The 72,089-nt window shown below is 35.9% G+C and overlaps 1 protein-coding gene across 1 annotated transcript; it reads right to left on the minus strand.

Annotated features, from left to right (window-relative positions):
- Positions 1–30,444: 30,444 nt before the first annotated feature.
- On the minus strand, positions 30,445–55,196 carry LOC131047131 (cysteine synthase). The gene is made up of 10 exons (XM_057980979.2): positions 54,948–55,196; positions 54,697–54,806; positions 54,427–54,484; positions 52,826–53,089; positions 52,598–52,735; positions 52,238–52,289; positions 50,675–50,754; positions 50,285–50,344; positions 31,019–31,099; positions 30,445–30,835 (listed from the first exon to the last, which is right to left on the minus strand). The coding sequence occupies exons 1-10, from the start codon at positions 54,987–54,989 to the stop codon at positions 30,743–30,745; spliced, it is 978 nt and encodes a 325-aa protein (XP_057836962.1). The 5' UTR covers positions 54,990–55,196; the 3' UTR covers positions 30,445–30,742.
- Between the last annotated feature and the right edge of the window lie 16,893 nt (positions 55,197–72,089).

A 72,089-nucleotide genomic window follows, 5' to 3' on the forward strand; every position in this document is an offset into this window, starting at 1 on the left:
AGGCATGGAGGTCTACAGAATGGAGGGGGGCAAAAGGTCCAAAGGGGAATCATCAGGAATATGACATGGGCATATGGGAGAAATCAAAAAATATGAATCTGGACAAGCATCAAAAAGGAATATGGCAACGAAAAAAGAAACCACTCGGGGGTGGAGGCTCGAGCCAGAATCGATACATTGCACGGGCTAAACAAAAATCAAATCAATATTTTGTCAAGAGAATAGGTAGAAAGCTATTTGTTCTACCTCCAAACCTATTGACGGAAATGGCAACATGACTAAAGGATAGGGCATTGTTTTTCAAATGGTGCGGGATAGGTGGCTCGCAAGAGGAAATAATGGATTGGTGAAAATCATCCTTCCCAAGTAAGTTGAGTATTCGCCCCCTGCAGAAAGTTTTTTTATAAATAGAATGCACAGATATAAATCTAAAAATGGAGCTTCTTTACAAAATCCCAATTTTTTACAAAGGTTCAAGTTTCTATAGATTAAATTGGAACCCTAGCTTCGACCCCACTAAACATATTTTTAGCAAAAAACAAATTTGCATTAGTCTGGTTAGACTATCGATGGAATTTTGGAATGAAGAATCTCTAGTTAGAATTAGAGATGCTCTGGGAGCATTTTTAGTAGTAGAAGAGGACTTTTTAAATGGGAAGTCAAGAGACATAGAAAACCTATACATAGAGATAGATTCAGACATGGGGATTAACAAAGAAATAGAAATAATGTTTGAGGTTGGCAAATGGAAGTGAAAATTTGTGGTGATGAATAATAGAACTCTTGGAAAATGTTTTCTGAGGGAAATAATCAAAGCAAGAAGTTCTACTAAAGTTCTTCGGAGAGGTAATTCCACAACCTTGGAAGAAGCTTAGAGGATTATGTTGGCCTATTGCCATTGATGTCATGGATGTGATTTGGTCTGGCATGTATGTATTTGATTCAATCTGGAAGTTTTCTTTAGTACATGATGTTTTACAATGTATGTATGTATTTACTTCATGCATCTTTGAGGTCCGGTATTTACTCTTACCAGAAGGTGTTTTGGGTTCGATCCCATTTGGATGCAATGAGAGAAAATTCTTCAAGGTGTCTATTGATTCCGATCCTATCTAGATATGTCAAAGGCTTGTTCTTCAAGGCATTTTATGAGTCAAGTTGGAAGTCGACACCGCATGAAGATATTTTGTTTGTTGTAGCGTATGGATAGTGTGGTCTCACCCCTTTCCGATTGCGCTGACTTGTTAGAACAATTGATGCAGATATATATAGCCATCTATGTTGCATGTTAATGGTATGGTTGTTGAAAAACAACTATTTGTGTACAGTGTGTATATGTGAAAAAAATTCTATGGATGTAAATATTGTTATGCAATATATGTACAGTTGATGTATAAGTCATTTTATGCACTTCAAAGGAACTGTAACCCATGCATATGTCAGATGCAACTCTAACAGTTCAAATTTTGTATACTCTAATATCCGACAGTAAGCCTTTTTGCATTCAGGTAGTGAGTCCCTCGGGCAATAAGCCCAAATCGGTAGTGAGTCACCCCTTGTGTTGTGTAACTAGTTACATATTGCATCATTCCTGAGAGAATACTCTCTCTGTGGTTTTTCCCATATTGGATTTTCCACGTACAAATCCAAGGTTATGTATTTTGTGTTAATTTCCTTTACTGCATTTAAACTATGTTATATAATTGATTAGTTAGAAGTTTTAATAAGTTCAAGGGAATACTTATTCACCTCTCCCCTCTCAGTATTTTGGATATTCACCAATTGGTATTAGATCCAAGTCCTTTGGAAGATTTTAACCACTCGAAGGAGATTCGAAAAGTTAAACTTATGGATTTAAGCAAAGATCTTAGAAATGCTCTTGAGGATCTTGAGGTGGTAGAAATTGAAAACAAAGATCTAAAAGAAAATGTCCAACTGGATAATGAGTGCATTAAGAAGCTATGAGAGCAGATCCATAAATTTAAAATAAGGCATTAAGAACTCAATGAAGAACTTAAGCAAGCAAACAACACTATTGCATATCTAAAAGCTAAAAATGAATATAATGGGAAGACCAAGGAATACTTGAACAAAATGATGAAATGCAAATCAAAAGAATGAAAGAAGCTAAAGCAAGAAGTAACATCTCTAAAGGTAGATCTAGAGAGAGCAAAGAAACAAGAAAGTAAACCTAAATCCAGTAAGTCTGACAAGGTGACAGGTGCAAAGAAAATCATAGAAACTAAGAAGGAAGCAAAGAATGAATCCAATCAGTGTTCACAATCCAAAGAAAATCACAAAGAAGATTCACCTCTGGTAAAATCAGTAGCTACCAAGAAAGAAAAAGGTAAGTCTTTGGTTGAGCAGCAAGTAAGTAAGATAACACCTTCTTTAAAGGTTCATGTTATAAATACAATTAAGTAGGACATAGGGTAGTAGAATGTAGAAGTAGCATGAATCAAACTTCTAACCCATTCTCCGGTAGATGTTACACGTGCAATAAATATGGTCATAAAGCTAATCAATGTAGAAATATGGCTATGAATCAAAACAGATATAATCAATTTAGAGGAAGATGTTATACATGCAATATTTTTTGACACAAAGCTAACCAATGCAGGTCAAGACAAAATCTGATGAACATCAGGAGTTACAACTACAACAAATCTAGGCACATGGCAAGAGATTGCAAAGGAAATAAGGTTCAAGATCTAATCAAACTGGCAAAGAAGATCAATGTGGAGGATGTGTAAGTTAAGATGAAGAAGATCTAGAGAAAGAAAGAGACTATAGATGCGTCAATGCCTAGCTCTGGTGCAGGCACTTCATCTGGAAACTAAAGAGTTTGTGGCTTTGGCCTAGGAGGAGCAATCAGAAAGACATCGTATCATTGTCCCCTGCCAAAGAATATGAGGTCGTAATATCGACAGAGCAGAGTATTAAGAAGTTTGGTTAAAGTATATCAAAGCATAACTCATCACAAGATCCGACATGTTGTTGTGAAACTCAAGAAAGTGGAAGACAGCTCATGCACATTTAATTTGAAGCATTACTTGAAGGAATATAAGGATGAAACTTCAACAAACTTCACTTCACCACAAGTTAAAGAAGCATTGAGTGTATTGAAGGCAATTGAGGTGATCAAAGTGTTTAGGGTTTCTCCGACAAAATTGATTAGGGTTATCAATTTGATTAAATCAGCGATCATGGCTACCCCGATTGTAGTCGATGTTGCATCTAAGCTTTGTCGTATATTCGAGAAGACTTCATACAAGGAAATGGAAGTTGGTCCAATTGGGTCTTTCTCAAACATACCCATTGGTGTGGTTCTGGCAGAGGACATCCGATCCTTTATCCATGTCAAGCTAGAGGAGTTCATCCATCACAGGAAAATGCAAGAATTGAGGACTGATAAAATTATTAACGAGCATGGTCAGGTAAGACCCAAATTTGCAAACCTATCCCAGAAGAGACTAGACACATGGAATGATTTTCCCAATTTTAGTTATGATAAAATATGGATTAGAATTTCTATGAGTAGGTTCCATGATGAATTTATTTGGTTAGAGGAAACTCACCACATCACCAAATACGTAATGAAACTTATCACTGATTTGAGTGGTTCTAGAGAGATTCTAGGTCCAAAATCCACCAAGAACAAGGATGTCATGGATTTAACTAGTGTGACATTTGACAAGCATTCTATATCAATTGACTCTATCTAGAATCTGACGGTCAAGTATTTATCAATTATGGTCGGAAATAAGATTTATTTCACCAACAGGGAAAACTCCATTTTTGCCACAATAGTGAATATGGTGTATGAAATGGCAGAGTTGAACAAGGATTTCGATCTTTGTGAGATCTTGTGGTAGCAGTTCCTAGAGAATCTTGCACAATGCAGGAAGAAGAAGCATTCTTTCAAATTCAGAACCCCAGCCCTATGTATTCTATTTCACTTCTTACAAGAGTTACCCAGTCGAAGTAGGGTTTTCTGGTCTTTGGATACCCCTGTAGCTCATCAGATTGCAGATAGGTTAAAAAGGATCATCAATGACAATGCAAGAGAAGTTGCGTTCATAGCTTTCTTCTCCATTTTCTAGTTGAACATGCAGAGAAGAGATAAGATATTGAAGGAGGTAGTTGTCAAGTACAAGAATGGCATTACTTTTATACTAACAACTAATAAATGCTACATGGAGGTAGTTGTGCTGAGGAAAGTTTGGATCCCTTCATTTGGATATGAAGCTACCCAGGAGATGCTTGAAGGTGTAACTCAAGTTCTATTGCATAGTTTGGTTGATGAATCACAAGAATGTTTTGGCATCACAGATGAGAAGTCTCTGAAGGTCCGCATGGAACTCACCAAGAAGGATCATGAAAAGAATGTGAGGAAACTAATTTAGGAGTCCATGGAAAATGGTAAACTCTCTAAGGAAGATATTACTAATATTAGACACTCTGGAAGGCTTGCTAGTGCATCTAGAGCATCTAAAGTCACTCAGAAGGAGCTTCCATCTTCCACTTCCCTGAAGAAGCTAGGTAGAAGCCAAGAGGAAAATTGTAATTCTAGAGTCCGAAGAAGAGGAAGATGTAGAGCGATACTGGATACATGTCTAGAAGTCTAAAGCAAAGAAAGTCAAGAAGCCACTTGATGCAGAGAGCATGTGTGAAGTAAAACCCAAAAAGAGGTAGGTGGTCTTCATACTAAGGCTAATGTTGAGGATCAAAATAGCATAATTAAAGCTTTTTATGTTATATTGTGTCAATTTTGAAGATACGGTTGATCAGTTTAGAAATGATATTCCAAAAGAGTTGTATGATGAATTAATTAGAATTAGACATAGCTAGAGAAGAGGAACAACCTATTAAGGATCAAGTCTTTGAACTAGTTGGTTCCACACTTTCCAAAGATAATAAGGCTACTCTTATTGAAGCCTGCAAAACTGAATTGAGACCCAAGAAGAGTCTAGGTAGTCTCGTGTTAGGAGAGGCCAATGCCAAAGAGAAGCTTAAAAAAGAAATCACAAACTGTAATGAATATTGCTAGGAATATTGGTCTATTCCCTCCTGTTGACTTTGGTACTTCTATCGATGTGCCTGAAAATGTGTCAAATAATCTTGTTAACACTCATATTGATGATCATGGTAATAACCCAGTTGATGATACATCTGCTATGGAAAATATTATGGATATCCCCAGAACTTATGATGTTCCTTCGATTAATTTTGAATGTGGTAAAGGCAAGGAAATTGAAAGTTCTATTGATAAAATTCAAGATGAGCAGGTGTCTTCTAAGCCTAAAAAGAATGAACTAAGCCCAAGGCTCTATCAGAAGATAAGGCAGATAACCCAGTAAAGCAATCTAGTTTGAATGTATTTGAGTCAGTGACAGTGATTGGTACCAGTTTTGGTACTGCTGAAGATACTTGAATGAAACTATTTATCGCACCTCTAATCATTCAACCTATCACTTCATCTATACAATCCGTTGATTTCTCTAATGTTGATCTAGTTCAAAAACATGAAATTGGAGAAGCATTTATTTCATCTACAAGACAAGATTTTTAGAAAAAGGATAAAATTGTTGAGGATTAGTTGGTAGCACTCCATGCTGCAATTCCCGAGTGCCAGATAAATCCGAACACCCCTAATGCGGATAAATGAAAAATGCTAATCAGTTCATTGAACAGACACACTGAGAAACTGAAAGAAAAATATGAGAAAGACAGAGCAGATGACCAAGAGAAGTTGTTGCATAAATTCAAGGTTAAGTGTGAGTCTGCACATCATCAGCTCGCACAGCTTATACATTCTCTTTTCATATAGCCTTTAGTGGTTGGATACCACCAAGAGCATCAAGGATGAGATGAAAATCATTAAGAATAAGATCTGGAAAGCTTATACAAACTTCAAACTATCTAAAGACTTATCTAGTTTCGGCAGATCCAAAATTGAAGAACTTCATGAAAAATACTTTGAGTTGCAATAGCAGAGGGATAACATTATTCTTCCCTTAGATAAGCTACGGGATTTGAGCAATGAAAGCATTTCCATGACGAATCGAGCCCTCTCCTGAACCAGTCAATTAACATATTTTGTACTCAACTCCTTTCAAGAGACAGAGCAAATGAACGCATCCATGTGGCTGCACATTGAGTTCCTGTCAGAGGTCATCTCTCACTGGGATAAGCACAAGTTTTAGACTATTCACGTTTAGAATCTTAAGCAGTTCTTTGGATGACAGCAATTGTCTCCGTTAGGAGGAGTTTCAGTTTTTTATTTATGCATTATTTCTAACCTTTTTGGCCATTTTTCATTATTGTCAAAGGGGGAGTAGTGTCGAGTGTTAGCAATATCTTTATGTTATTTTATGCAAACTCTCAGACAGTTGTTATTTTAGTAAACTTATAATGTATTATATTTTATTGCCATTAGTGACAAAGGGGGAGATTGTTGGCATGTTGTCATTGATGTCATGGATGTGATTTGGTCCAGTATGTATGTATTTGATTTAGTAAGAAAGTTATCTTCGGTACATGATGTTTTGTAATGTATGTATGTATTTACTTAATGCAAATTTGAGGTCCGATATTTTCTCTTAAGACCGAAAGATGTTTGGGTCTAATCCCATTTGGATGCAATGAGAGCATATTCTTCAAGGTTTCTTTTCATTCCAGTCCTATCCAGATATGTTAAAGGTGTGTTCTTCAAGGCATTTTATGAGTCAATTTGGAAGCCAACACCGCATGAAGATATTTTGTTTGTTGTAGCATGTGGAAAGTCTGGTCTCACCCCTTTCCAGTTGAGCTGACTTGTTAGAACAATTGATGCAGATATATATAGCCATCTATGTTGCATCTTAATTGTATGGTTGTTGAAAAACAACTATTTGTTTATAGTGTGTATATGCGAAAAAGTTTGTGGATGTAAATATTGTTATGTGGTATATGTATAGTGGATGTATAAGTCAATTCATGCACTTCAAAGGAATTTTAATGCATGCATAGATTAGATGCAACTCTAACAATTCAAATTTTGTATACTCTATTATCTGGTAGTGAGCCTTTTTGTATTCAGGCAGTGAGTTCCCCAAGCAGTGAGCTCAAACTGGCAGTGAACCACCCCTTGTACTGTGTAACTAGTTACATATTGCAACATTCCTAAGAGAACACTCTCTCCATGGTTTTCTTGGAATCAAGGAACACTAAGAGGGGGGTGAATCAGTGTTTTGCAAACTTTAACTTTATTAATTTGTTCATTCAACCACTTAATACATTGAACCAAAAGTAAAATGCAAGAACACAAAGCAATCAACCACGGCACCATAACACACAGATTTTATATGTGGAAAACCCACGGTGGGGATGAGACCCACAAGATGAGTATAGTCAAATATAAAGTTATACAATGGAATGCACATACATTCAGGTACACTGCCTAGAGCTCACTACTCAAAACAAAGAAGGGCTACTACCCAAGGAAGGCTCACTGCCTTACAAATGGATTACAATAGATCACTGAAGTACATGAACTAAATAATAGCATCTACAAATGCCTGAGTATAGTTTCGGTTAAGCACATTACACAGACTTTTCATATACTGCCTTATATTGCTTTGTTCCACTATTTTGCTCTGATCTGGAGCATAAGTCTCTAATCTACACACATGCAATTGCACTCAATTGATCAACAACACCTTTCACATTCACCACACACTCTAAAATGATCAAATGCATCGCTTATATATATCTGTAACAAGATATTAGATCAACCACATGTCGACTTCAAGAACACAGCATATTATGAAACGTGTACATACTGTCGGCTAAATCTAAAATCAAAATACCAATGCGGACCAAAATAATTTCCCACATGTTGCCATAGCCATGGACTAAACACCTGGACCACAAAAATAATCACCAAAATCGATCCACATAATCCGCATAAGGATTATCCACACAAGTCGGTTGCCCTACACTGATAAAATGAAAACAGATACACCAGAGCTTCTAACTTGAACACAAATCATTACCAGATGCTTAAACTCTGGAATAAGGTTGTTCAAACATCCATCAACCTACAACAAGATCCGCAACACAAGATGATAACCAAAAAGGATGTATCCACCAAAATGCACAACACTATCAGATGCTCTATTCTAGCTTGTCGGACTTGAACCAATCTTGAATCTGACTTTCGGTAGGATCACATACAACAATGCGGATGGGTGCACTAATGATGGGATGGGGTTAGGGATAGACTAGCCTAGTCTATGCTCTTGGATCCTTTCCTTGGATCACCTGGTGTTCTCTACACACCCTAGGGTCTCTAGGACTTCCTTTTCTTGAGGAATCCCTTGACCTTGCCCAATTCCACCCACCAATGAGTTGCAATGCTTCTCCTAAGGTCTCACCTACTCATGAGACTCAAAACCCCTTACTATGGCTAGTAAGGGGTAGGCTTGTTCCATACCTTCCAAGGTCTTAGCAAGGTTGTATCAGGTCTAATTCATGGTCTTTCCACCTATTCATGTGCCCCCAAGAGGTTTCAAGCCTTCAACCCCTTACCAATTTCACTATTTTTGTGTTTTGTCTACAAAATAGGGCTACAAGGATTAGGACCAATTAGGCCTCCTACCCGGTCCTTTAGGGCTTCCTCTCACAAATGATGCACAAACTACCCAAACTCCCAAAATGGACTGCCATTCATTTGGTAAGGGCTCAAGGATTTCTTGGGTTTGGGGCCTCCAAGTGGTCGTACAGTGCCTAGGGCAAATTTTGGGGTTTTTAAGGGTTTTTGTGAGGGTTTAATGGACTGCCTGGGTCACAATGTAAGTTTTGAGTTTTATCCTCCTTGTTTGGATTGTTGGAGGCTCCTCCTTCACACCAGTGATGATTCACACACTCCTTTATGCCTCCTCCAAAGGGTGCACTCTCCTCAGACCAACCTTTCTCTCCAAGACCTCTGCAACTTGACCTCTCCTAGCCAGGCAATGTCTAGTCTCGCCTAGGAGTGGGTCTTTGTATGGCCTCCCTACATTTTCAAGGGCCCTGCTTGCATAGAACTATAGTACAAGTTCTTCACTTCCATTCCCCATGGTCTCATGGTGATTCCACAATGGGGAATGGAATTATGACTTCATTTGCACAAACCAGTCCAAAACTGGATAGAGAATAGACAGTTTAAAAAGTATTTACAAACACACTCAACCTGGAAATAAAAACCTAATCTAATTGCTCACAAAGTAATTATTTACTCCATAGGAGACATTCCACACAGTTTTACATGCAATTCAATCCATTAACTTGCTCGGTAGCTTCATTCAAACTGACTGGTAACCAACAAAACAGTCACTATCAATCTAATTGGCTTGGGCCGTACAATGTCTGACATCCAACCCATCCAATTAGGGTTTGCAGTTACTTATACCACCTTTTCCTCAATCGGTGTGCCAAAATTATGGCTCTCCACGCTCAACAAGAGTCCTTTACCTTTTGGGTGGAAAAGTTGCTTGACAACTTTTAAAAGTTGTCATGCAACTTTTGCATCTTTTGAGCAACTTTGCCATTGTTGCTTTTCATGACTCCTAGGCCTATTTTGGGCTATCCTAAGGACATCAACATGCCAATAAGGCCTAACACACATCCAAGGCACACTCAACCTCTCTTGCACAAGAAATCACAACAAAAACACTAAGGACCTAAAACTAGGACCTAGTGAAGAACAAATGAGCTCATGGCCCTTATTACATGTACAATGGCTTCAAAAGAAGCATAACACCAACAAAAAAAAGAAGGAGGAAGTTCTTGGAAGGGTGCTCCTACACCAACTAACTAGGGTTTCTATCAATGACAACATCGAATGACCTGTGTAGTGTCTCTTGCCAACTGGTTTTTCCCATATTGGGTTTTCCATGTACAAATCTGGTGTTATGTGTTTTGTGTTAATTTCCTTTACATAATTTAAACTATGTTATGTAATTGGTTGGTTAGAAGTTTAAATAAGTTCAAGGGAATATTGATTCACCCCTCCCCTCTCGGTATTCTGAATATTCAATAGATTAGTATGGAAAGAACAATAAAGGAAATGGGAATTGGAATATCAAAAGGAGAAAAAACACAATTGCCAATTAATTTGATTGAGGATGATTCTTAGGGAATCATAAGTGTTAGGGGGAGAAAGTTTGTAATATAGACTGATCAAGAGGATGGGTGGATCAATTGACTCTTAGAGCTAGTTCAGAGGGATTAAATGACAAAGGTAGAGAGGACATTGCTATAGAAGGAACTCTGGAGGCTCCAATACAAAGCAAGAATCAGGATTTGGAGAGGAATAAAGAGCCTTTGATAGACTTTGATCAGATTGTCATAAGGGTGATGAGTTTAGAAGAACTTAATGAACTAAAGAAGGATAGTGAGACTCTAAATGAAGAAATCAATCTTCAACTGTCTCTCCTCAATAGGAATAGGAGGGAGGGGTTTAACATTCAAGGGAGTCTAGATTCTCTAAAGGATCAACAGGATGAGTTGATTAGGAGACACAAGTCAAGAGAGAAATTAGAAGATATCCAAATAGTGGAGATAGATAAAGAGTGAGAAGTTGAGAAGATAATAGAGGAATCAAGATTTGAAAAAAAAAAACTACAAAGTTAGAAGTGTTGTGTGAATTTTTCAGCTTATCTCCATCAGGAAATATTGACTCAAGGGAGTTAAGAGAAGCAAATTACAAAATGGTATAGAGTGTATTAGAAAAAGAAGGGATTGAGGAAATAGAATAGGATCTTCCTTTAGGTGGAGAGAATCTTTTTTATGGTGGAAGAGGAGGATGGTGGGGAGGAGTGTTTGGGGTTATGTCAATGTTGTTCTCAAAGGGACAAACCGGACTGTGGGAAAGTATCAGGGAAACCAAGAGGAAGGAAGTCCCTAGCTGAACTAAGGATGAAAGATGGATTTGTTGTTGACCAAACTAAGATAACTACAATGTTAAATGCAAGGAAGGGGAAGAACCTTCCCAAGGAAACATGAAGTTTCTACCTTGGAACATTAGGGGCCTTAATGCCCCTAACAAGGGGCACTTAATAAAGTGTGGTGTTAAAAGGATCCAAGCAGATGTACTACTATTACAATAAAATAAACTAAATAAGGAGGAGATGGATGGATTTAGGAAGGGTCTAAGGATTTGGGAGGTGCGGGTAGTTCAAGCAAAGGGAGCTTTAGGGGGAATTGTTATTCTTTGGAATCCAAGGAAGGTGGATTTTGAAATTCTTATAGAGAGGAGTAATTGGATGGCAGGTTATATAAAGAGCATCATTAGTGGTGTTAGATTCAGATTGATTAATGTCTATGGACCCACTTCGACTGGTAAAAGGAGGGAATCATGGAGTGAAATTGATGAGTATGTCAACAATAATGGTTTCCCACATATGCTTATAGGTAGAGAATTTAATGTCATTTTATGTCTTTTAGAGAAGAAAGGTGGAGTGCAGAAGGAATTGTAGCCCCAAATTGTTTTCAAGGACTAGGTAAACAAGAACAACCTCATTAAAGTTGGACGGATTTATTTTTTGAGGAGATCTTTTATCCTTTCAGGGTGAAATGAACTCCTCAGTAGTGGCTCAAGTAGGTTCAGACCATTATCTAATATTAATGTTGATTTTTGTAAAAACAAAGACCCACTAACAACCCTTTAAAATTTGAGAATATGTGGATGAAGGATAGTAAGTTTTTCAAACTAATCAAATAATGGTGGAAGGAGGAAAGCTTTAAAGGTTCAAAATTCTTTTGTTTCGTCTACAAAATAAACACTCTAAAACAAAAACTATTGAAGTGGAATAGAGAACACTTCAAAAATATTTTTGCAAAGAAAAAGGAGATTGAGGAGGAATTGACAGTGGTAAATGAAGAGGTTATCAAGCTGGGGATGGATTCAAGATGATATGAGAAAGAAAAGATGTTATCTAAATTTGAAGATCTATTAGCCAAAGAGAAAACAAATTGGAGGCAGAAATCCAGAGAAACTTGGTTGGAAGGAGACAGAAACTCAAAAAAAATCCATGCTAGCACCAAAGTGAGGAGGGGAACAAATAGAATCCTTAGTATCATAAAAGAGGGTGGTGTAGTAGTAGATAAGATAGAGGAGATAGTTAAAGGATTTTCCTACTTTAAAGAAATCTTTAATAATTGGAAGGGATCCAACTTGTCTGATCAAATAGAATTGTTGGCTAGTATTACCAAAAAGATTTTAGAGGTTCAAAATCGCAAGTTGACAAACAAGTTTGCAGATTCATAGATTTATACAGCTTTATTCCAATTACATCCAGATAAAGCCCTTGGGATCGATGGATTCCCAAGTGGTTTTTGAATTGCTGGAAGCTCTAGAGGCGAGATGAAATGGGGGAGATTTTTTAAGGAAATTAATAATACATTTATAATATTGATCCCCAAGAAAGAGATCGCAACAGGGCTAGATGATTACTTGCTGATCTCCTTATGCAACATAGTATACAAGGTTCTAGTTAAAGCATTGGCGAATCGATTAAAAGTAGTATTGCCACAAATAATATTTGAGGAACAATCAAGATTTGTGTCCGTTCATTCTATTCTAGATGTATTTATTATAGCTCAGGAGGCCATTCATTATATTCAAATTAATAGGCAACCGAGTATGCTAATCAAATTAGACATTAAGAAAGATTATGATAAAGTGGATTGGAGATTCTTATGTAAATATTTAGAAGCATTTGGATTTAATAAATAATGGATTGGATTAATTTTTTATTGCATATCTACTCCAAAATATTCAATCATTATAAATGGCTCTCCAAAGGGATTCTTTGAGGCATCAAGGTAATTAAGACAAGGAGGCCCATTATCCCCATTCTTGTTCATTATTATGGTGGAGGCCTTGTGTAGAAACATTGAAAAGGTTCAAATGGAAGGAAACATCAAAGGCATCATTATAACCAGTAGTATTTGTGCAATCTCCCATCAGCAGTTCATCGATGACACAATGATACTAGGAGAAGGGTCTTTGTAGGAGGCCACAAACTTCAAATATTTTTTGAATAAATATACTAAGGCATCAAGGCAACATATCAGTGTGAAAAAATCATAAGTCTTCTTTTTCTTCCTTCAGCCTTGGATAGAAACAGATATTTTAATAATATTGAGATTTTGAAGGGGTTCCCTCCCATGCAAATACTTAGGTTTACCCCTTGAAAGAGGAATCAAGTCTACAAAGATTTAGGATCCTTTAGAGAAGAAGATTGGCAACCTATGGTTGATATGGGCAAGTAGAGTCATAATGCTTAAAGCAGTTTTATCAACCTTGCCAATATATCTTTTGTCATGCCTAGCATTACCGATGGGAGAAATGAGAAGATAATTAAGAAACTTAGATCCTTCTTCTGGAAAGGGATTGCTAAGAAGAAAAAGTCGACACTAGTAGCATGGGATACAATCTACAAACCCAAGGAGAATGGGGGGGTAGGGCTTAAAAAACAAATTTGGCAAATAGGGCATTAAGCGCTAAACTGGTTTGGAAACTGTATGAGCAACCACATTTCAAGTGGGTCAATATTTTGCAAAAAAAAATATTTAATAGGAGACAATCCTTAGGCAATATATAGGACGATTAACCCACCCAGTGACTCAAGAGTTTAGAATTTCATTTTACTGTGTAGAGGATTGATTATGGAAAGACTGACTTGCGACATAGCAGATGGTTCCAAGGTTGTGTTTTGGCATGACTCTTGGGGTGGATACTCCCCAATCAGCTCCTCTATAAAGATAGTTTGAATAAGAGCAATATTGGAGAGGATTTGGGTATACATGTGAAAGATGATGTGAGTTTTAATGAAGAATGGAAAGCCTTAGGGTGGGGATGGAAATTTTTTTAGAATCTTTGTTACCAAGGAAAGATATATGTCAACTAAATGACATTCTTCAAAGCAGATCCCTGGCTTTTAGGGATTCTAGAGACATATTGATGTGGGTTGGTACTAAATCAGGGCCTTACAATGCCAAAGATGGATATAAGGATCTCATCAAGAAGTAGAATTGGGTGAAGTCAAATCTTCCTATATAGTTATGTTAAAGAAAATGGTTTGCCAAAAGTAGGGATATTTGCTTGGGCAATGTTAAAAGGTCGAATTCTCACAATGGAGTGGTTTAAGAAAATTGGTTTCAGTGGGCCATCCAAATGTGTCTTATGTAAGCACGAGGAAGAAATAATAAATCATCTTATTTTACATTGCCCTTACTCCCTAAAATATTGGCAATGGTTGTGTGCGAAATCAGGATGGTCCACAGCATTACCTTCAAACATATTGAATCTTTTCCAGAGTTGGTCATTGCTCAACAGGTCAAGATTGTATGGTGGCTTGTGGATAATCAATCCCTCAATCTTGGTCTAGGAAACCTAGAAGGAAAGGAATAGAAAGATCTTCAAAGGGGATAAAATGCATGAGGATATCATTCTTAACAAAATAGAAACAACAATACTTGAAGTGGATAATAGTAGGAATGAAAAACACTCACATAAAAACTCTAAATTCACAAATTGAGATAGTATTACCAGAGGAAGATGAGAATGATTCAAAGTCCCACACTTCTTTAGCAAGGGGGGGTAGAGAGTAATCAAGCAAGAGTGGACTGCATTTGATTACCCCCCTAGAGAGTTGGCATAAGTTAAATTTTGATGGAGCGGCTAGAGGAAATCCTAGTGTCTCTGGTGCAGTTTGTGTCATTCATCAATGGGATGGATTAAATATTGCTAGTGTGGCAAGATCGTTGGATCGGGGCACTAATAATGTTGCTAAATTTTAGGCATTACTGATAGGACTCTTGAAATGCAAGGAGTTAGGCATCCAAAGATTGGAAATAGAGGGTGACTCAGCTATAGTGATCAATGCATTGAGAAGAGAGTCGACCCCAAATTGGACATTAAATGCTTTGCTAGGAAGAGCAATGGGCATATTCTTAGATCCTTTGAAGTAGTAATGATCAATCATATTTACGAGGAGGGGAATAGATTGGCAGATGAGCTTGACAATAAGGGTGCAGATAGAGAGTGGATAGAGGAGTTCCGAGCATAGAAGTTTGGCATGTTTGGAATGTCAATGTTAATCTCAGGGAAGCCAAGTCAATTTTTCAAGGTTGTCAAGTTATTTACCTTTTACATGTGACATAAGATATCTTTTTTGACAACTTTTAAAAGGTAGTGATTAATTTTGGAAAGAATCAATAGCATGGTAGTTACATGGCATTCAAATCCGCTACCCAGACTGTGGGAAGTGCTCAAGTGGATGGATGGGGCCCAGTGATCAACAAGGCAGCTTATGTGGAGTGCCAACTCACGTGCCACATAAGTCTTCTCTCTTCCTTTTATGATGCAATTAGATTGATGTGATGGGTTATCATGTCATCTTGGTATTTGGAAAAAAATTATTCAGCTACATCCTTTTCCCCACACGATGGTGGCAACGCTCTGGCATCTCCAACTCACCAATAGATGAAACTGCACGGTCGCACGTATTTGGCTTAAGTTTGAAATTGAAATAGATTTGATATGATGGGAGTTGGATTTAGCATTTACTCTTCATAATGGTAAATTTATCAGGAAGATGAGTGTATGAGATGTTAAATAGATAGCTTGTCGGCTGTGTGGCTCATTCCTAGCTTCTCCATTTTGCATCTATATAGAGGTCTTGACAAATATGGACTCCAACATTCGTCTTTTGGCCAGCAAAAATAAAATGGCTTTTCTGGGAGCCTTTACTGACAAAAGGCTACAAGAAATCAAAAAAATTTTGCATGAACTATTTCTTCATGCTCTTTGGAAAATACTGGGGGTCGAGTTCTTGTTTGCAGACCACAAGTATTATGTAAATCCGAACATTTCAGCATCCTTTCTAGCCAGAGTGCTTAATATGGAGGAGACAAAGGTTGTAGACACATAAAAATTTATCCTCATAACTATCCTATTAATGAAGTGGGCATTATTGTCTAAATTGTTAAACTTCATTAAATCATTAAATCATTTTTTCTTTATGTTAATTTATTAAATCATCATTTATCTATTCATCGATCTATCATTTCATAAAGCCATTCTCAATCTCTAATCTCCATCCTTTCACAAACCATCCCCCATTTATTCCCTCCTTCCTCTTCTAGTTGCATTCACTCAATAAATGTGGGATAATTCTTATCTCCAACCACGTCTTTTATCCCACATCCATCCCTCGACTTTCTTTTCCTATGAGGATACTTATAAATGCATTTGCCCCTCTCACATAAGCCTCTCTCGTTTTCTTGCAATCTTGAGGTTGTGATGCTACTTTGCTTACTTGCATTTTCAAATCTTTTTCTTGCATTCTAGTTCATCATCTCATTGATTCTCATAGCTTTTATTTGCATTCATCTTTTAAATCTTCATTCATCATGGCTCTTTGTGCAAGTGCTTTATGAGATCATTCAAATTATTATACATGAAGTCTTGGTGATAGGATTACAATAGAGTTAAAATGTTTGTTGATTTGCATGTTTGTCTGTTTTAGTGTTGCATGTGTTTGTTCTTGCAGGTACTCTATTGAGGATGGTGGAATAAATCTTAATCTTAATCTAATAAGATTCCAAACATTTTTCCTCGTTCACAATATGTATCCGGGTGTTCAAACAAGATTTCCTAGGAGATTTGGATAGTGTTATCCAAGAAATTGATCAAAATCTTACCATCTCACATGCAACCAACTATGGAATGACTAGGAGAAATGGGATTTTGGTCCCTCAGCTTCCCATTTTATACATTTGGAATGAGGCCTTATGGGAGGTTAGGAAGTCGGCTATCAAAATGAGTCTGGACTTTTTGAAACGCTTGATGGTTTTACAGAGGATGGCTCTCTAGTTGCGGTGATCGACGATGAGGTGGATGTTAAAGCTCCATGTACCAGGAATTACAAACTACTTATGGGTTTGCGAGATATGGATGAAGAGCCCTCAAGCAATGACTACTCAGATGAGGAGCCGGTGGAGGTTGTTGTGGATGCATCCCATATTTTGGAGCGTTAAGTGGTTTCTTTGTTCAATGAGTTAGGGTTCTCATAGCACTTATTGTTAAAAATCTTCTAGTCTTTCCATTTTCTAAGTAAGCGAAGTGTATGGTTAGCAATTTAGATAATATATAGCCAGGATATTGGTAATGGTGGTAGCCTGGTTTTCTCCTTGTCTGAAAATGTTAGTATCTATGGTTAGAATGGTATTTCTAGTAGTTTGGTTATGGTTCCTCACTGACCATTTTAGTCTCTTCGGTAAGGTTCGGATTAATAGCCTAGAACAATTTTGGCTTCTGACAGATTAATGTAATATCTTTTCATATTATTAATAAAATTTTGGCTATGGCCTATTATCGAGAAATATATATATATGGGAGATTGAAAGTGTTGGAGTAAATAATTTATACATTAATTATTCACTTAATTGCATTAATTCACTAAATAATTTGTGCCTTAATTAATAATTAATTATTGGTATTTATTATTTAGCTAATTAATTAATTAATATTTATCTCCATCCATAATGCAAACTAGGAAAAACAAACTACGTTTAGATTTCGAGTTTCATGCATTTAATAAGTCTATTATTCTTTTTGTACATACATGGATGATTCATGCATTGTGTTTCAAACTCTCAGCCTATCTTGTAGACTCCACCATTTAGGGTTTATTTATTTAGAGTTATATTTCTTTATAAGGATTTCATATCCTTCATTGTAACTCAAGCAATAAGCAATACAAGCAATTCAATCAATTTCATTGTTATTGTCTTCACTTATTTTGTTGTTCAATTCTCTCTTTATGTGTGACGAGTATTCTTGCAGAAGATAACTGGGCTTGCGGGATTCGCATTTCACGAATTCTAACAGATTGTATTGCTAACGTCAGCATGACGTATTGTTGCAAGGCATGTGCCCTTGGTCTCCTTGTGTTGTGCAGTGCAACGCTCGAGTTTGTGACATGGCTTAACCGCCTCCTATGGATTCTATAAGTCTAGTGGTTGTATCGGGCATTAACAGGTCAATCTTTTGGTGCAATGGCAACCACACTTGTAACAAGTGGTATCAGAGCTTGGTCACAAGTTCAAATCCCTTGCTTGCGCTAGGGGGGATTGTTGCAAAGTATGTGCCCTCGGTCTCCTTGTGTTGTGCAGCACAGCGCTTGGATTTGTGAAATGGCTTAACCGCCTCCTATGGATTCTATAAGTCTAGTGGTTGTATCGGGCATTAACAAGTCGATCTTTTGGTGCAACGACAGCCACACTTGTAACAAGAGAAAGTGTCCCTACATAGAATTCATTTTTTTCTCAAGGATAAAAATGAATATAAAATAAAAATATAATAATAATATAGTCTTAATATAAAAAAAAAAATTATCAAGAGTTTAATAGAAATATAAAAATATAGTAATATTATAATAATAATTTAGCACTAAATTTGTTTTACGCATACAGTTTAATGGAAATATAAAAATATAATAAAGGAATATATTAAAACATAATAATATAACCATATCTTAGTAATAATTTAATATTAATTACTAATGATTTAATATTAATTATAATGTAATAATATAATATTTTTTTAAGTAGAATAATGAATAAATATAATATTTTTTGTCACACACTCACATAAGAGTGCAAAAACCTCTGTCAATAACAATAATAAATCAATTTTCAATCTATGCATGCTCTCTAACTATTATCATCTTGATGATGGATCACAAAGTGTGATTTGAAATGACGTGAAAAAATTTACACATAATCTAATCCTATCTCATGGATTGCAGAAGTTAATGTCTATCAAAAAATATTTTATTATTATTTTTAAAATGTAATATTATTTTTATTGCAAGATTAGTACATTAATGTTCTTCATAAATATATATAAAAACAAAAAATATTTCAACATTGGTTTTTATGCTGTGAGAAATGGTTACAAGAGTCAAAAGCAAAGCTCAATGTTAATATGTTAGTTCAACCATGAAACCAAAACAAAGAACTAAAAACCATCCAAAGCATACCAAAAGAGATTCAAAGAGACATGAAAGAAGCTTAAATAACAAGAGAAAGGAAAGAGCCTTCCTAAGATGCTTCCACTGTAACCTTGTGATACTCCTTTGTTTCTCTCCTCTCCAAGTCCCAAATTAGTGAAGCTCTCGGCTTTTAGCACTAGCCATGGATGCCATATGGAGATTCAAAATGGTTGAAGATGTGAAACAAATGCTATGCAAATGCAAATATTATGCTATGAGAAAGCTCTAAATGTCTATGCTAATACCAGTATAGTAACAATGCTCTAATGCTTCCTCCCTTGCTTGAGGAGAAGGGTTCTATTTATAGGCAAAATAGAAGATTGGATGGTCAAGATTGATCTGGTTTGTGGAGGGCCAAGATTGCCTAATTTATGATCCATGTGATGGTTTTCAACCCAATCCCATGATAACAAGTGTTAGCATGAGATGCCTTGAGAGGAGAGGGAAGGAATATTTAATGTTTGAGAAGACATGAGGGTAATCTCATGTGGGTTGAGTTATTGGATAAAGCTTTTATCCAAAGGTAAGGTTATTATCCAATGGGTAAACTCTTGTGCACAATTTGCCCATGGTTAAGCCTTGACTAAAGGGTCAAGACCCATGTGGGTTGGAGTGTTGGAGAAAGAAAGCATTTATGACTCTGTAAGAGTCTTAAATGGGTGAGATGATGGGTTGAGGGTTAATCCTAGATTAGGATTGTGCAAATGATTAAAAGAGGGATTAGGCTAAATTAGAAGGGGTTAGAAGAATCTAGAAGGGGATTAGAAGAGTCTAGAAAAATCTAGAAAGAGGTGGGTGTGGATAAATAGGATTTATTTAAATAAAAAATTATTTAAATGTGCAACTTGCATTTGTAGGAGAATGCAAGTGGATGAATCATTTTTAAATAAATATTGATTTATTTAAAAAAAGGGATTTGATTTGGGGATTCATGATTTTTAAATAAATGTTAAATTTATTTAAATAGGAGGAAAAGGGTTTATATTAAATAAATTAGATTTATTTAATAATTTGAACTATAGTTAGTAATTAAATAAATTGATGAAATTTATTTAACTAAAGTAGCAGAATAGGCTAAGGTGAATTAATTAAATGTCAATTTAACTAATAGAGGAATATTAGTCGTTAAATATTATTTAATATTTATTTAATCAATAAACAAATTTATGTGTATAGTTTTAAATATATAATATATAAACATATAATAAAATAAAATAGTAGTATAATAAAAAATTAAAAATAATATTATTAATTATGGAGGATTGAAAGTGTCCCTACATAAAAGAATAAGTATAATAAGGAATATAAAATAAAAGTATAATGATATAATAATAACAATAATGTAGTTTTAATAGATTTTTTGTTTTGGTCAAGAGTTTAATAAAAATATACTAATATAATAATAATAATATGGTACTAAAACGTTTTTTTGTTTTGTAAAGAGTTTAATGAAAATATAACTGGCTTATATATATCCTTCTTAAAGCGCCTATTAGAGTTTAGGGTACATGATAAAATAGGGGCCTCGAGAAGGATATCTCTTGGCATATTGTGTGTGTGTGTGTGTATGTGTGTGTGTGTGATAAAAATCAAATATATATAAGTTAGTAGCACTGCGCAACATGAAAGACATTAAAAATTCAATATACAACTATATAATATTATATTATTAAGTTGTATTGTAATAATATGTAATATTATTATTTTCTATTATTTTTTTATAATATAATATTACTATTAATTTATATTGTTTTGATTATTATAATACTAGCTTATATATATTTGATTTTTATCACATATATATACTACATCGAGAGATATCCTTCTCGAGGAGCCTATTAGAGTTTAGGGTACATGATAAAAATAGGCACCTCGAGAAGGATATCTCTCGGTGTATTATATATATGTGATAAAAATCAAATATATATAAGATAGTACGAGTCACGGCACAACATGAAAGACATTAAAAAATTCAATATATAACTATATAATATTATATTATTAAGTTGCATTGTAATAATATGTACAATATTATTATTTTCTATTTTTTTTGTATAATAATATTATAATATAATATTGTTATTAATTTATATTATTTTGATTATTATAATATTATTTTATAATTTATTGAAAATAATATTCATAATATAAAAGAACAAACAAAAATCTGAATGAAGAATGATAGGCAAGGTCGTTTATGTCACAAATTGCATCATTCAATTCTTATGTCATTGACTCAGGGTGTGTCTAAAAGTTGTCTCCGATAAGGATAGTACCACTTTTGGGGGGTTGTGCACTATTGAACAGTGACTGAGGCCGGATCATGCTCCGTCGGGAACTGGTCAGGAGCTATCAAGAGCTCACAGTTGTGACTGTCAATCTAAAATCTAAATGTCTAACAATTTATCTCTAAGAAGATTTCGAGTTTGACAACAGAAATGTAACAAAATCGAATTAAGTTGGAATCATGGAATTTCCTAAAAAGCTTGAAATTACTTTTAAACATAGGAATTTGAATCTAGATGAAGTGTTGAAATTAAGTCTAATTACGCTTGTAGAATCTGAAATCTAATTATGCTTATCTGAAATCTAATTACACTTTGCATAAATCAAACATAACACCTAAATCCATGATCTAACTTATCAACAATTTTGCTTCCATTTTTCACCATCAAACTAACCATCTTATTAACCATGCTATTACCAATCTAATCTATAGCAATTGTACTATTCAAACAACAATGTAAAACTAAAAATTACTTCTCCTAACAGTAACATTCAACTTCAAAACTAATGTTGATTACTACAAAGAAATTACCAACAATTAAAACTTAACATCTCAGTGAATAAGAACTAAAATGAATTAATCTAAAACTTTGAAATTGTAGAAGAACTAAAATCACAACAAAGATCACCTCCCTTTGGTCGAGCGGGCCTTGCTCTTCCTCTAGTGGGATCTTGAAACACAAGCACTGAGATCATCTTTCTACTTTCATTGATATGTACTTCTGAAAGGAAGTAAAATAGGTTCTGAGTATTACAAAAGGTTCATCTCAACTGAAACTAGGTACTGACTAATTTTCCTGATTTCTAACTTACTACTTAATCTGAGAACAATGGGATATATAAATATCCTTATTCAAATTTAAAACTAAGGTTACCCGCCTAAAGCGATAGTAACAACGGGAGAAAAAGAAACTGAAGGAAATAAATCAACTCCAAGATGAAGTTGAGTTCTAAAAGACGTCGATGAGGCAACAACAGAAAGAGAGATCAAGGGAGATCTTTCATTTTGAAATAACTGGAGGTTATCATCTTCTATGCGGCAGTTGTCATGAACTTTGTCGAATTATACTTGTTTACTAAAAAATTTATTTAAAAACACATAAATGAAGATAAAACATAACTAGAAGATATAATTCTGATTACCATCATTTTCGCATCATTTAAACAAGCAAAAAGATAAACATTGCATCATAAACATTACTTCTAAAATTACTTATAATTAGCAAAGTATCACAGTAAAAAGTAAATAAACATGTGTGCAAATAAGGTATGTCACCAGGCATATTAGTCTGAAGATTAATAAATGCATAAAATATAACTATAATAAAAGTGTAATGTCTCTTCCTCATCAAAGAACAAACAAATTCAGAGTGCATGGATTCTACCTATTCAAATGGCAAGTGAAAGTGAAAAGCTTCTAATCAAAAATCATATGTTTATAGGAAAATTGAAATGCATATGACTGTTGCACTTCAATACGTTGCGATGACCATTCATATTCTTATCTCGACTGTGGCATGCGTTTGAAATGTTACAATCCATTGTAACATTTGTAATTGTTTTTTACGATTTCATTTCGCAATTTGCACTATCATCTGTAGCTATCATATGTAACTGCTAGCAAATCTTTAATGTTTATGCCTATGGGCAATCTCCCCTCGTTGCTACTGTAGGGATGCCTCTCCATGTAAAAATATAAAAAGACAAGAATAAGAATAAATTAAAAAATGGAAACCCCAATATCAAGATTGAATCAAGGTGAACTTTGATGGCCCTGCAAAGGGGAACACGAGACCAAATGGAGCAGGGTGTGTGGCAAGAGACTATAATGGTAGAATCATTGCTAGTTGTAGCCAAAGACTGGGTTGGAGAACTAATAATGAAGCAGGAGTAAATACAGCCCTCCTTGTTGTACGCATGGCAAAAAAGTTGGTAGTAGAAAGTCTTCACCTTGAAGGGGATTCACAAATTATTGTAAATGCAATCTCAAAAGGGCAAGTTGATAACTAAAATTTTGATAAGGTCGTCTAGATTACCAACCGAATACTATCCACTTTTAGAAAATTCAGAATATCTCATGTGCTAAGGGAGGGTAATAAAGAAGCTAACAAACAAGCCAACATGGCATTTTCCCTTCAAATCGGAGAAGCCAAATGGTCTGACATGGCACTTGAAGTGTTGCATGAGGTGGTCTAAGAAGTCAACATACTTAAAATTGAGTTGGCAAAATCTATACATTAGGGGCATTGGGAGTCAAATAGAGTTGGTGAAGGTGGTAATAAATGAAGGTGATGAAGAGGACTTGGGAGAAAAAATGCAACGATAGTTTGTAATGCTCAGGCAGCCAAATTGGCACTTTGAAAACAAATATGACCTTTACAAGGGGGGAGGATCGAAGCAAGGTTGAAGATTGTCTCTAGCACAGATTGGGTGAGGTGGAGGTAAGATTCAATTTCAACCAAGGAATTCAAATTAGTATTGGAAGGTGGATGTGATGTTTCTGCAGCCAATTCGTAAGGTGATATAGGGGAAAGGACCCAGTAGTTGAGCATGTTCCAATTGTTGTGAGGGTTGTTGATACCTTTTGTTCCAAAAATTGAACAAATAAAACCTATTGTTTGAAACAAAAAATATCAATTTTTGTTAGGAAATGTACCAACAGTTGTTAGGAAATGTACCAATAGTTGTTAAGAAATGTACTAATATTGTAAAAAGTAACCAATCAGGTGATGCCACATCGGCTGCACAACTATTGGGGTCTCTTTTGCACGCCTATTGGTCTCACTTTTTTTTGGGGCTGTTTTGGACACCTTGGCAAAAAGCATGCTGATGTGGCATCATATTTGATGATGTGGCCCTGAAACCTTAGTTATAAGCAGGGGATTTGCCAAGTAAGCTGCTGTAAAAAAATCGAAGTGATTCGAAATTTCCAAGTAGGATTTTGAGAAGTGTGAAGTTAGGGTGCACGACTACTGGGTCCTTTCCCCTAGATTTGATACATGCGAAGTAGAAAGTTTCTGATTGCAACGGATAGTCCGTATTTATATATCGAAGTAGTTAATGGTCATTGAAGCCGAATTTATTGCTTGGCAGTTGATAGGTTGGTGGTGGGTGTTTCAAACTGATGCGGACGGATGATGAATTAACATTTTGAGATAAGGTGCCAAGCTGGGTAGCTTATAGTCTACGTGAAGAGTACACTGGAACCTGAAAGAAAGGGAAGGTGGCAATATGCATGAAAATTTCTCCTTGCAAACCACCACACCTATGGTGGCTTTTTGGGGGAGGATTTCAAAGAAGCGCCTAAGCCATGTCTTCAAGATCGCAAACCAATCGTTTCTAAACAGGGTGAAGATTGTGCTAGGGACGAATACCTGAATGCCCAATACACCTATCGCACTAATATCAATATTGCCTATGTAATCACGGCTTGGTGTCTAGAGCTTGATACGAGTGATACGATTTTTTGGTTCATGCATAATTGTGTGAAGGATGACTGGTGTTGGGGTTTAGAAAATCTCATAGACATGGCACGACAAAGCGAAGGGTTTGTTTTTCCTGACAGTGATTGGCTGGATGTTGGTGAATTTGCACCACCATTGAGGCCTTTTCTCCTTTGAGTGTGAATGGCAACAAGGTTCGTCGGGCTTCTGCTCAAATTGGGTTACAAGGAATCAAGGACTTCCTTAAGTCCAGGGAAGCATGTATGGTGCGAGAGGAGGTGGCAAAATGGATATCGAGGGAAGAGGACCAAGAACAAGCAAAGGAGGCTTCTCCTCCTAAAAGGAAACGCAACCAATCGGTGGGCTCATAGAGTGCAAAGCGGAGGCGATTACTAAAGGGCGGAACTTCCTTGAGCATGGAGAGTCCAACCATGGAACCTGGCAGGGAGGAGGAAGCAGAGGTGGAGACCTGTGGTAAAGAAATTGCGGTACAAGAGCGAGCACCTAAAGATTGATAAGTAGTGTTTATAATTTTGTAACTATTTTTTTGTAAAGGGGATTCGTGACCATTTTGTAATAAATGATATATAGTTTTTGGGTGGTCAGGGTTAAGAAGAACAAGGCTTAAGGGTAGGATGTTCATACACTATTTTTCTACAAACTTGCATGATACAAACAATGTATACTTTTTGCTATATTAATACGAAACCAATTATCGATTAAAAAATAAAAATTAAAAATTAAAAAATAATAATATAAGCATATCTTAATAATAATTTAATGTTAAATAACAATATCGTAATATAATAATAAATAAATATTAATTATAATATAATACTATAATAATTTTTGTAGTGGAAAAATAAATAAATATGATATTTTTTTGTATGCTATTTAATTTTCCTCATAAATTATTTAATTATCTTCAACACCTTTCAAAATTACATAAATTTTATGAATTTATTTATTTTTTCCACCTTAAATAAATAAAATCAATATTTTACTTATTTCCTGCATGCATTTGATTTTCTTATTCTTCCACCTCATCAATCCATGTGCATTTGAGGTCTTACCCTCTATAATTTTCTCATCTGTTGATCTTGTCATGTAATCCCTACCATTGATCAAGTGTTATGTGAGGCATTAAATAAAACCTTCGTTCACTCATTTTCCCCTAGCACTTTTAAGCACCTACATTATAGTCATATTATAATTTTCATGACCATTATCAAGTAAGAGCTAGCAACTATCAAGCATTTATCCTCCATTACCCTATCATTGTGCATTACGTTATTTTGAAGAGCAACCTACATCAAAGCATTCAAGCAAATCTCAAGTAATAATGGAGTCCCCTAATGTCTTTGAGTTGATATTATTGATTATCATTTGATTTGTGCATAGATCTTAGACTTCATTTCGTAATCATGTAGATTGTGAGTTTGTATCTTGCATTGCATTTCCATCTTGTTTATTTCACATTTTCATACTTTCACACCCCACGTACTTATATGATATGGCCTTTGTACATGTGGGATGGATCTTTGTACCATGTCATATGAGACAAAGGACTTGCCCATCCCCTAAAGGTACTACAAAGTACCCATTTTCCATCTTATCCCTCCTTTTTCAAGGGGATTCTCCACCGTAAATTTCCTTTAATCTTGTAGTCTTAACCACAAATACAATGAACACACTAGGTTCTCTTTTAATTCTCCAAAGATCTCAACCAATTTGAGCCCTTGATCTCTACTTATAATCCTAACCATCCAATCTTATATCCAAAAATCTATATTTAAGATGTTATCCCAAGACCATAAGTATAACCTAACAATGCATTATTCAGCTCTCCGTAAGTCACTAGATTTCTTAATTAGGTACACACTATGAATTAGGTACAAATATTGATGTTTTCTTTTATGCTGTTACTAAGATTTCTTTTATGCTTAAATTAGTATTGTTTTTAATTGTTTTTGCATGCTTCTATTTTCACGCTATCCCTAAATGATCATGCAAATGTTGTCGTACTTTTGTATGTCTTGAAATCTCGTAAGATAACCTTACTTTTGGTCTATTTTTGTTGTCACATCGTGTTTTTCTTTACGGTCTTCGAATTCCTCCGCTCGTATGTTCCAGATGATCTCTTTATGATGAAAGAAGTTTCAGATCTTTGTGAGTAGACTACAAAACAAAAAACCTAAGTTTTAAATGCTTTGCAAATATGCAGAGTTCTTGCAGCAATGAGGAGTTTTTGACAAAAGTAATTGTCAACCCCACATTACCACAGAAAACTATACTGTCACTTTAAAGGAGTTTCGAGTTCTATGGAACCATGGAACTTCGGATCTATTCACATAAGCATTGCACAGAAATCGACCCTCCCCGACACGTTGAATATAAAGTGAAATTACACAACTCTTGCCAACATTTTCTCCTCTGGCTGCGCCAAAATAGCGGTTCTCGAACAAAGTTTGGGCAAAATGCCTCAAGGAAACTATTCTCTTAAAATGCTAGAATTGCGGACCATTCAAGACTCTGCTCCACAGGAACCCATCCTCTGTCTTAATTCCCGTTTCCATCTCCAAAACGTTTCAAGGACTCGATTTTGATACAGACATACCAATTGCATCTGCTGATTAGGGATAGCTACATATATTTTCTCTGTTTTTTGTCATTTTAGAGTTGAAACTGGGAGTATTAATTTATTTATCCATGCTCATGTGAAATCTCAATTCATTTCTAATGTTATGTGTTAAGCTTCTACAACGTCTATGATGAATGCTTTAACAATTTTATAATATGAATATTTGAAATTTCATTATATTTTAAAAAATTTCCCCATTTTCCCTAATGTCCCCTTAAAATCCCCGTACTGAAAACACAAACACGTCCCCACCATCCCTGCCATCCCTATACTTGATGGAGCATAGATTCAAGATAGATTTGTTGAACATCGTTGGAGATTTTCACATAAATGCTGTCTACAAGGCATGTAACAAATGTGTCAGAATGAATCGGACGCGCATAAATGCTGTCTACAAGGCATGTAACAATGTGTCAGAATGAATCGGACGCACGAACTATTTGACAAGAATACCCTCAGAAGTGTGTGGTTCCACGGAAGCCCGATGATTGCAGATACACAAATATAAATTTGTTGAAATGGGCTCTAGAAACTTCACGCAAACGCAATCTATAGATGTAAAGTCCTATTCTACAGCCTTGGCAAGCTTCTCACAACCTGTGCAAATGTCGGCATCATTGAAACAGCTACAAGCACACAACAAGGCGTAATAGGAGAGGAACCTATTCTGGATATTTTGGTTGCAACTACCCTGACAGAGACGTGTGTAAAACATTGAAATAGAGGAAGGTATATGAACTGTTTGACAGAATGCCTCAAATATTGAAGCTTCGAAACATCGTTCGTAGGACTTTACAAGGACGATGAACATATCAATGCGGAATTCACAATTGGTCCCAGATTAGCAAATGATGGTGTTGGAAAATAAGTAACTACAAGAATGACAACAAACATTGACACCAATAAATCCTTCCACACAGACTCGAATGGAAGAGATTCTATAAAACCAATGGCAAATTCACAAGATGATTGTTGGTGAGTTGATGTTCTTGATAAAACTGCTCATGAAAGTCTGTCAAACTAATGGCAAGAGGTTTATCAAGTTAGCATCCATGCGAATGGAAGTGTGCTGATGCAAACAGTTCATTTGCATTAGACACAAAGAACGTCAACAACACCTGCCCATCATTTAATGGAATGCTTCATCAATCAACATTTGCAAAGTTTGCTCATGAAATGTCTTAATGATTAAAAAAAGCGCAACTATAGCCATCGCCTGCCAAATGTTTGACATAATGTCACGACATCTGTCAAATAACAAAGATGTAATACTTTACTATTAAGTTAACCGGCTAATGTTTGTGATGCATTTATTTTCTTTTGTCGAAGAATGGACACAAATTAGAGCACTCCGTAATATTATTTTAAATATTCTGTAAGTACAAAAGGGCGGTTAAATAAAATATAAAGCTTATTCATTTTAAGGAGAATACCAAAAGCTTCTTATTGATTACTTCCCATTTTGGGTGAAACAGAACAGATTGTAAGTGAAAACAGAAGACTAATACTCTTGCAAATATTTGAGAAATAATACACCAAACAAAACCCAATTTCCACGCTATCGTTGAAGCATCAGCTTTTCTTATGTTAGATTATAATGTTATTGTTTCTCGAGATCTTTCTTTGTAATTTGCAAACCTCTTTCAAGTTTATTCATCTATTTCTAAGTAATTATTGTTGTGCAAATTTGTCAAACACTGAATTCTCTTTGATGAATCTACCTATCTTCTCCCTTTTTCATTAATATTGTATGTGAAAATGAATCTATTGTCTATTCAATTATGCACTTTTTTCCCTTCCCTTCCTTCCTCATTCGTGTTGAGTAATCCCAGATAGTTGTTGTCCATGTTTGATCTATCTAAGGTTTCTTTGTTCTTTCCCTTTTTGTAATACTTCCCACTATATTCTTTGTTATACTTTCTCATTAAAAGTACTAAAAAACCTAAATACCCTCTTCTTACAAGAGAACTGCCCCCCTATCAAACACAGGAAAATTGTTTATTCCATGACAATTTGACAATTTCTCCAGCTCTTTGCATACATCTATTGCTGCCCATTGAGCAAATCAAATTGATTTCAATAAAGCATTGTATTAACAAATCTATTTACCAACAGAACAACAAAAACAATTAAAAATATTTATATATTTCGTATCCCTCAATAGTCCAAAAAAATCTATTTACATGCTTATTTGTTGGTGTACACTTGTATGTGATATGTAAATGATTGCCCCTTTATGTATTTTAAAGTTACTTTAGAGAAGAAATTAAAGAAAAAAAAAGTAATTTTTAAAAACTACATATCATATCCTTTCAAAAATTGAGAATTGTGTTCTAGTCTATATATATATATGAGCCCAAAATCAACCCACTGAGTCTACATTGAGCACAAGTCACGTCAATATGTGTTGTGTTCGAGTGTATGCCCAGAATCATCCTGACAAGTATATGTTGAGCTGAAGTCAAGTAACCCTGGTCCAAAACCAGGAATACAGTGGGAGGGATGGTGGCAAAACAGTCGCAGTAACCAGGTATGAACAAAGGGAAAACAAGGACAAATTTTAGTCTAAAATTGCAATTATCCAAATGATAAGCTTAAATAGGTATATTTACTAGTTAAAAAATAAAAAATCGAGCAAGATGAAAATGCCATCATGCATACAAATATGTCATTGTTTCTTCCAAGTACAGAATACAAATACAAACCTTGCCATCTTTTCCACAACACCCACGTAAACAAAGTCAAGAAACAATGTTAAGATTGGAATCGAATTAATATACTGCTAACCATGGTACTTACATGATAATGGCCTTTGGGAAGAACCTCATCCCACTGTTTAGCAGTAAGTAAACATGGGAATAAAGGTAAAGGTCAAAACAAAATGTTAAACAGAGTGGAATACAATTTCCAAAAGAGCTAGCTGATCAGAAACAAACTGAACAAAGCTGCCTTGTACACTGCCTTTAGATTTAAATTGCCACTCAAAAAAACGAAAATTTACTCACTGGCTTTTATTGCATTTTCATGTACTTGCACACGTATCATACTAATTCTATATGTAGTGTACTCATACAAATGCTCAGAAGTTCACTCTTATCTACATGTCTACAAAAGCAAAAATCTAAAATACATCAATGTCAACTAAGCACTAATGCAAAAATCTAAAATACATCAATGTCAACTAAGCACTACTTTTCTAGTTCTCCACTCGTCATTTTCATGAAATTGAGAAATGAAAATGAAATGCTTCAACAAACTTGACCAAGTTAAAACAATTTTGAGCTTCATGGTTCAAAAACCATATTTTCAGCTTCTGCCTTGATTGATTGGAAGAGCACAGAAGAAAGATACCGCTCACCAAAACTTGGGAGCACCACCTGCAAGTAAAAAATAAGTCAATCCAGAAGACAGGCAATTTCCAAATGTTTGCACCGCTGGGGGAAGTCCGGTGCTAACATAATCAGAAAAGTACTTGAAATTCATAAATATAATAAATACAAATGAACTTAATTGATGGAAAGTAAAACTACGAATGCTGCCTAGAGAAGCCAGATACTCACAACAATAAGCTTCCCAGCATTTTCCGGCCTCTTCGCAATTTTAATTGCAGCTGCAGTTGCAGCTCCTGATGATATTCCCACCTGTTGCAATCATATAAATCAGCTTCAGAATCAATTCTAACCACATGCAACAATTGAAGGCCGAAACAGGAAATTGAATTAAGATAATGATTAATAGGTAACAAGAATACAGTGCCCTGAATTCTTGTCCATCTGTAAAAAGGTAATAACCGAGTTTTGTAGAAGGAATGTAATTCAATGGGACCATGTAATCAGAAAGATGTTAAAGAACATGACTGAGAACAACAGAAACAAATCAATTTCATCTATAAACCTTTTCTAGACAAGCAAACATCACGAATGATATCATGCACAGATCTATACTATGATGCTTCTATGAGTGGTTACTCCCTCTCCACCTCAGAATTGCATCCAACTTCTCCATCTCTACTGTGGTGTTGGCATATTGAATGATAACATCTTCTCCCAACTTTGGTGCAGACAAGAGCCTTGTTCCCATCCTCCTAGATCTAGATCTGGATTAACTTTTAGATTTTTATCTTGGATAGTAATTTGAGCATTCCTGATTAGCTATTTTAACGTGTACTTTTAACTTTTAGATTTATAACTTTACTAATACTCCTTTAAGCATTCCTGATTAGCTATTTTAATGTGTACTTTCAAGTGCCATAACCTGCTTTAGATGTTGGAATTTCTTGGTGGAAAACACCATCATAATTGATTCAATATGTTGATGCAGCAAATCAATTTCAGCCATTGTGTTCAGATACCTCATAAGAACTTTTTGTGGAGTCATCGATGAGAGGCTGAACAGTCCTCACCTAGAGAACATGCTCAAATCAAGAATTAGGTGTTTTTCCTCACCTACTTTTGTTGATGTTAGACTATGTTACCAGTTCTGGTTCGGATCCTGGCTAGAGATTTGGTTTGTGGATCTGGTAAAAAAGAATTGGGTTCAAGTTCATCTATATTTATTTTAAATAGTAAACCATTAATAATCTTCTTAACAAAAAAATAAATCCTTATCATCAACTTAATAACAATTATTAAAAAAACAACTACACAATTGAAAAAGGCCTGTATTATTAATTTTATTAATATAAATTATATTATATAACAATTTTATAATAGTCATACAATCATAAAAGAACCTATTTTGTTCTGTCTAATGATTGATCGAATGAATTGGAAGCCCAAAGGAAGCAGACATTAGGAAACAGAAACCAACATTTTCTATTAACAGTAAAAAAGGAAACCTAGGATGTGGCAATATTACCCAGCCCTACCAATAAGGTGATTAACTTTTTTATAGATCTCGACATCCCTAAATACCCTCTCTAGATTTGACTGGTGATATCACTGAATTAGAAACAAGAGTTGTAGCACCACCTGTCATATGTGTTCAAGGCCCTACACTAGATTCTGCATGAAGGGCAAGAGCACATCATCAGTTTTGAAGCCTTGAAATAACATCCACATTGGTTTTGGGTGGCATTTTTCTTGCAAACGTTAAACAGGAAAAGGACCAGATTTGCACAAAATGAACAAAAAAACATTTTGAAAAATTTAAATCATCAAAACTTAACAAAATTTGGTCTGAGTCCACCCAGATTCGTCTGAGGCGAACCCACAGTGATTATCTCAGCCGCAAAACGATTCCATAGTCAGATCAGTCTGGATCACAAACTGGGTTCAAAGCAAATCCAAATCCAGGGCTTCAAGCTACAAACCTGGTAACACAGAGGTTAGACAGATGTCAACATTTCATAGTTCCACGGAGTTTCCTGACGGGGGGATGTGGGAACAAATTTTGGGGAGGGGGAACCAAGGGCCTAGTTTTGGGACAACAAGGGGACAGCGGGGGTACGGCAGCAGAGCAACAGTCGGGGGGGGAGCGGAACTGATATACAAATTGAGGTGAATTGAAATCTTCAAGACAAAATCTGCAATATAACATCTCTACAACTGCCCCATGAAAAGAAAACTAGTTATCACAAAGTTAAAGTTTCGTTAGTATGTAGTGGCATGTGCCATATAGCAAGCGACCTGGCAATGACCCCAGCAGAGGTGGCAGAGGTGGTAGTGCTGTGAGGGGTCGTTTCCCCAAGTCCCCAAGTCTCAGAAACATCCCCATACAGGGGATTGGGGGTTGTTTTAGGGGGATGTGTCCCCGTAGAACACTGCAGTGAAAATTTCTTTACCACCACTGAATTATCTCAGATGTTAGAACCTTTTGCTTTCCCACTAGACAATGAAAATTCACATTAGAACCTTCTTTCACTTTAATGGCAAGGGGTAAGCCCTTCAAAGTTAGGATATCCCTCATTCATTTGCTGCTTCTCTACAAAACAAGATGTAGATGTCTCCTCTTTATGCTTATTTCTCCAGATTCCTAATGCCTCTAATGCTTATCCAGATAAATGTGTCTTAAGAAGAAAGAAACTTGGTGAGCAAGCATGTTGGTTTTGCAACAGCTCTACAGAAGTTCATACAGCCTCCATCAATGTCATTTTCTTTGCTATCATGCACAACCAGTCAATCAACCTTAACATGTTATAATCATTAGTGGGATCTACTTCTTTGTTCCTTCTAAATTCTGTTAAAAGTAGTTACACAGGTGCTTGGACTATCTTGCTAAAATTGTTCTTCTTATCCCATAGTACAGTAGCACAATTACCATTTCTTGCATTGTACTATCCTGCATCACCTTGTCAAAATTGTACGTCACCTTATCAAAGGAAACCATATATAACAGTAATTCAGGATTAATGTCTTTATTATTCCTGACAACTACAGAAGTCCTATGCTTTCATGCTAAAAACTGTGGTGTCACTTTACTTCTTAACAAGAGTTTCCGGATGTAAGTTCTTTCATTGTAAAGCATTATACAATATCGTCAACCATATACCCACATGCCATTAAATTCTATTAAACTTCTAATATCCTTGGAATTTAGTTTAACCATCTTTTCATACAAAAGCACATCAAGATCATCATGCCATTAATATCTTAAGTTCCAACAGGGGCTTCCAATCGTGCATTACAATCAACAGTACTGCTAGCCTTTCCCGTCCATTACATGGAGGTCATCCACAAAGTTTTCACAGAGACAATCACTCTAATAATATTTAAGATGGAGGCAAAACAAATTACACAAACAGCACAATATGAACAATTACACAGCAACTTGTGAGTTTAACTTGCCATCTTATCAGTTGTAGTGCCAATCTACCTTCAAATCCATGGTGCAGGCAAATATTATAATCCTTTCCATCCCATATGGTTCCAATTTCTTCAAGAACACTTCTGACAGAGGAACATTGACAGTGGCAACTCCAAATCCATTGTCTATAAAATTAATAATCTTATGAATCATATCCGAATTAATTACATACTTGCTGTGTAGAAACAAAGATCCCCAATGATGATGTGTCAATTGAACTTGTCTTTCAATTTAACTTCAAAAGCAGAACTAGTCACATGTAACTGTCAATTCTAGATTTGAAAAATGCACCAGACCCCCTCTTTAATGCTGTTGGTTTACAATATCGCTAGCATCATCCTCAACTGAATATAGAAATTCTTCAGCAAATCGTCATGCCATTCATGGTGACATTATTCACACCATAGTTGAAAAACTCAGACTCGGCAATAACTTGGCAGGTTTTAAAAATTTGAAAACTCAGGACTCGGCAATTTTATCAAACATTTTATATACATAGATATTTAAAAATATTCTTCAAAGAGACACATATTACTAAATTTGTTGAGCTAATGACTAATTAGTAATTACTATCATATATAAATCAAAATTAGAATTCAATACATACCATAGACCAAAAAGCAAGTTCAACTCTAAACGAGTTGTAATGCCACTTCCACTAGCCATGTCATATGTAGAAGTTGCCTCATCTAAAAAGATTTTTTGCAAGTTGTGCAATAATAACGTCAAAGTAGGCACACTCGAGAGTTATATCCCAATTCACCGTCACCCCCTCATTGTAACCAAGTTTTTTATTTGACAGATTCCAATAACTAAAGAGGATTTGAGAGTGGAGACCCCAATGAGATTGAGAGGTAGTGGCCCTCATGGGGATCTGGGGGCAGTGCTCCTTGTGGGGGTTTGGGGGCAACACTGTTGGCATGATTGGCATAACTGATGCCGATGGAGAATGTTGATGAACCAGTAAAGGATTGTTGGTAATGATATAGTGATGAAGAGATTGAGATTATTGGCTTAACGACTTTGATCAGTTATTTGTATTGTCATTGATGGCAAACTATGTGGCAACTATATTTTTCATGTTTATTTTGTCATCTAAGTCTTTTTGGTCTACCAAAAATGCCTTACCAATAATGAAGACAATGAACTGGGAATTAGGACCTTAACCGGTAAACGTGGAAATGTTTTGATTGGTTCTAGAGATTGGTGATGAGTCAAGTGTTGAGGTTTGGAACATGTATTTGTATCATTGTAATGTATCTTTGACCGGAACCGCATCATGCTTTGATTGCCAAAAATCATGTTTATGATTTTTGTTGTATTTTCTATAGGGTTTAAGAAGGGTTTTAGAACCGGTAACAAATTCTTTTAACCAGTGATGTTTTATGGTTTGGCGGTGATTTATATCATGTTCAATGTTGATTGTGACGTGGCACAACCTGTGTGAAAAGCTAAGTTGATATTTTGGCGCAATGAAGGATGGAATTTCTTGGGAAACAGCGAAGAGCATTGAAGAGTGTTTTATGGGTTTGACTGCCTATCAGATCGAGTTGCTGTGATGAGTTACGATCATTCAACGGCTAATATTGTCTTGAAAATTGTTATGATGATCTATGATGATCTGTATTGTAAATTCATTTGAATTTTGATGTATCTAGGGTTTTGTAACCGACTAAGATGTAAAGGTTATTTAGGTCAGTATAGTTGATGTTTGTTGTGTCAGTAATTTGAGAAAAGAGTGTGAAGCCGAACCAGTGATGTATCTGCAAGAGTGTAGCATATTGGAGTTAAATTGGATCTAAACAAGCAACCAGTTAGTGCTATTTCCAGATCATTCATCTATTGTTCCCTAACAGTTGGAGCAGACAAAATCCCTTAACCAGGTAGGTTCTAACAAGCCTTAAATTGTAAATCCCTTAACTAGGTAGCTCAACATCTGAGTCTTAAATCCTCTTGCGAGGTTGCTTCTAATCGGGCAAAGCTCCTAACAGGGCTCATTATAGCAATCCCTTAACCAGGTGACTCCTAACAGGGTCTGCTCCTAATAGGGCATCATTGTAAGCTCCTAATCGGGCTAGGCTCCTAACAGGGCGCATTCCGAAAGAGTGCACAATTTTTGTGGGTACCAATTCCCACAGTGGTTTTTCCCTAATTGGGGTTTTGTTGTCATTTCATGACACCCTTGGTCCATCAGTGAGAACCGATCAGAGATATGTTCTATGGAACACCGCTGCCTCAGTTGATCAAGGAGAAAACAATGGAATCATGAAGTATGAAGTGTTGTCTTGCCGGACCCCCCAAGTTTCGAAATTCCCCCAACTACAGTGACCCGAGTCTCCAAAGTTCCCCCAACTTCGATGACCCGGGCCTCCGAAGTTCCTAAGTCTTCTTTTCCCCAACCCCGGAACCCTGAAGTTCCCAAGTTCCCAAGTCTTCCCAACTTTGGTGACATATGTCTCCGAAGTTGCCCCAACTTCGATGACCCAGGTCTCCGAAGTTCCTAAGTCTTCTTTTCCCCAACCCCGGAACTCCGGAACCCCTAGGTTCCCAAGTTCCTAGTTCTTCTACCCCGGAGCTCCAAAGTTCCTAAGTCTTCTTTTCCCCAACCCCGGAACTCCGGAACCCTGAAGTTCCCAAGTTCCCAAGTCTTCCCAACTTTGGTGACCTATGTCTCTGAAGTTGCCCCAACTTCGGTGACCCAGGTCTCCGAAGTTCCTAAGTCTTCTTTTCCCCAACCCCGGAACTCCGGAACCCCCAGGTTCCCAAGTTCCTAGTTCTTCTACCCCGGAGCTCCGGAACCCCCAAGTTCCAAAGTTCCTAGTTCTTCTACCCCGGAACTCCGGAACCCCCAGGTTTCCAAGTTCCCAAGCCTTTCTTCCTTTCTTTCTCCGTAACTCCTGAACCCCGAGGTTCCGAAGTTCCCTTCCTTTGCTTCCCTTCTTCCTTCCCAAAACTCCGGAACCCTGAGGTTCCAAAGTTCCTTCCTTAGCCCTTTTTTCAATCCTCTGGAACCCCAAGGTTCCGAAGTCCCTTATCCTTTTTTCTCCTTCCCTCCTCGAAACTTCGGAACCCCGAGGTTCCGAAGTTCCTAGCTTCTCCTTTCCCCGGAAACCCAAGGTCCCAAAGTTCCCCTCCTCTCTTTAGCCCTTCTCCCTTCTTCTCTCTGAAACTCCGGAACCCTATGGTTTCGAAGTTCCTTCTCCTTTTGCCTTCTCTCTCTAGTTCTCCAGAACTCCAAAACCCCGAGGTTCCGAAGTTCCTTTCTCCTTCTCTTGTCTCCCTCACTTCGGAAGTCCGAGCTTCTAACCGACTGGCGACACTTCCGGATGGCGTGGTCGACACTCAAGGCTTTTAACGCTCCAACAGTTTTAGTGACTTGTGCACCTTCTTTTGTGGAGCCACAAGGGTGCATTAAGTTTTTTTGGCAGGATTTCCATCAAGGAGGTACGGGGCCATGTTTGGTGACTTATGTCATGTCTGACTTTGGAAAGTTAGTCAATCCACCTTCCTTAGAGTTGCCTTTGGTGGTATGGCTAGGTTGCTTGCATGTACAAGTCAAGTGCATGCACTTCCTTGCACTTCCAAACTGACATGCAGGGGTCATGATCACCCTTGTAACCCTTTTTCTATATAAAGGTTGTTAAGCCTCATTGTAAGGGGTTCTCTCCCTGCTGCCTTGAGCTTTCCTATGCTCTTTTTCTTCTCTTAAAGACTTGTAACTTTTTTTTGCATTTCTGCAACTGTAAGATTGGCTTTTGGCGTTATGATTAATTAAAAAAAAATCACCATTCTTGCCTCCTTCTAACCTATCTATGTTGTGTATGTTTTTCTTACCTTCATCATAGGTGTATGTCTCGTGGCTTTTCTCTCCATATATGTTGTGTTAACTTGTTTTCTGAGTGTGACTTGTGGGAATCCTTCTCCCCTCTTGACACTTAACAAACTCTAACCTCCATACATGCGTTTGGGTCACTTATGCAATTGAAGTTGTGCATCTCTTGGTATTTTTTTAGTTGGTTCCTTGTGCCATTTCGGTAGGGAGAGAAACAATCTCTTATCTTGGTGCATCACCTCTTTTATTTCAAGCATTCTCTCTTCCCTTTCCCTCTGCAAGTTGTTAGGATAGGCTTAGGAGTTAGTTTTTAAGTGTTGAGTTGGTTCAACACCTACACCTAGATTGAGAAGGAAGTTGGCCTTCTTCGGAGATTCAACCCCCTTGCGCAAGGTCCCACACTTCGGGGTTGTTTCAATGTTTCACAAGGTTGCTGAGTTGATAGCTCAGCAAGGGTGCGAGCTTTTGTGATAACAGTTTCCTCGTGAGAATTCTGGTGTTCATGTGGTGAATATTTTTGATGTGTTGTTTTGATTTACTTTCAATTTATGCATGTTGATGAACACTTAATGAGCAATTCTGATAAATCAGTTTAACAGTTGGATACCACTGATTACCAGTACCGGTAAATAGTTTGTTACTGGTTTGTGATTGATTTTGTGAAGTTTTATCAGTTTAAATTTAAGTTATGAATTGTTGTTAATACTAATTCACCCCCCCTCTCAGTATTAACCGGATCCTCTCAGATTAACAATTGGTATCACAGCCTTAGGTCCACTTTGTGCAGAAGCTTAACAGCTTGAGGAAAAGATCCTGAGAAAGATGATGAAGAAGGAGGGTCCCAAGTTTACCAAGGACAACTACCGGATATGGAGTGATCGGATGAAGATACATATCAAAGGAATGGGTTCTCAGTTTTGGCATCATGTGACAAACAAGTATGTGGCTCCTACTACCAGTCCCCTGACACTTGATGAGCTTAAGGAGCAGCAAGAAAACATCCAGGCACTTGAAGCAATTGTAAGTACTTTGTCTAACTTTGAGTATATAAATGTTCATGGTTTAGAGACTGCATTTTAAGTATGGGAGAAATTAGGTTTGATTTATGGAGGTCATGAACATGTACAAAGGGCTAAGAAAGAAAGTCTTAAGAGGTAAATTTGATGATATGAGAATGGTTGATGGTGAGAATATAGCACAACATGGACAAAGGATTAAGGAAGTTGTAGATGGTATTAAGAGTGTTGGAGGTAAAGTTGAAGAAGATATTGTTGTTAGTAAGATGCTTAGAACTCTCTTACCACAATATGCTATTAAGGTATTCTGCAATACAAGAATTGAGATCTGTTTCTAAAGATAAAGTTACTGTTGATTCCCTTATTGGTAAATTGACTGCATTTGAATTAAACAGCTTTGATAATAGTGTTTCTAAGCCATCTGAATCTACTTTTAAGGCTTTTGTAACTGATACATCTATGAAGAAAGGAAAGGATATTTGTCATAATCATGACTGCAGGTCTAGTCATGGCGGTAGCAGAGGAGATGGTGATGATGATCATCTGATGGAACTCGAGGCACTATTGGCTAAAAGATTTCCTAGAGGCACAGGTAAGTATAAAGGTAAACTTCCTCTAAAGTGTTTTTCCTGCCTAAGTTACCAGTTCTTCCCCTTTTGGCCTGGGTTCGGATCCTGGTTCTTGCCCGATCCTGGTTCTCCCCGGGTTCTCCTTGGGTTCCTCCCAGGTCCTTCCCAGGTGGCCGGGTTCCCTGTGGGGAACCTTCCCAGGTGTCCAGGTTCCCTGTGGGTCCTGCGTCCACAGGGAACCCGGCCACCTGGGAAGGACCCGGGTGGAACCCAAGTCGAACCCAGGAGGACCCGAGTGAACCTAGGAGGACCTGCGTGAACCCAGACCCGTGGTTTTCAAAAAACAAGGCCACGGGTCAAAAAACAATAAAAAAGGGACTTTTAAAAATAGTTTTTTAATAATAAAACTCTAATTCGCCCCTTTATGACTTTTTAAGACTTGAAACTTGAATATTATCTTTTTTGCAAATTATGAATATGATATTAGACTTTAGTTATTAGTTTACTGATTACATTTGCGATATATGAATATTTATTGGCATTGGCAATTAATAATTATGGATTTATCATTTATCATTTATCATTTATGTATGGAAAGTCACATTGTATATTTTATATTTGTATGGATTGTATATATTGAACATATATATAATATATGGGTATATATATATAATTAAAATATGTGTATGGACGAACCCGTACCTGTACCCAAGATTTTATTTTTTTTGCCAAATCCACGAATCCGTACCCGAATCCGAACCCGAGCTCGAATCCGAACCGGTAACTTCCTGCAATAAGATTGGACACGTTGCTGCAAATTGTCCTAATGGTGATAAAAAGGAAAAGTTCGGGAAATTTAAAGGAAAAGGAAAGAAACATTGCTATGTTGCAGTGGATGAAAGTGTGACAGATGAGGAATTTGAGGAAGAGGACAATGAGGAAATTGTCTTTGTTGCTATGAAGGAAAATTTGACTGATGAAAAATCTTTGGTGTCACACATGGATAGCAATGATGAATGGATAATAGAAAGTGGTTGCTCACACCACATGACCGGTGATAGAAACAAGTTCATATCTCTTGAAGAATTTGATGGCAGTGTGGTAAGGTTTGGTAACAACTCACCCTGCATGGTTAAAGGTAAAGGATCTATTTCATTGAATGGAAAAAGTAATGCAGATGATGTTTTTTGGGTAGATGGATTAAAACATAACTTACTAAGTGTTGGACAATTAAATGATAAAGGATATCTCCTTGAATTTAAGGGTGGAGTGTGCAAGATCCTTGGAAATAAAGGAGAGTTGATTGCTAATGGAAAGCAGACTAGAGGTAATCTTTTTCATCTAAATACTAATGTGAATAGTTGTTTGGTGGCTAAGATTGAAGACAGTTGGTTATGGCACAAGAGGTTTTGTCATGTGAACTTTGACAATTTGATGAAGGTTAGCAAATCAAGTATTGTGAGAGGTATGCCCCAGCTTGTGAAACCGGAGAATGTGTTGTGTAAGGACTATCAGATGGGTAAGATGACTTTTGTATCTTTTAAGAGTAAAACTTTTTCTTCAGAGCATATCCTTGATTTAGTTCACACTGATCTATGTGGTCCTATGAGGACTAGAAGCTATCATGGTGATAAGTACTTTATGATTTTTATTGATGATTTTTCAAAGATAATGTGGGTAACTTTTCTGAGAGAAAAGTCTGAGGCTTTCAGTAAATTCAAGGCATTTAAAGCTTTAGTTGAAAAGGAAAGCGGGAGGAATTTGAAATGTCTGAGATCTAACCAGGGAGGTGAGTTCACTTCTGATGAGTTTGTGAAGTTTTGTGATGAACAAGGAATTAAGAGGCAAATGTCAACACCCAGAACTCCACAACAAAATGGAATTGTTGAGAGAAGGAACATGACAATTGTGGAAGTTGCTAGAACAATGTTGATACAAGGTGTAATACCTAAAATGTTTTGGAGGGAAGCAGTTAGTACAGCTGTTTATACTTTAAACCGGGTACTTGTTAAGAAAGGTAATGATAAAACACCTTATGAACTTTGGAATGGTAAGATTCCTAATGTAAGCTACTTTAAAAAAATTGGGAGTAAATGTTTTATTAAGAGAGATGATGTTACTGGAAAATTTGACGCTTAGTGTGATGAAGGGATATTTCTTAGATACTCTACCAAGAGTAAAGCATTCAAATGTTATAACAAGAGAACTAAGAAGATAGTTGAAAGTGTAAATGTCAAGGTTGATGAATTCTTTGAGAAATCTGATGAGACCAGCAAATCTGAGCCTGAAAAATGATGAAGAAAACCTTGTGTTTATAGAACCGGAAGTGCAGAAGAATGATGAACAGAACAATGCAGAAATAGGTGCTCAACCGATAAATGAAGAAAGCAATGAAGAAGATGATGAACATGAAGCAGCAGGCACAGCACCGGAACCGGTAATACCAAGGTATGTCAAATTAATTATTCAGAAGACCAAATTATAAGAGATAAGAATGCTGGTGTACATACTAGAAGGAAAATCAGAGAAAACTCTTGTCTGATTTCTACTATTGAGCCTAAAACAGTAAGAGAAGCATTGAAGGATGCTGACTGGATTAATGCTATGAATGAAGAATTGGATCGGATAGAGAAAAACAAGACCTCGACACTTGTTCCCAAACCTGAAGACAAGAATGTTATAGGTACAAAATGGGTTTTTAGAAACAAGTTAAATGAAGATGGCAAGGTTGTAAGGAATAAAGCAAGACTTGTATGCAAAGGCTATGCACAAGAAGAAGGAGAAGACTATGGTGAAACCTTTGCACTAGTGGCAAGATTGGAAGGTGTAAGAATGTTACCTGCCTTTGTTGCTTTTAAAGGATTTAAGGTATATCAGATGGACGTTAAATCAGCTTTTCTAAATGGTATCCTGGAAGAAGAAGTATATATAGAACAATTGGATGGATTTGCATTAAGTGAAGATGAAAATATGGTTTGCAAATTACACAAGGCACTATATGATTTGAAGAAAGCACCGATAGCATGGTTTGAAAGATTGCATACACATTTGATCAAGATAGGATTCCAGCATACCAGTGAGGACAGTAACATATATTTAAAGATTGATGGAGACAGAATGTTGATAGCAGAAGTTTTTGTTGATGATATAATTTTTGGTGGTGATGATGATTTATGTATGGCTTTTGCAGAGGAAATGAAGAAAGAATTTGAAATGTCTCTTATTGGTGAGATTAAATTTTTCATTGGGTTGCAGGTTCAGCAATTGGATGGTGGAATATTTATCTGTCAGACTAAATATGTTAAAAAAATATTGAAAACTTTTGGCATGGAAGATTGCAAACCAATTCGTACACCAATGGTGATAGGTTGTAAGTTGTCTAAACAAGATGATTCACCCTCTGTTGATGAAAAGGAATGCAGGTCCATGATTGGTAAGTTGCATTATGTTGTTCACAGTAGACCGGATATTGCACATGTTGTTGGATTGGTTGCTAGATTTCAGAAAGATCCCAAGGAGACTCACTTGGTAGCGGTGAAAAGGATATTCAGATATCTGAAAGGCACAATGGATTATGGCTTATGGTATCCTTATAAAGATGACTTTTCTTTGAAAGTGTTTACTGATGCAGATTGGGCAGGCAATGTTGATGACCGGAAAAGCACTACTGGTGGAGCTTTTCTTCTTGGAGGTAGATTGGTTGCTTGGACAAGTAAAAAGCAAACATGTGTATCACAATCAACAGCTGAAGCAAAATATGTTGCAGCATCTATGAATTGTACACAAGCAATCTGGATGAGACATGTGTTGGAAGGTTTTTAGCAAGATATATCTGAACCAGTGATTATTTATTGTGACAATACTAGTGCTATTAATATTTCAAAAAATCATGTGTTACATGCAAGGACAAAGCATATAGAACTAAATATCACTTTCTAAAGGAGAGAGTACAAGAGAAGCAAGTCAGAATGGACTATGTGACAAGCAAAGAGCAGTTAGCAGACATCTTCACTAAACCTTTGCCGAGGACAACCTTTGAGTACCTCAAAGGTAAATTAGGGGTTAGACCCCTACATAAGATCAACTAAGATGCAAGAGATGCATCAATCCAATGGGCTTAATGAATATTTTTCACTGTGGATTGATGAAATGCTGGCTACTCCGCAGGGGGAGCAACTTAGATGAAATTTGTAGAGATGTTGGAGACAGCAGTAGCAGGAATGAAGACCGGAGATGTATTTGCACCTTTGGCATTGTTGTCAAAGGGGGAGAAGTAATATGATCCAAAGGAGAAAAATTTGAGCCAACTAGGAGATGAAGTGTAGCAGAAGAGCGAGTGAAGGCAGCAGAGAAGATTATAGTTGACAGTTGAATATGTTGGTGTTGCCATCAATGCCAAAGGGGGAGATTGTTGGCATGATTGACATAATTGATGCTGATGGAGAATGTTGATGAACCAGTAAAGGACTTTTGGTAATGATATAGTGATGAAGAGAATGAGATAATTGGCTTAATGACTTTGATCAGTTATTTGTGTTGTCATTGATGGCAAACTATGTGGCAACTATGTTTTTCATGTTTATTTTGTCATCTAAAGTCTTTTTGGTCTACCGGAAATGCCTTACCAGTAATGAAGACAGTGAACTGGGAATTAAGACCTTGACCGGTAAACGTGGAAATGTTTTGATTGGTTCTAGAGATTGGTGATGAGTCAAGTGTTGAGGTTTGGAACATGTATTTGTATTGTGATGTATCTTTGACCGGAAATGCATCATGCTTTGATTGCCAGAAATCATGTTTATGATTTCTATTGTATTTTCTATAGGTTTTAACAAGGGTTTTAGAACCGGTAACAAATTCTTTTAACCAGTGATGTTTTATGGTTTGGCGGTGATTTATATCATGTTTAAATGTTGATGGTGACGTGGCACACCCTGAGTGAAAAGATAAGTTGATGTTTTAGCGCGATTAAGGATGGAATTTCTTGGGAAACAGCAAAGAGCATAGAAGAGTGTTTTATGGGTTTGACTGCCTATTAGATCAAGTTGCTGTGATGAGTTACAATCATTCAATGGCTAATATTATCTTGAAAATTGCTATGATGATTTGTATTGTAAATTCATTTGAATTTTGATGTATCTAGGGTTTTGTAACCGACTAAGATGTAAAGGTTATTTAGGTCGGTATAGTTGATGTTTGTTGTGTCGGTAATTTGAGAAAAGAGTGTGAAGTCGAACCAGTGTGATGGATCTGCAAGAGTGTAGCAGATTGGAGCTGAATTGGATCTAAACAAGCAAGCAGTTAGTGTTATTTCCAAATCATTCATTTGTTGTTCCCTAACAGTTGCAGCAGACAAAATCCCTTAACCAAGTAGGTTCTAACAAGCCTAAATTGTAAATCCCTTAACCGGGTAGCTCAACATCTGAGTCTTAAATCCTCTTGTGAGGTTGCTTCTAACCGAGCAAAACTCCTAATAGGGCTCATCATAGCAATCCCTTAACCGGGTGACTCCTAACAGGGTCTTCTCCTAACAGGGCATCATTGTAAGCTCCTAATCGGGCTAGGCTCCTAACAGGGCGCATTCCGAAAGAGTGCACAATTTTTGTGGGTACCAATTCCCACCGTGGTTTTTCCCTATTTGGGTTTCCACGTGAAAATTCTGGTGTTCATGTGGTGAATATTTTTATGTGTTGTTTTGATTTACTTTCAGTTTATGCATGTTGATGAACACTTAATGAGCAGTTTTGAATAATCAGTTTAATAGTTGGATATCACTGATTACCAGTACTGGTAAATAGTTTGTTACTGGTTTGTGATTGAGTTTGTGAAGTTTTATTAGTTTAAGTTTAAGCGAAAGTTATGAAGTGTTGTTAATACTGATTCACCCCCCCTCTCAGTATGAACCGGATCCTCTCAGATTAACAAACACCCCAAATGGGGTCAAGGGGCAGCGCCCCTTGTAGGGCTTTGGGGGCAATGCCCCCAACAAGGTTGAGGGGCAGCGCCCCTCACGGGGTCTAGGGGCAACCTTTTTAACTGCAAGCAAGAAAAAATGAAAATTAAAGCCTTTGAAACCTTTACCACCAATGAAAATCACATTCTTTTAACTACAAGCAAGAAAAAATAAATGATATGAATTTGGACAAGTTTTTAATGCAAAACTCACAATATTTTGCATTTATTCAAAGAGTTTTATAGGGAAAAATCGCCACAAGTTTTTCAAAAACTCGTTGAAGAGTTTTGGGCAACTAACTCGCATGACATTTTGACTCGAGAGTACTCACAAGTCACAAGAGTTTTTGGAGAGTTTTTCAGCACTGATTCACACAAACTAATAATGAATATTTTTGTTTGCATCCTCTTATATTGTACGACTCTAAGCTTGTATATTATTCTTCTTATATTAATGCCTATGTAAATGATTTAAGTACACCTTGCTCTCTTATTCTTTGGGCAACAAATCATAATGTTTAACCCTATCTAAATTCGAAACTCTATAAACATATTGCCCAAAATCCTTTATCTACATGAAATAGCTGAAAATTGTGTAAACTGCCTATTATACGATGAAAAAGACCATAGAATCCTCTTTAAATTATGAAATTGTGTAAAAGCCAATAAAAAATTATGTTAAGTGCTCTTTATAAAGAATATCCATTGTTGTGGCCATGCCAACTGACTCCATTTCATCACCAAACCATTTACAGCTCAGTTCATGCATCAACATTCTAATCCTGTCAAAAGGGTTGTGGTCAATTGGTAGGACCACTTGGTTTTCATGTTAGAGACCAAGGTTCAATTCTAAGGACATCATAATGCTGGTACAATGTGCTGGAGTGATATTCCCACACCAATGTTAGTTTGCAAAAGGCCCACAGGTAATGAAGAAGGAAAGCCAACAACGTGCAAGGACTAGCTACCATGCAAGAAGAGGAGAGAGTGTTCACGTTATAGAAGCAAAGGATGGAGAAGACAAAAGTGGATGCCTTGCAGGAGAAAAGAAATGAGAAGGTGGCCTTCAAACCATAGGAGCACCACAAGGAGGGGTGGGAGTTTGAAGTGTAACTGCAGTAGTATCTGTGGTGGTAGAACATTAATAAAAGTAGTAGTAACCCCACAAACAAATTGTACAGGATGTAGGTCCCATGAACAAACCCTCACAATTGAAGTGGGCACCCCCATAGAACCCACACTAATTAATCTAATCATTTATAACATTCTAATCCTTGAATTGCCAAGTTGCCAAAAAAGTGGTCATCACCCATTCCAAGTCATTGTTAAGATGATCACCTATTCCAAGTCATTGTTAAGATTGGATGTATGATCTACGGTAAAATGGATACCCCCTAAAGAAGGATGGGTAAAAATCAATTTTGATGGGGCCTCATGTGGAAATCCAAGGCTTTCAAGGGTAGGGTATGCAACTAGAAATTGTAAAGGAAACTTGATGGCATTTGAATCTAAGAAATTACTAGAGGGAACCAATAAAAAAGCAAAGTTTCAGGTGGCTTGGATTGCCTTGAAAGTGGGCAGAAGACTCGGAATAAAAAAAAAAGATTTGGAAGGCAATTCACAAATAATTGTTAATGCCATTAAATGGAGGACTTCTAATTGGAAATTCAATAAATTTTTATAGCCTATTTGTTAATTGATAGAGTACGAGGACTTTCAAATTTCCTATATATAGAGAGAAGGAAACTCTCTAATGGATAGACTAGCACAATGGGCGATGGAAAGGCCAATGGAGAATGACTAATTTTGAAAGATATTTGGCACGAGTTTTGTGAATGCATTATGAAGGGATGGAAATCAGTGTTAATTGCCATTAATGAGAATAGAAGGTCGAGTGGGAGGAAAGGATAGGAGAGTATTCTGATGAGGCAATTTGCATTGGTATAGGTGTGAGAGGGTTGTTTAGGCATTAAATTGACTCAAGACATATGGACACCATCAAAGATGGATGGAGGCCAACTTTAGCTTAATAACTAAGGATCGCCAAATAGCTTTCAAGGGGAGAGTGACTGATGAGGCGCTTAAGAATGTATTCAAACATCATTGCCTATGATACTCCAAGCCATTAAAAAGTTGTTGCGCAAAGAAATTCTGAATTGATTACAGGTATAGAACCAATGTGGATATTGCCACTATGTTTTTTGCTTGGCTATGGGAGTTGGAGAGTAATGAAGAAGCAAAAAGGATAATGGAGGAATTCACGTGGAAAAGATGGAGTGGGAGGGGGAGGGGATGGAGAATTTTATCGAAATGGCAGGAACCGGGAACTAGTTTTCAAGCTCAAGGTGGTTGTTGGTACCAACTCTACTATAGGCTTAATTGCCTATTGCAACCGCTTATAATTTGGGGAGCCAATATAAATGAAGACTATTGGTGTGAGCAAGCATTGGCAAGGGTTGAATTTGAATTTATAAAAGTATTGTTGGAGGAGCCAAAGCGAATAGAGGTGCAGAACATTGGGGAGGAGATGTCAAAAGCTCCGTTGGCAACGCCTCAACCCAAAGATGGCATGGCAGTGTAGAACAAGGGGTTGGTAGGGCTTTTTTGGGAGAATCTTCATTTTTATCTTTTGTATAAACAACTTTTTATTATTTGCAGCAGAAAGGATGGGAGGGTTAGAATTTTGGGGTAAATTTCTGCAAACAGGGAGTTTTTTGGCATATACAACAAAACAGTGATATAAACCAATCTAATATCTACTTTGCATATTAATATAAAGCGTACAGAACCCTAGTCTGTTATTTAATGATCAGAAAATAATTAAAATAAAATAGAAACCTAAAAAATAAACTATTCAATAATTCAACCTAAGTTACAAACAAGACTTCTAGATTATTGGCAGCTTCAACTTGCAAAATGCTTCAGCCTACACCTGTAGATGGTCCCTTTTAGTGGCTTTTCCTCCAAACTGTGAAGCTTCATGACAGCATGTTCCTCTGTGCCAGCAATCACATAGGGCCCAGCCACCTCATCATCAACTTGCCTAGATGCTTCTTGCATCCAATATAATAAAGAACTCATTAACCAAATTGAAATTTAACTCTTTAACCAAATTGAAAGCTATGCCTACTATTCTTGTTGTTCAAGGCATTTTGTCTTCTATAATACACCATCCAACTCTGATTTGCTCACATCTTAATCTCTTCAAGGATTCACAATGTCTTGTATTTGTCATTTCAAAATTTTCATGTCTTTCACTTCTGTCATTGGAGCAATCAGTAATCTACAATGATGAATTTAATCAACAAAATGCATTCAAGTCCATACGCCAACTAGAATGGGGTGTGCCTCGTAACATAGCTTGTCATGTGAACACAGAACTGATGGTAGCCTCTCATTACAACCATTGGAAACACCCTTGCAGTGCTTGATCAAGACATGTTTGAAAGGCTAATTGAGAGATACCACCTAAGGATGGTAAGAAGGTTTTTTATGATGGTAGATAAAAAAATTTATCATTTCCTCTAACATCTTTTCTATGAAACCTCCATCATTTACTTGTTCACATAGATGGGCACCCATATTTGTCATTATATTTTCAAATAGGAAATATATGGCAATCAAAATAACATAATGCTTTGTTGGCACTTCCTATCTTATTTGATAGAATGTTATCTAACAATCTATTGGTTTATAATTTCTAGTGAAAGAACTATAAGAGCAAAATTGTCAACTGTACACTTCTTAAAAGGTTGTTAGATCAACACTAGATGGATGCATATAATCATTACGTTTTGACTTCTTTTTGTCTTACTTACATTATAAGAAACGGTAGTCTTCTGTCACTAAATAAATAAGGCCACTAGATTCCAGCCTCCAATGCCATTCTCGTCATCATCTTTGATTGGTAATGGCACTCAATAATGCCACTACTTTATCCAAGTGTTTGTGGACTGTAAGAAGTTATCAAAAAACTGAATCACAAAATTGTATCAAACACCCAGTTTATATAAAATCAGCACAACACTGCATTAGATAACATCTGTTTCTGTTCCACCTGCAATACCATTCTCCTCATCGTTTTTGATTGGTAATGGTCCTCAATAAATTAATAACACCATACTAGCTCCCTTTACGATATCCAAGTGTTCATGGACCATCAGATATCATCAAAAAATTGAATCAACCACCCAGTTTATATAAAATTAGTACACAACATTGCATTAGATAGCATCAACTTCTGCTTCACTATGTAATTTTTTGATACCTTCCTAAATGTAAAAACCAATGATGGAATATTTCTTAAAGAGTATTTGTTATATTTTAAACTCTCTAGTTCTACATTGTACAACAGAGAAAATAATGAAACATGCTCAAAACATATGATATGCCGAATAACTCAGCCTCACATGCAATGTTTGAATGCAACAGGCCTCCCAAATTTGAAATATCAAAGACCAAAGAAGCATCCTAAAAACATGTTAAATCTAAACATAAACGAGATTTGTCATGCTTGAAATACAAAAGTCCAACTTGAACACTGAAAAGCTTCTTCTTGCCTATAAGATGTGGATTATTGAAAACATGCATTTCAAAATAGCACTTTGATAGGGAAAAAAATCACAATAATGTCAATAAAGTTACTCTACTAACCAGCAATCCTTCCTTCATCGCAAGTGTCTTGGCCATTTCTACAGCTTCATCACTTGAAACCTGACAACATTGTCCAGGTAAGAATAGAACAAATAACAAAAATGCATCCTGATGTTTTAAAAATAATCAAATAGACAAGTATGAAGATTGAAACTGGAAAAACAAATATTCAGGATTAAATTTCAATAGACAGCAGTCACCAACTTCCTAACAAGAAAAATATGTTTCACTCATCATTTCCAACTGTGTATCATTCACTAATACATCTATAATTACATCCCACCAAATCCTTGTGATTTTAACTCTAAAACTCTTGAACTTTTGGTTTGTTAGAAAGTTAATAAAAATGGAATTGCATGCTTCACAGAATAAGCACTGGAGAGAACAAACCTGAATAACCTCATCCAGAATGTTGACATCCAGAATACCAGGGACAAATCCAGCACCAATTCCTTGAATTTTATGAGGGCCTGTAATAGAACCAAAAAGAACTTATGAATCTATGTAAATGAACACAAGGAGTTGACGTAACTAAACCTATTCCAAAATACTGTTCCATTCTATTTTCCTCAAAGGATAAGAAGTAGACATTTAAATTCATATTGTATTTGCTGATCTACTTGAAAAACTATATGATAAGACTAGTGATCTCGTAATGGAAAAATGTAAATCACTTACTCTCCCAAATCAAAAAGCAAATTGTCATGAGCATTTTCCTGTTAAGGTTAAAATTCTTTAACCAGCTATTAAAACATTTTAGTATTTGCTATCATCCTGTTGTTTGGACCAGGTAATATTTTTTGTAAAGAATTACCATCATTCTGATTCAAGTTCTAAATTTTTGGACACAAAATTGGCATCTGGTTTTCATGGATTATATTCCAAATTCCAATCATTGACCGTTTGCATAAGGACTAAACTATAGTGATTATTTGCTAGCGCTGCACCTTTTCCTTCACCATAATTGTCATAAATTGACTGGAACATGTTTTTAATCACTGTCTCCCATTCCTGAATACTAACAAGATATTGATAATTGAACCCAGCATCTGCCCACAATGTCATGGCTGTCAAAATATATGCTGATTTACAACTTACAACATGCAAAGACATAAGGATTACCTTATTTTATTCAATAATGTAATTTGATGTATTTTGTAGAGAGAAGGCAACAACAGAAAAAATAACAGATATGCAGAGTAAGATTAAAAATTATCAGTAATGAAAGAATGAGATGATCAAGAGCAAAGAGGCCAGCAATTATCTTATTTTCCCAACCCCTCCAACCCAAAATCCCAAGTAAACAACTGTTTGACTACCATTCAAGCATGCCCTTAATGATTTTCCCTCTCAGGTACTAAATGCATGCAAAACTTGGATACAGCAACTGGTTACAATGGCATGAGTTGAACAATAAATATTTGAGAATTTGCAATTGATTATAGACAAAGAATTTGCAATTGACTTGTGTAGCATGCCAACCAGATCCTTGAGGGGACAGCTTCCTAAGTACAATTAGGGTCCTTGAATGGACCATATTTGATGTTGATCTGTCCTCTCACAATTTTTTATCCATCTCAAGTGCTTGGAGTAATACAGAATAGTCAGAAAAAGAGATTGAATAGTTGGAAAAAATATTTAACTAAGCGTAACCTTTTTGGCCAAAAGAAGCACTGCAAAATTAAGTCACTATGCATTTTTTCTGAAGTTACTGAATCTATAAGGAAAATTTTAAAAGCATACACTTGCAAATAGGAAAAACAGAAAACCCAAAACATTACCAAAAGTGATTATTATTATGAATCATCACATTGCACCAGGGTGTTGGCTGCTAAATCTATCATATTTTTAGCTAAATTTTAGATTACATGTTAATATCAATCATTCATATAGCAAATAGCATCAACAAACTGCAAAAACCTGCCATTTAAAAAAGGTTCAGTCATTTCTTACCAGGCTTGCCTCCGGACAAAATAGCACTCTCAGTGGGCTCCACACCATAGATCTACAAAACAATAGATTTTTAATCATATATATATTGTTTATAGCATATTAACAGGTGTCTATGGAAAGGAAAGAAGGTAGATTAATCAGTCATCATCATGAGAAAACATTCAATACAATAAATCTGACATAACACAGAACTTCCGCCACTTCTTATGTTTAAGAAACTCTCAAATTATTTACTACATGCATAGTAACATATTTGACATACTCGGATGAGGTAATCCCACCCATATATAGAATTAAAAGAAGAAGAGGGTCTCAAATTAACATCAAGTCCAGTTCACATGTAATAGTCAAAAAACTGACCTTAACATCAGGTTTCTTTTCCCTCAGATAACAACCTGCACCAGTAACTGTACCTCCAGTTCCAATACCAGAAACAAGAGCATCTACCTGGCCTGCAGAGTCTCGCCAAATCTCAGGTCCAGTTGTCTCATAGTGAATCTGCAAGACCGCTCTCAGAACTGTCAACTACCATCTTATGCTATTATTCCCTCAAATTTTCTTCTAATTAAGCAGTATGTATAAGATTACCTTTGGGTTAGCAGGATTCTCAAACTGTTGAAGCATATATGCATTGGGAGTTTTTTCCACTATATCTTCTGCTTTCTGGACAGCACCTTTCATACCCCTAGAAGGATCTGTGAGGACCAATTCAGCTCCAAAAGCTCGCAGTAAGATCCTCCGCTCTATACTCATAGAAGATGGCATTGTGATGATAAGCTTATATCCCTTTGCAGCAGCTATAAAGGCCAGCCCTATTCCTGTATTGCCACTTGTAGGCTCTACCAGAACACTCTGCATATGTCAATATTTTGACACAAGATGAGTCCAGACCTTAATTGAAACAAAATTATATAGATGTAATTCAAAAACCTGCATGCAGAAAAAACTTTGCTAGAATAGCTAAATTTTGTGAAAAGCATCAAAATTACTCATAGAGAATGTCTACTGAATTAATTAGTATGAAGGGTATTAATTTAATAAAAGCAAAGTATAAATATGTTTCAAATTTTACTGGAAGAAAATGAGACTGATTATTTATATTAAGAACTGCAATATATGCATACAAATACCATCAATTGGACCATGGTCCACTGACTGGATTGACTACTTCATTTTACAGCCAGCCAGGATTTCATTCTCGCAGAAGGCTAGGCTGCATCATGTGTAAAAGAAATGAAGCCAGGAGCAAGTACCAGGTTAATTTGTTACCCGCTAAGCCATTGGCAGCCAACCCCAAAACTCTTGCAGCTCATATACCGTGCTTGTTTCAAAAAAGCTTCAAAACAAACAAACCAACAAAAATGCATACAACAAGATATCATCAAGGCTCGGGGAATAAATACTCACGGTATGATAATAAATTCATGCAAAGAAGATGTTTGACACACATGGATCATGTCCACAGCCATTTCCCATTTACGTTATATATCGTTACTAAGCTTTAAGCTGTAGTAAATAAGCTTTATGTCATACCCAATTCGCTGATAATACCATGCAAGTATTACCCTGTCACATGAAAAATAACTTATTCCCATTTATTAAAGCGAGCATAGTCCAAGAGATTGTAATGTAGTGTTAAGAAGGGCTCATAAGAGATTTTAGTGTAATGTAACGAGGGTGCTCATAAGAGCGTGAACTAGTTTTGAATCCCTCTCACAGAAACAATGGCAGCACCGGCCATAACTCTAGTAGCAAGCATGACCCATGTTCATATCCAACTCACAGCAACAATTGCGGCCATAGTTTTAGTGGCCATATGGCAAGATTACTGTGTAATAACTGTGGGGTACATTCTAAAATGGCCCCAATAGAGAAACCTTAAGAATGTGATCCAAGCTTAGCCCACACAACCCTTTCCCAAGATTTATAAAGCAAAATTAAAAATCACACAACTATAGCAAGGACAGACAAAAATTGTGCTTCTCAATCTACTGCGAATGCTATCGTAATGCCTAGAGAAAAATAAGAACGCCCTTACTACAAAACAGTTTATATTTGTGCTTCTGCAATCGAGTAGAATTATAGCAGAATCAAACATTAGAAAAAACAGAGGACATTTACTCTGAAAAGGGCAAAAAGCAAAAGAAACAAAATCGGGCTCAAGCCTGATATAGCAAAGCTAAGTCTACCTGTCCGGGAGTAATCAATCCTTTTTCCTCTGCATCGCTAATCATACTATAACCGATCCTGCACAAAAACGGTAGAAAACGAAAAAAATCAATACTTATGCAAGCATGCGCTCATCTTCAGGCATACTATAAATCCCCCTGTTATAAACATCGCTCTACATCATTTTCAACTAAGTTATTGTATCAATCTGATCTTCTCAATTTCCAGCCAAAGAAAATTGCAACATAGTTCGAATTTTGAACCAAAAAATTTCCATATGCTTCAAATACCTGTCCTTCACACTGCAGCATGGCTCCATGATTTCGAGCTTTGCAGCAATTTTTGCGACGCATCCTTCCACAACATTGTTAAGATAAACCAGTGGCGTATTACCGATTAACTGCAAAAAACCAAAAACCAAAAACCAAAAAAATACAACCTATAAGCAATTGCAAGAACAAAACTTTAGCCGTATAAAACCTATTCCGCTAAGATATTTCTGCAGATAACTTCAAAGGTGAATTTTCCAAAAAATGCACACCTCAGTCACGTCTTTAGCGATTCTGGGACTGTCTTTCGCCATTTTTGGAGATCTTTACGATTGATTCTCTTCAGCTAGTAACTACAAGCAGAGGTGCAAAACGTAAACAAACGAAGGTACTATCCTTGAAATTATAGGACATCCAGAGGGTGCTTTGAGTAGATATGGATATACTCAATGTATATATTATAGCTATTTGAGCGGTATATTCGTTTGGAAGCGTGGGAGTTACGTCTGCCGGCGCACTGTAACACAATACACAACACACAACTCACCCTGGAAATACCCAAAGTATTTATTATTTATTATTTATTATTTATTAATATTATTTAAATTGGTGGATTTGTACCATTGCAAGGTTTGTTGATTTTTCAAAGGTTAGAAAAGAAAGGATGTGTTTTATTTGTCGTAATCTTCACTCCTACCTATGCATATGACGATGCCGTCCATGACTTTCAATTCCTTAACATGATGTTATACATTCAAAAGTACGCAATCAATTATAATATTGTTAAATTATAAAGTATTAAGATAAATTAAAATTAAAATTTTAGGTTTATAATAAAAAATATTTATCTGCTTATTATTTATATTCATTAATGTCTAGAGGAATTTTGCAATAGTGGCAAGGAATGATGGAGTGTATTAGCAAACATTTTTATCTTTTATCTTAAGTTCGACAACTATTTAATGTCAAAATAGTTCTTGACTCTTATTTCAAGAAGTTTTCCTCATATTCTCATGTAGCTACATTTATCTAGATTTATATAAAACATTTCATCAAAAAGGAAAAATAGTAAAATATTTGATAATAAACATAATATTTCTAGTAGCATATAAAATTTATATCTACATGTATGTAGCAAATAAAATAATTTGATAAATATGTTTAAGATGTCCATACTAGTTCTAGAAATCAAATTATACTTACAAATGTGTGTGTAAATGTGTTAATTTTAGTGTGTATAAATAGTGCAAAAAGTTATTAAATCTATCAAAATTTGTCATTAAAATAGAAAATTCTAGCCATTAAAATCAAATTAAATCCAATATGAAATAATTAAATCTTTAAATAGAAACTTTCTCAAGTTTTTTGCTTTATATGGTGGAAATAAAAACCAAATCAAATCCAATATGACATTAAATTTTCTAAATAGAAACATGTCCATGTTGTCTGCTTTGTTTATTATTGACTTTTTTTGTGTTTTTCTTTCACTAATGAAATTGTGGAAGTGAAGTCCAATGGACTCCTTCCTCTTTGCCGCCAAAACCTTTGGCTCTTCATCTTCTGTTGTAAATCTCTTTAAGAGTTGTTTGAATATCATTATTGTTGTGTATTTTGAAGCTGCTTGCAGCTGTGTATGTACAAACCAGAATTGGTCATCAATATAATTGATTCTCCTGCTTTAAGTGTGGACGTAGGCAATCTGCCGAACCACGATAAATTGTGTGTTTCTTTTTGTCCTTGTCTATGAATTCATTGGTTAATTTATGCTCTTCTAATTAGCTTTAAAATACTAACAATTGGTATCAGAGCGAGGTTAGATCGTTGTTAAGATTTCGGTGGTTGAAATTTCAGAATTATGGAAGAAGCGAAGATAGAGAATTTCTCTGGTCAGAACTTCGGGTTATGGAAGGTGCAGATGGAGTCCTTGCTGATAAAGCAAGACCTTTCACTTGCACTTGAAGGGAAAGCAAAGAAGCCAACTACGATGGCTGATGAAGAATGGGGAAAATTAGACAAAAAGGCAAGAGCGATAATTTCTCTCTCATTGTCCAACAATGTTCTCTTCAATGTCACGGGTGAAGCAACAACGAAAGATGTATGGGATAAATTAACAACCATGTATGAAATGGCATCGGCTGCAAATAAAGTGTTTATCATGAAGCGATGGTACAAGCTAAAGATGAAGGAAGGTTGCGCAATGGCAAATCACATCAATGGATTTAATACATTGATCAGTCAAGCAACTTCATGGGGATGACACAAGATGATGATAGCAAGGTTGTCCTTTTGTTATGCTCTTTACCAAGCAGCTGGGATAGTGTTGTAACAGTGGTTAGCACATCGATATCCGGTAAAAATAAGTTAGTTTTTAATGATGTAGCAGCTACTCTTCTCAACAAGGATTTGAGAAGAAAAAATGAAGAACCTTCATCTGGTGAAGCCTTGACGGTGGTAAGCATCGAAAATAGAGGTAGGAGCCATAATAGAGGCAGAAATAATTATCATAGGCGTTCGAAATTAGCAAGGAGATCGAAGTCTAGAAACAGAAATGGTGATTGTTGGTTTTGTGGCAAATCTGGTCATGTAAAGAAGGATTGTAGAAACTACAAAAGGGCACAAGAGAAAGTGTGGGACAACGAAGCAAATACAGTCTACGACAAAGATGATAGTGTACTAATCCTTTCAACAACCGACACTACTCCAGATTCATGGGTAATTGATTCTGGTGCCTCCCAGCATGCTACCTCATGCCTTGAAGTGTTCATTAACTACAAAGAAGGTCACTTTGGAAATGTTTTCTTAGGAGATAACAAAGCTTGTGAAATTACAAGCAAGGGTCATGTGTTGCTACCATTAGAAGGTGGTAAAACATGGTTGCTCAAAGATGTTTGGCATGTCCCACAATTGAAACGGAATTTGATATCCGTTGGACAACTCTTCGATCAAGGTCTTAATGTGAATTTTCTTCCGGATACTTGGAAGGTAACTCATGGTACCATGTTGATTGCAAATGGCAATAAATTGGGTAGTCTCTATATATTTAAGACTCGCGATGAAGTGGGAGCTGCAATGGTGGTTGAGGACAGCAAAGTGGATCTTTGGCATCAAAGGCTTGGGCATATTAGCAAGAAAGGGTTCCATGTTATGCACACAAGAAATTAGCTTTTGAGTCTCAAACTTGCAGATTTTAGCCTTTTGTGAACATTGCCTTTATGGCAAACAAAAGCGAGTCAGTTTTTTGAAAGGAGGGTGTGATACAAAGACAACACCGCTGGAGCTTGTATATTCAGATGTTTTTGGGCCTACTGAGGTAACCTCCATTGGAGGAGCTAACTATTTTGTCACCTTTCTTGGTGATTGTACAAGGAAAGTATAGATTTACATGCTCTCTAAGAAATCTGAAGTTTTTTCAAAATTTAAATTTTTTAAAGCTTTAGTTAAAAATCAGATTGGGCATAAGATTAAGTGTTTACAAACAGATGATGGCGGAGAATTTTGTTCACACGAATTTGATGGTTTTTGTGTTGATAATGGGATTAGAAGGATTAAGGTTGTTTCTTTCACTCCTAAAGAAAACGGTGCAGTCGAGAGGATGAATAGGACAATCCTTGAAAAGGCACGATGTATGTTATCAAATGCAAGTCTAGGCAAGGAATTTTGGGCAGAGGCGTGCAACACAACAATATACCTGATCAACAGAAGTCCCTCATCTAAACTAGATTTTGGTATTCCGGAAGAGGAATGACAAGGGAAGAGGATTTCATACTAGCATCTTCACGTATGTGGATGTGAAGCCTTCTCGCATATATCCAAGAAGAAAAGAACCAAACTGGATCCCAAGTCACAGAAGTGTATTTTCGTTGGGTATGGCAAAAAGTAATTTGGTTTCAGGTTGTGGGATCCAGTTCACAGAAAAATTATTCGCAGCAGGGATGTAATTTTTAATGTTCTTTCCCTGCGCTGCAAGTTTCAAATAAATTAGATAAAGAGTATGCTTCTTTGTCTATTTTTCAAAATCATTCTTCATCTACCGGTGTTCTGCCCCATATCTCTCATCAAGTGGGAGTCCCTATGTCCTCCACCACGATTGAATTCAATTCTCAGTCCTCTGACCAGACTGAGAATGATGAAGAAGAGAGTTTTTATAATGGTTGCTCTCCTTTTAAATCCAAAATAACACATTGTGGAACACGAGGTCGAAATCAAACTATACACTGTGAAACAGGGGGTCTGCAAAATAGAGCACGTCTTCCCTCAGAGTCACCACGGGTTAGCACATAGGCTACTGACGATGTCCTCACATCGGCTATACTGCTGCCTACATGGGTGGAGGAACATCTACATGGCACCACATCCTCAGAGCACTCAAGTCTACCCCTTAACGCCCCCCCTACGGGCTCACAGCCTAGGCGATGGTCGCGTGATGGGTTAACCAGTCCTATGGTAGACCACTCATGTGGTCCTCGTGCAGCAAATCGTGTCTTCTCCACAAACTCAAATTCACGAACAGTAGCTCGGCATACTCCTGTTGGTAATTTTAATCTGGAAAATGATTGGGAGCACTTTGTTGTTCATTCAACTCGAACTTCAGTTATAGGAGATATGATCCCACAGAGTGCTCAGGATAATGCTAGCATAGATGAGTTCACTACTCAAATTCAGAGAATAAATTGAGAAGATCGACCAGGTAGAGGAGACCTCTAGCTAAGTTCTCTGATTATGAATTACTATTCTGTGAAGAAGGTGAACCCACTTTGTTAATCTCTATCAAACAGAGCATGTGACTTATAAAGAAGCTTGTAAAACTGCAGATTGTGCTAAATGGCACGCTGCAATGTGCGAAGAAATGGACGCATTATTGTGAAATCAAACATGGGATTTGGTGCCACTTCTGCCTGACAAAAAGGCATTACGTAATAAGTGGGTGTATAAGTTGAAAGATGAAGCTGGTGGTCAGAAACGATTTCGAGCAAGACTAGTTGTCAAGGGGTACGCTCAGCAACAAGACCTCGATTTTAAAGAAAAAAATTTGCCCGTAGTCAAAATGACTACCATTTGAGCAATATTGGGATTAGTTGCAGCCTGGGATCTTGAGATTGAACAATTGGATGTGAATATGACACTTCTCCATGGCGACCTTAATGAGGAATTGTTTATGCATCAGCCTGAAGGATTTATCAAAAAGGGTCAAGAACATCTCTATTGCAGATTGAAATGGAGGTTGTACAGGCTTAAGCAAGCCCTAAGATAGTGGTATCTCAAATTTGACAAGTTTATGATTGATCACAAGTTTACTCGTTGTGAGTCAGATCCTTGTATCTATTTTAAAAATCTTCCTAATGGTGAATTTGTTATACTTCTCCTTTATGTGGATGATATGCTAGTGGTCGACACAAGCATGAAAATTGTTTGTGAGCTTAAAACTCACTTAGCTAATGAGTTTGCCATGAAAGATTTAGGGGCAGCGAAGAAAATTCTTCGGATGACCATTTTTCAAGATAGGAAGAAGAGAGAACTCAAACTATCTCAACAAGACTACATTAAAACAGTATTGGACAAATTTGGTATGGCAGATGCTAAGCTTGTATGTGTCCCCTTAGCCTCTCATTTTCAATTGTCTTCTCAATTGTGTCCGAAAATGAAAGAAGATAAGGAGTTTATGGACAAATTTCCATACAAATCTGCAGTTGGGAGTCTTATGTATGCGATGGTGTCTACTCGTTCAGATATTGCTCATGTTGTGGGAGTGGTGTGCAGATTTATGGCTAATCCGAACAAACCACATTGCGAGACGGTCAAGTATATTTTACGATATCTCAAGGGTACTTCAGATTTTTGTTTATGTTTTGGGAAGGGTAAGACACACTTGCAAGAGTTTACTGATTCTCATTTTGTCGGGGATTTAGACAAAAGGAAGTCTACTTCAGGTTATGCTTTCCAATTTGTTGGGGTAGCGATTAATTGGGCTTCTAAATTACAACATTCAATTGCTCAATCGACTGCAGAGGATGAATACATAGCTCTTTCTGAGGGAGCCAAGGAGATGGTATGGTTGCAACTCTTGTTCAACGAGTTGGGTTCGAAGCAATCAGATTTTGCCTTGTTTTGTGATAATAGCATTGCCATCTTTATGACTAAGCATCAAACATCTCAGTCCTGATCAAAACACATCAATGTACGTAGTCATTATGTTCGTTACATGATCGAAGAGGGCAAGTTTCATGTAGACAAAATTCACACCGAGGAGAACGTAGCTAATGTGCTCACCAAAGTTGTTAAGTGGGAGAAGTTCGTTTTCTATCGAGCTTCTCTCGACCTTTCCAATATATGATAGCAAGACTGAGTGGGGGAATCTACTTGTGTAGCAGTTCGTTGGCCTTCAAGTGCGAGATTGTTGGAAGTGAAGTCCAACGGACTCCTTCCTCTTTGCCTCCAAAACCTTTGGCTCTTCATCTTCTATTGTAAAGCTCTTAAAGAGCTGTTTGACTATCATTATTCTTGTGTCTTTTGAAGCTGCTTGTAGCTGTGTATGTACAAACCAAAATTGGTCATCAATATAATTGATTCCCCCGCCTTAAGTGTGGACATAGGCAATCTTGTGAACCACGATAAATTGTGTGTTTCTTTTTGTCCCTGTCTATGAATTCATTGGTTAATTTTTGCTCTTCTAATTCGCTTTAAAATACTAACAGAAAAAACAAATATATTTTATCTTTTAAAATATTATAAATTAATTTATTTTCATAATTAATATTATAAAATGATATATACTAATATTATAGATTATAATACAATATTATATTTAATTATAATAAACTTTTCTGGTTTACAAATAACTTCTCATTTATATGACTATATGTCAAATTATATTCTAATAAATTTTAAAATTTTAATATATATTCTAAATTAAAAAAGCAATCAAATTTCAAGTTTGGATAATATTTATATTAAATTTACTATATTCAGTTAACTCATTTAATAGTGATTGAGAATTCTATCTCTTTAATGTTGTTGTATTGTATTGTATATCTTTATTCTATTCACCTCATTTTGTGATTAGCTCGTGCCTATTAGATTCTCAATAGAATTCTTGTTTATACAAAATTCTAACACATAGACATTAATTATCCACGTGTTTAATGAATGATAAAATAATTACTTACCATTGCATCCAAAAGAATCAAATTAACTAAGATTAATCAAAATAACTAAAATTAGTTGTTACTTTGTGTAAACATAACCAACAAAACTTATCAACAAAATTGAAGGTTTATTTTATATAATATTTTATTTTTTAGAATGTGATAAACAATTTGAATATCTATATATTTAAAAAGCTCTCATATAATTATTTACAAGTACTTGAATGCACACAATTAAGAATATTTGGAACCGGGACATTTGACTTTATTCATTGCTATATTTGCAAATCCGAAGTCCTTTAGGGGAAGAGCACCAATAGATAACATAGTTCTAATAACCGTCAACTTACTGTCATGTTGACCCCCCAATAGCCGTCACAGTGAAAACACCATTAATAAATTTGTTTTGTACCAATAGCCGATCATTTTTTGTAATTAATTGGCTCATTTGTGCACAACTATTGGAACATTTGTCCCATTTGTGTACCACTATTGGAACATTTGTGCACCACTATTGGGACATTTGTCAACAAGTACTAGCGATTTTGAGTTGACGGTTACTGGAACATCTTTAGTTAGGTATCAGGCGACACTTTGAAATGTGTACTTTCTGACCTTTGTGCGTATAACTGATTCCACAGCGTGCATTGTTACTACCCAGAAGCTAGATCAATAGCTATAAGCAGTTAAGTCGCATACGAAGACAACTAAAAAAAAATCAAAATCCGATGTACCGTTTAGGATCTGTGGGTGTGCGAAGTTAGCTATGACGGCTACTGGTGCTCATCCCCTATGCATATTGCAAAAGTTTCTTTTTTTCTTGTTCTCGAAGATTCTGAAGATGTTCGGTGTCTCCTCACTTGATAACTTGGTGGTTGCTTATGTCCCTTATTCATGGGAGCTTAGTGTAAACCTCTATCCTTTGCATTGTGCCACACAAGCGAATGTATTTTTTCTATTAACTGCAATGTAGGGTTTTATGAGAGGGAAAAATTATTAGAGTGTTAATAAAATTAAAATAAATCCTCCTAATTTTTAGATTTAGGATTTAAGGAGGTGTGTTTGGGGTGGTCTTTATATTTTTCTTCCATCCACTTCTTAATATTTTGATTGTCGATGTAATTCATCTATTAGTTTTAAGTTTATATCAATATCTTTTTAGATTTAATTATAAATTGTAGATCTAACATTCTTTATTGCTAATAATAATCATGAGACTGTCAACTTTTTGAAAATTTGGAGCTTAAAATTTTAAGTATGTCCATTATTACAAAATTCATAAGACCCCTTATTTATAAAAAGTACGGAAAATTCTCAACAACACACCCTTTGAGATGTTTTAGAAAATCCCTCTCCATGGGACTTAGTTATTCTCATTTGGGCTTGATGAGTAGGATGGGGGATATACTATTTTGTGTGCATAACTACCCCTATTTGAGCTCAAAATTTGAGGAAGTGAAAAAATACACTAAAGGGGGTGATAAGCAAGATATTGTGTGGGTGCTCTTATGAATTGTTTGCCTATCCAATACATGTTGTTTGTCCCACATAAGTATATTTAGTACGACTTATGTGATTTATTAAAGTAATCGGGATTTGATTTTTTAAGCATTAGAAAGCAATAGTAGTGGAAACGCATTGAATGTCATGTGACTACATTGCTCATTCCACACAATGTGCACATTGGTTGCTTGAGTATTTATAATGGTGTTGAAATCTTAGTGGATGCCAAATGATTATGCTACGCATCCCACAAATTTCCCATATTGGTGGTATAAGCATGAAAAAAATATAGATGGGGCATTGGGAGGATAAGTTGTTCGAGTTCCATCCCCATATGCAATGCTTATCAATGGAAGATCAAAGTTTGTTGGAGGTTCTATCTCTCTATACAACTACTTGATTATAGTCATGATAGTGACAAGGAAATTAATGTGCTCTATGTGATGTAGGATGTCCAAATAAATTATAAGATCTATTAGTCCATAAACGATGTTGTATTAGTTTAACCAAACATGTTTTTGTTCTTGATCACTCAACTTAGGAACAAGTCCACAAAGATAGGGTAGTAGATCCTACTAAAGAAAATAATTCTTTATCCCTTCCTTCTAGGACAAATAGTTCCCTTTTTCTAAGGTGACGAAAAAATAGTGAATTGTGGTACCAAAAAACATGTTTACAAGCCCATAATAGAAATTTATCTTAGTTGATTGCATTACCCCCTCATTTATAGATTCAAAGTTTGACAATTTATCATTAGTGTGTGTTTACAATGATGATTGCATAAAAATCCTAAATGAGTAGAATATGACACATTATAATTAGTACAATAACAATTCTATTTAGAGGGGCATATAGAAGCCCTAGAAAGTCTATTTCAAATCATGCATGAAGGTACCATATGTAGAAAGAATTTAGTTCGTATATAACATTGTGAAATCAACTCTTAATTACTTATAAAAAATGGATAAGTAGAACAAAAGTTATACTTGTTTCTAAAAGCACACCTTAAAAATGAAAAGAATGCACGCCCAAGTAACATGTAGCTACCTTGCAAAGAAACTTTAATTAGTCAAAATAAATATGAAAGCCACTCACGTCAATAAGGGAGGGTCCCATCTTGATGCAATATTTACATTGTTATAGTTGATGCCTTCAGCATAGACCCACAAAATGTATATATAGAGAGAGATGAAGGAAATTCATGAGCCATGTGAGGATTATCATCATCACTAAGTATAATAGCATTATGTATAGTGGAATAAGGTGTAAAACTGTTATCACTAGAAGTATTGCTATCAAATATCATACACAAAGTATGGTCATTATGGATCTCATTAACAAATTCAAAGTAAATATTCCAATAGAGAAGGAGAATGTGAAAAAGCTTTGGGAATGATGAAAAATCTGCAACATATTGAGATAGTGTATCTCTCAAACATGGAACACTCTTTTTCGAAAAAGTATACATGTTTTTAAAGGTAATAGAGTTTTGTGCAACAACTTATGAAAACATATTTAGATCCTTGAAGCATGTAATAATGGAAGCCAAGGGCAATAAATGATTACAAACCAAGGTGAAATATTTACAATGAAGCCCAAAAAATGTGAGATGGGATCTAAAAGATGATAATGAAATGAGGGTTGACCACTAGGTGAAGTACTAAAAGCACTATAAGAAATAAAATCTAAATAATAATGGTAAAAATCAAAGAATGTAGATCTACGTAACTAAAAAAAGATATTTCAAACCCAAGGGATTGACATGTAAATCTTGAGTTCACCAAAATCAAGAGATTAAAAAGGGCCTCTTTAAAAAATCTAAAATATATTGATAAATGATGTTAATTAAATGTGCATGATATTGTAGATATGATGTAAGCTAACTAAGATTAAAATTAAATATGTGATCAATTGAATTGAGAGAGTTACCTGGGTTGTATACCTTGCGATGTGAACTTTAACTTATTACATATTGTGAAAAAGGATTGGTATATGAGATCTAAGATTTAATTATGGATTAGGGAGTAAAGATGATTGAATTTTGGTCATCTAAGAGTCTAGTCATATTATCTTCCTAGTGGCAAAAGTGGATCCTTGATACTTGCAAGAACTGTTTATCACATGCAAGCATTTAATACTTTTAATACCTCTTTATATGTCCTTAATCTTATAGTATGTGTAGGTTATGAGTGGCAAGATTTTGTTTGACTACTTTTAACTATATTATTTGTGTTATATGATCATTGTTGTATTATTATTTAGATAATTAAGTCATCGTAGACCTATTATATTTAGGTATCTAAATTGACCTAAGTGACATCCAAGGCACAAGAAGACTATATATAAGAGCTAATAGCTAGTTAATTATCACCAAAATGTGAATTTTTGTTCTTAATTGGATATATTTGGAGGTTTCCACTCTTGAAGCAACTTATCATTCTCAAGCAATATCAAGGATTTGTAGTGTATTTCCTATTATATTCTTCTCTTGTACAAGTTATTTCATTAACCTCTTACCATCACACACATTGCAATCACCACCATCAAATCTACTTCAACCATTAGCTTTTTTTAATTCCACAATATTGTTTCTTTTTATCGATAATATGAGTTATTATATTAAATCATGAAAAAGGTAATATATTGTCAAAAAAGATTAACTTCAAACCACCAAACCACCACCGATACCACCCTTCACGACCTGCCAAAATCACCCTGCATAAACCAAGAATCAAAAACCACCACCCAACATAACCATCAAACCCACCACCCCAAACCTGAATTACAGTTATCTGAGCTCAAAAAATGCTCGTTACAACAGTATCCATCAAGACTTGACCAATTGAAAACAACCACAGACTACACCAAAGATTTAACATAAAGTTTTTAGATACGAAAAAAATAAAAAAAACCATGATACAGAGCCAACTTAAACAAAGGTACCTGGGATCAAAGCCAGAGCATTAACATCCCTTGTCTTCCTCTTCCTCGACCGCAAAATGTGTCACTCCACCAGTCCCGCTTCCTCCTATGCCTGTTTCAGAGTCGCTTCCACCTCCATGAGTTGCACAAAGACCTTCAGAGCTTCCCAACCTCTTCTTGCTTTCACCCTACATCATGCCTTAACTTCATCTTCTTGCCATCTGATAAAAGGAAAGTATCTTCCTTGGAAGTCCTAATGATAATTTGGAATTCCTTCACGCACATCGAATCCCTCACCCAACACTGCCCACTTAATAATCAAACCCATACCTAATAGGTATTCCTTAGGGACAATTGCCTCCATTACCTTTGTGATAGGCTCCACCGAGCTCTCCAAATCCAAACCCCAAGCCATAATGAGGGAATAAACGTCCACGTTTGTCCTATAATGGTGGCTTACTACTCCAAGGTCCTCCCCTAAAATAAATTTCACACTCTGCGTCAATCTCTCATCATCAAACAGAAACATTCCTCTCAACCCCCTATCTATAACACATCTGAGGAAAGGACACAATTTTTTCTTCATTTTCAAGGTGAAATTTGCTTCATTTCTATACCTATAGTGCCACCACCTTACTACAAAACCTTGCACAACTCTACTTTGTTGCTTGAGAAGAAGGGAAAGGCAATGATGAAGACAACTCAACAATCATAGCAATCTAAAAAGCTCACACCAACTTAAATGCTCTATACAACCATCTCATCGCCGCCCTTCTTTATTTATTCATCCGCACACATAAACAAACCGAGTTCATTAATTCATGTATAAATGCAACGTACATGTCACTTAAGTTGCAAAACTTGCAATTACATCCCACTCTGTCCTTTGTGACGCCACACCCCTAGTTTGAATTCTTTCCTTTCGCATTCAACTTCGGTGAAGAATCAAGAAATCACCAACCTCAAGCAAAAGATCTGTTAATGTCATATGTTACCTAAGCCGACCAACTAACATCCTCATCAACACTACCCCACCACCAAGTTGTGAATGGATCCATATCACAAGCCACGTTGGACAAAAAATCTGCCACCCCATTCCCTGCCCTCTTAATATGAGATATTTGAAAGTCATGAAAAAAGTTTAACTTTGAGTGGATAATTGGGATGAATTTACTTATCTGCCAACTTGGAGTAGAGCCTTTCGAAATTGAATCAACAATAATTTTAGAATCACCTTCAAGATGTAACTTCGAGACCTTTCAATTACAACCCAACTCTACCGCAAGTAAAGTTACTTGTGTCTCCACCTCATTGTTAGTATCGTCTTGAAGTCGTTGCACTCCTTTCATTACATTTTTTCCTTTCGCATCACAAGCCACACGACCAACCCCTGATATACTCGAGTTGTCTCTTGATGCCCCATCAAAATTAACTTTAACCCATCCTTGCTCCGGTTTAACCCACACGTAGTCTGAGACCCTACCTCAACTGAATCAACTCCAAACTGCCCATGAACAAACCAATTCCACAATATCGTTACTCCTAAACTAACAAACAACATTTTTCATTTTGTAAAAAATAAAGAACCTCCATTAACCAAAAAGTCTTTTAAATCCCTTAAATACGAATACTCCATCCATGCTGAGATTTACTCTAAAAGCCCCATTAAAATTCAATTTTACAATATTATCCACTAAAAAATTCCATTACTAAGTTCTATCCCTTTTCTATCTCTTTTGTTTACTTCTTTTTCTTTTAAAAAAAAATTAAAAAGAAATTAAACAAAAGAATCATATTGATCTACTAGTACTATATTAATAAAAAAATCCACTTTTATCACATCACTCATGGCTATTGAAACTTTAGAGAGCACCTATCATTTGGAATTCATGGCGTATGAAACTAGTATTCATCATGCATATACGTGGTCAAAATTTATAAAGGCCGCCAAGAAATTATTTTGTCAAATTTGTGTTCACTTAGGTAAATAAATTGACTGCACCCCACTTACTGTCTCCCTCGCTTTTTCACTGCACCCAACTTACCTCTTTTGTGTTCTTTTTTACCGCACCCCAGTTACCGATTGGCTTGGGAAATGATTAGCAATGGAAAAAATGAGCTATTTTTTAAAACGTACTATAATGTTTTCATTAGTCCGTAGTAGTTATATTTATTATATATTAAAATATAATAATTGCAAATTATTTGACTTATGTTTTCTTTTTAATTTTAAAATAGTAAATTGGACCTTTCTCATTGATATCATTACAATAAGAAAGTGGAGTGACGGCTAGTATAAAGTGCATTTCACAAAGTAACGTCCTACAATAATAATGTGCTCATTTATATGTTTTTTTCAAAAATTGATGTTTATAGGTTTTATGCATTCCACAAAGCAATGTCCTCCAACAACAACAACAATAATGTACACATTTATAATGTTTTTAAAAAAATTAATGTTTATAGGTTAAATGAATTGTTTGTGATTCTTGTAATCCTCGATTATGCTTTATTCAATACCAAATAGAAAGGAATTGTTTGAAACTAGTGGGAAAAGGTATTGCTTAATTTCTTTAAAAAAGATTAAATAAAAATTTAAGAAATATATATTTTTAAAAAATTTATGGGTTGAAAAGAGATATTATAGATGGTTAAGTAGATACTAGGAATCACACTTTGGCGTGCAATGGGTACGTCAAAGAGGTGTGGAAGGTCAAAGGAAAAAAATTGGTGTATTTTGCATACAATTGTTTAGTGTGTAAGTTCAATTGGTAGGACATTTAAAAAATGATGATGTTTGTACAACTAAGCTCTCAATCAAGAAGTGATAGCTTAAAATCAACTATGCATCCGATTGTATGGTTATAAAAATGACTAAAAACAAAAACTAATTAGGAATATAACTATGTCTATTACCAACAAGATCATGTTATGTTTGCAATAGGTGGAAAGGGAGATAGATATATATAAATAGGTAGAGAGGGAGGGAGAGGAAAGGAGAGAGGAGAGAGAAGTAGAGAGATATAAAAGAAGGGAGTGATAACAAGAGAGGGGGGAAGGGAGAAATACGGACAACGAGAGGGAGAGATAAGGATATAAAGGAAAGATAGAGAAATAATTATAACTTGAAAAAGATTGAGGGAGAGAGAGAGAGAGAGAGAGAGAGAGAGAGAGAGAGAGAGAGAGAGAGAGAGAGAGAGAGAGAGAGAGAGAGAGAGAGAAGGATATAGAGAGAGAGTAGGAGAAATGAAGTGAATAAAAGATATGAGATATAGATAGAGAGGGAGAGGGAGAGATGGGAAGATAGAGCTAGAGGGAACAAGAGAGAAGAAGAGAGAGGGGGGAGAGATAGAGATAGAGATAGAGATAGAGATAGAGATAGGGACGAAGAGTGGCATATATTGGATTCAGGGATCACTGAGAGGGGGGGCGTGAATCAATGATCTACCGGTTAATAGATTTTCAAACTTAACTTTTAACCACTAGAAGCAAACACTTAAAACTGAAATGCATAATAATGAAACAAACAACCACAATATCATAACACCAGATTTTTATGTGGAAACCCAAATGGGAAAAACCACGGTGGGATTTGAACCCACAATATTATTCCACTATGGCCAGTAGCAAAACAATATTACAAAATGGGAATGCACAAACATTCAAGCACACTGCCTAGAGCTCACTACTCAATTACAATAACTTGGAAGGGTACAACCCTCAGGGAAGTCTCAATGACTTACACAACTATAAAAGTGATGAATTACAATGTATGAACTCTGAGATAACATCTACTATGCTTAGATGAGTTTCGGTTAAGTGCAAAAATACTGACTAGATCACCTTCTCTGTTTTGCCCTGTACACTATCTCAATCAGCAACCAGATCAAGAATGCACACGTGAAACTGCGCCAAAATGGATTCTCGATCACCTCTCACTCGCATACAATCATATCATCCATCAAAAAGATCATCCACGCCAAACTTATATATCGGCAACCACAAAATAGATCATACATCATGTTGGCCTGAAGGTGTAACGTGTAGTTACATGTCGGCTTGACCAGATTCAAAAAGATAAATGTGGATCACCAAAATAATGTATCTAAGTTGGCCCAATCAACAAGAACATGATTCAATGCACGCAATCACCAAAAATTTTCTAGACCCAAAAATGCTCTGTTCATCTTGAAATACCGGTTAACACCTATTTTCGGATAAGATGAATTACGACCATCGGATCGGATCTCCATGAAGAGTTGCCATCAATGGCAACCCTAAGCCAATAATCATCCATTAGAAACCACTAGAAATTACCGAAGACGACCAGATGAGTGTCAATTGCCAACAACATTAAGATGGGAGATTTTTTTCTTCAAGTGTGAAGAAGACATTTTATTATTGGAATTCAAACTGGAGACTATGCTAAGTGTCTTCATTGGAGATCTGGAGGCCATCATAGCCATGTTCGTCCCATTCGCCATAAATGAATGGAGTAATGGTTGTCCAATTTTGGACAATAATCTATTGATTGCATGAGGGCATGATGACACATTTATTGCTAAGGACCATGTGTGAAAGTGTGAGACATATTGAGATAGATATGGGTAGGAGAAACAAGGAGCCTGTGAGTGAGAAAGAGCAATAGATAAATAGGGGATAGATAAATAACGAGATGTAGAAAGAGGGAGTGACACACATAGAGAGGGAGAGATAAAGAGAGATATGGATAGAAAGAGGGAGTGACACACATAGAGAGGGAGAGATAAAGAGAGATATGGATAGAAAGAGGGAGTGATAGAGATATGCATAGAGAGAGAGGATGGTAAGGAGAGAGAGAGAGAGAGAGAGAGAGAGAGAGAGAGAGAGAGAGAGAGAGAGAGAGAGAGAGAGAGAGAGAGAGAGAGATTTACAATTAATTTTAAAATTATCATTTTTAAAATTCATAAAATATTTATTCTCTAATACAAATAAATTATAAAAAAAAAAAAATTCAACAATGACCAATTATAATTTTAGAATAAGTTCAAACTAAAATCTAGATTTAAAAGCAACTTTCTATTCTATTTTATTCTTTTTGCATGCAAATTATTTTATATTACAATTTTTAAATGATTAGTAAATTAAATGTATCAAATATCAAATAGACATATATTAAATAAAAAATATTCTACATTATTTAAAAAATAACTTTTAACAAGAAAAACAACTCGAGAGAGAGGGGGGGGACAAGATTACAATTAATTTTAAAATTATCATTTTTAAAATTCATAAAATATTTATTCTCTAATACAAATAAATTTAAATTAAATTAAATTTAAAAATAAATCAACAACGACCAATTATAATTTTAGAACAAGTGCCACGTGGTGGCAAGTACTTGCCATCATAGTATTGTAATAAAAATATTTGTTCTAGTTTTTAATTATTATAATTTTGAATTGTAATAAAAATATTTGAATTTTTAATTATTATAATATTTTTGTAAGGGAGGAGATTTGACCCCTCCAAGATGATGAATCTTAGAAGGCAAATCAGTTTGTCGTTACCTCTTTGAACTGGCGCTAAGATGAGCCAGGGGATAACAAGTAACTACACTAACTATGATATAAAAGATAAATAACAAAATTATAATGCAGGAACAATTAATACATAGAAACTGAATTTACAGGATGATACAATGTTGAAAGCAGGTTATACCTTTTAGTTGGGGAACTCTTGGGTTTCGGACAACAGCACGTCGTGTTGTCATCCGTACGGCCCGCAGACAGAGAAAGTCCTGAAATCTAACTTTGTACACAGTTTTCTGAGCGTGGAACCTATACGTCACCTGCACACACTGAGACG

The sequence above is a fragment of the Cryptomeria japonica genome, chromosome 3 (assembly GCF_030272615.1).
Source record: "Cryptomeria japonica chromosome 3, Sugi_1.0, whole genome shotgun sequence".
NCBI lineage: Eukaryota > Viridiplantae > Streptophyta > Pinopsida > Cupressales > Cupressaceae > Cryptomeria > Cryptomeria japonica.

Bases quoted from the DNA above. Each gene is read 5' to 3' on its own strand.
- LOC131047131 (XM_057980979.2), bottom strand. From the start codon at position 54,989: ATGGCGAAAGACAGTCCCAGAATCGCTAAAGACGTGACTGAG. The intron at 54,807-54,947 runs GTGTGCATTTTT...GGTTTTTTGCAG, and splicing joins TCGCTAAAGACGTGACTGAG to TTAATCGGTAATACGCCACT. The intron at 52,736-52,825 runs GTAATCTTATAC...GCGGTCTTGCAG, and splicing joins AGAATCCTGCTAACCCAAAG to ATTCACTATGAGACAACTGG.